The sequence below is a fragment of the Lissotriton helveticus genome, chromosome 3_1 (genome assembly GCF_964261635.1).
Source record: "Lissotriton helveticus chromosome 3_1, aLisHel1.1, whole genome shotgun sequence".
NCBI classification, from domain to species: domain Eukaryota; kingdom Metazoa; phylum Chordata; class Amphibia; order Caudata; family Salamandridae; genus Lissotriton; species Lissotriton helveticus.
Window position 1 is genome coordinate 1418461203 of NC_136061.1, and position 72089 is coordinate 1418533291.

The window sequence follows — 72089 nt, forward strand, 5'->3', positions numbered from 1 at the left end:
TTACCATCTATACCGACCATAAAAATCTGGAGTTCTTCCGGTCTGCCCATGCGTTAACACCTCGCCAAATGCGGTTGGTTTTATTTTTCAACGAGTATGACTTCATCATAACATATCGACCCGCTGCACAGCAGAAGAAGTCCAATGCCCTTTCTCGAATACATGTTGTCGTTGGGGATGAGGGACAGCTAAAGGAGGATAGACCTATGATCAGTAGTGAGAAGATCATAGGGAGTATGTGTACTGATGACTTTCCTAAATCAGTAAAGGATCAGTTGAGTCATATGGATTTGGCTCCTTGGTTAGCATTGCCCCAGGTTGTGGCTCATGAGGGTTTATTGTACCATGAGGATTGTTTGTTTGTTCCCCCTGTTTTGAGAGAGATGGTATTGCAATGGTGTCACTCCTCTGCTTTGGTAGCACATCCAGGGATGCGAAAGACAAAGGAGATGTGCTTGCGATGGTTTTGGTGGGACACATTGGCTAAGGACATTCAGAGTTATGTGGCAGCTTGCCCTGTTTGTGCTACTAGTAAGCCCTCACATTGTAAGCCGGCTGGCCTGTTGCAGCCCTTAGAGGTTCCTCCTGCTCCTTGGCATACTGTTAGCATGGATTTTGTGACTGACCTACCCTCTTGTTCAGGTTATACTGCCATCCTGGTGGTTGTGGACCTTTTTACTAAAATGGCGCATTTCATCCCGCTGTTTAAGATCCCTACCGCTAGAGAAATGGCTTTGGTGTTTATGTCCTCAGTAGTCAGGATCCATGGGTTGCCTTCTGCGATTATATCTGACAGGGGGGCGCAGTTTGTGTCCCATTTTTGGACTGAGCTCTGCTCTGTGCTTAAGATGGAAATACGATTAACATCGGCGTATCATCCACAGTCCGATGGTCAGACCGAGCGGACCAATCAAACCATGGAGCAGTATTTGAGGTGTCTGGTGTCATCCTTGTCTTGTGATTGGGTGGCTGCTCTTCCCATAGCGGAGTTTGCCTATAACAACAGTACACATTCCGCTTTGGGTATGACTCCCTTTTACTGCTCAATGGGGTACCATCCTAGGGCGTTAGCCATCCAGCCCACTGGGCATGTGCCAGCCATAGATGATACATGTAGGAGGTTGAGTGACATATGGGGTGAAGCACGGAAGCATTTGCAGGAGGCAAAGGTTAACATGAAGGCCCAGGCTGATAAACATCGGGTCCCAGCACCACCTTATCAAGTGGGAGATCAGGTGTGGTTGGCCTCACGCAATCTCAGGCTGCAGGGTTCGCGTAAGTTACAACCCCGGTATGTGGGCCCGTTTTCTATAGTACAGGTCATCAATCCTGTGGCTATGAAGCTTGGGCTACCTGATGATTATAAGGTCCACCCGGTGTTTCATACGTCTCTGTTGAAACCATATGTTCATTCTGCTCAGGTATTGCCACCACCTCCTCCTGTGTTGGTTGATGGGGAGGCAGAGTTCGAAGTTCAGGCCATTTTGGACTCCAGACGTAGGCAGGGTCGCCTTTTCCATCTAGTTGACTGGAAGGGTTATGCCCCTGAGGATCGAACTTGGGAGCCGGCTGGAGGGGTACATGCTCCTCGGTTGGTCCGTATGTTCCATAGACAGCATCCCTCTAAGCCCCGCCCTGTGGGGAGGATTGTAAGAGGGGGGTACTGTTAGGAAATAGGTCTAGTCCGCTTTCTATGGCCATGCTTTGCCATCACATGACCTCCCTGTTGGGCTTTTAAGATTAGCCCTGCCCATGACCTAGTGCTTGGTATCTAGTGGTATAGGGTTCCAGGTTCTGGGCTGGGCTTTTGTATTTGACTCCTGCTTGATAGGGTTCACGGGCTCGTGTTCCCTTGTTGTTCTCTTTCCCCTTTTCCTTTCCTTAGTGTTTCGTTTTTTAAGCCCCTGGTGCCTCTCATTGATCCTGCCTCTCTTCGTTCTGATCGGCATCTCCCTTCCCTGATTCGGACTTTGTCCTTGGAACCCGTATTGTGAACATTCTAGAGGTTCGGCTGGGGCTCCAGTCCCCTCGGATACTTACCGAGGCAAGGAACGTGTTGGCTTTGGACGTCCTAGGAGTCTGTATTCACGGAAGACGCCGCCTGGAGACCGAGCAGCGCGCGGAACTTCCGCGTGTTGACAGCCAGTCCCTGTCGTTGTGTGAGGTTTGGTCGTTTTCGGACGCGCTACAGACGCTGAGGAAACAGACGACACAGACGATCGCCTTTGGAGCAGGAACCGGTGTTTTGGTTCAGTTTACGTTCACTTTGTTCTTGGCCCCTATAATCCGCGAAGTAGAGGCTCTAGGGGTTTTTTATGCCCTTGATAAGGCTTTTTCCCCCTAGTAGTCCGTTTCACGTAATTCCTTGGGTAAGGAGCGTTCCCCCCCCCCCCTGGACTCAGAATACCATCAGCAGACCCTCGATTCTCCCTGCTCCCAGGACCTCCCGAAGCTGATCCTGTATTGTAAACAAGTAAGGAGGTTGTGTTATGTATGGCAGAGTGTGGTCATAGGGGAGGAGGGAGGTTCATAAACAGGTATTGGGGATTGTGAAGTAATTGTGTGCACTATTTTGTAGGTACAGAAGCGTGGAGGTGGTGGCGAGTGTTGGTTTGCAGTCCAGGTCCAGGCTAGGGTGAAGCCTTCTGACGTCTCCTTCCCTTGTTTTGTTTTCCCATCCCCTGTCCTAGGCTCCGGTGTTGTCTCATGGTTATATATTTCATGAGTGCCATTTGAGTCAGGGTAGTGGATTGGGCCATACTACGTTCCTGCAGTGTTTGGGCCAGTGGAATCCAACAGAAATGTGCACACGTGCTTTAGGAGAACAAGCGGAGCACAAGGGTATTTAAACCGTGCCCGCTCACCCTGATATGATTTGCTTTGTTGCTTACTTGGTACTCACCTGTGTCCAGACCTGCTCCGGCATTGCTTCCTCGAACATCCAGTCGTCCTTCCTGCTTCATTGAGAAGAGTTCCGGTCTTTGGTGTTCCCTGTAACTTTTCCTCCAGCACGTCTTCCGGTCCCAGCAAGATAGAAAAGAAGGCTTGAAAACCAGTTGCCTAGCAACGTTCAGAATAGAACGGTAACAAAAATATTTGTTTCTTGAACATTGCGGTAAGACTTAATTACCTTCTGATTTCTTCAAAGACAATTGAAAGGTGCTCAAGGTCAGAAGCTTTTTACGAAAAGCAGGAACTCTGCTAATTGTATTTATTGCAAAGCGATATATAACATTAAGAGAACAATTGTAAACATTGCCCGGAACAGGGGTTTGTGAGCAATCCATTTAACCCATTGTAAACTATGAACATAGTGTAAAGTTTTTAACTCATGGTAATCCTGAAAGATTGTATTTAAAAATAATTCACATTGCATTTTGTGGTCTTGTAAATATGTATATTATGCTTTAATGTTTTTCTCAGAATCAATGTACAACTACTGATGACTTGGCATCATAACTGTTCTTGAAATGCAATTGTAAAGTGCTCTGATGCCCTACTCAGGGTCATGATTGCGCTATATAAAACACCAAATAAATAAATTTCATATTGAGCTCTCTTCCTTGTTTTATTATTTTTTTAGTTTGAGGAACGTTTGGCATCTTTTACAAGACAACAACAGGTATGTTGGGAATTCGTTTGAGACATATTACTAGTGACAAACAAGTGAGAAATATATGTTTGTTCCTAAAATCTTGTGTTTTGTTTTATTTGAAAAAATATAGGAAAAGTTAAGAATTAAGATGATCCATAGAGAAGATAATAAATCAGGAATCCCAATTATTTATAAACAGGTAGGTTTCAAATGAGATGCTATGATGAGAACAGGAGTTATTAGGTAAATGTGCACATCGTATAACTTATGTGGTCTTGTCTTTTAAATAGTTGTTTTCGGAAATGCACAGTCCAAACGTACTTCCAGAGAAAACGTTAACGTTGGTTATCTCTACCTTCCTGAGAGACATTGTCCCGAACTTCAGCAGAGACTAGGACGGAATCCTGTTTCTTGTGTCTGTTGCCTCTCACTCCCATCGCTCTTCCCCCAGGGAGTTATTTGATTGGCAATCATGTTTCTTCCTTGCCATTCTTGTAACTACCGGAGAGATTTGGGAACAGTCGGCATCAAGGTAGGGCAAACCTAGAGTACAGGTGAGTGACTGCATAACAAATTAATGTTCAGTTGAACTTTTTTTAATTCTTACTTTATTTAAAATTGTAGAGGTATATTATTTGTATTTAATTTTGCATTCATGTATATTAATACATATTTACTTAATATATGGTGTGTGTAAGTATAATACATTTGTTGAGTTAAAATATGTTAAAGTTTTTTTTAATGAAAATGTGTTTAGAATTAAATTTATTCATTTAATGAGTTGTGTCCGTTTGTGATATTGTTTATATTTTTTTGTTATATATGATGTTGATATTTTATTTTGGGCGATAGTGTGATCTATATTTTTGTTTTGGATATTTGTGTAATTTCGTATGTTTGTTTATTTATTTTGATGTTAGTTAATAAGATATTTTTGTGATCGATATTAGTTATATCGATGTTAATGACTGTCAATAATTTTGTTTCGATATTTTTGTATTTTTTAAAATAAATATAGAGTATTGATATTTATGTTATTGATATTTGTGTGTCGATAATTTTGTAGATCGATATTTTGAGTGTCGATGTTATGTCAGTGATCCTCTAAAACATCTTCAAGATCCCAAACAAACTTATGGGAACAGGCTGAGACTGGCTAGTGGGAGACTACAAAACCTAATGGGAGGGTTGTAAACCTAGGAACACTGCAATTAATTCACCTCCTTAACACAATACCAACTCCCAATGCAGCTGCAAATCAAAGAGACCCAGAGAGCAAAGTCATAATGTCTGCTACTATGAAATTTGCTTGTCTTTATTCTACGGGACATTCTGGGAAATTAGGAAGTTGATGCCTTCCAGAATAGTTCTTAACCCAAAAAATGTATACCCTGAACTGGTGCTATGGAATAAGGAAGCAGGTGGGCATGGCAGCATGGTGCATAACTTCTAATAACTCGTAATGAATAGCCAATGCCCCCTGATGATCATTAACTTTGCCATGGAGAAGCAGAGACCCTGCTCCTTAAAAGAGGACACTGAGAACAATGGGTTAGATATACAACTGTTTTAAGCAATTGAAAATGAAGAATAGGGCCATTCGTGACTGCTAAAATGTCTTTTAGCATATCCCAACCCTATTTTGTGAGTCAGTAACCTATTACCGACTTGCAAAATAGGGTTTGTGAGTTGGTATTAGGAAGGGCCGTACAAAAGGCGTACCATCCTAATAGCAAGTCACAGGGGCATGTGTGAATGTTTTCCGACCAGAATGAAGTCGCAAAATATTCATAAGTTACTGACTCTGTGATGGAGGTGGTAACCCATTCACAAATGAAGAGGAAGAGGTCCCCAAGGGACCCAATCCCTTTTGTGAATGTGGGTGCCAACCTTTTTGAGAGCAGGCAGTGCTCTCACAGACCACTGCCTACTCTTAAAAAATGAAAGTTAGCTTTTCATTAAAAATTTTTTAATGGATCCCATTTTCCTTTAAGGAGAACGGGCTCTATAAAAAATGCTTTTAAAAAGCAATCACAGACATGGTAGTTTGCTGACCCAGCAGGCTACCATTCCTGTGATTTCAGGCCATTCCCAATGGTCTCAAATTGCGACCTACCTTATAAATATTGATGAGGTAGGTCATTTTCATTTGCAACACCATTGGGAATCGTTAACCGTGTCTGTGACATATTGTACATTGCATTTTGCAAGCTTCTACAAGTTACAAAAAATCTCAATTAGAGTCTCGCAAAATGAAATGGGCGTACATTTGACCCAATATCAGGAATGCTAAGCAAATGCTGAGGCATTGTGGAATGCACTGCAGGAAATTAGTAATGCCATGTGCATCCACTAAGATGCCCCTTCATTTGTGTGGAACCTATGCAGCACCACTCACTGGCCTATAGCCACAGGTGACCTAAATTAGCACCCATAAGAAAGGAGGGGTGTAAGACAGCGTCATGATCATGTCACAAAGTGACCGAACCTATAGCTCACCGCTCCCAGAATGATAACTGATACTCCGATGAACAAAGCAGCCGTGCATGTTGACCCGCTTATGTCCACTGTTGGTACCTAGGAGATCCGAAGGGAGAAGAGCTGGCACTGCCTGCTACACTAAATCTAAATCCGGTACTTGTAAATTGTAAACTACTCACCCCTAAGGGTCTCAAGAAGACACTGGGGGCTGTCGGGGAGATAAAGTGAGCTATTGCCCAAAGTCACATGGTGCTGAGCTGAGCTGCCATGAGTGCCTGGGATCGAACCATGCTCTCTATGCTCCGGGGTCAGCTTCCCTGGCTGCTAGTAATGGGTACCCATGTGGTAGAAACAGTGAAGCTGATATCTCCCCACTTTGTGCAGGAAAATACTGATTTCACTAACATATCAGCAAACAAACTAATAACGGAAACAGGCAGATTCTAGTATGATAGCTACAGGGGAGCAAGCAGTGCCAAGGTTCACTAACATAGCAGCGAACAAACTAATAACGGGCACAGGCATATTCTAGTATGATAGCTACAAGGGAGCAAGCAGCGCCAAGGTTCAATGTCACACAAAGCTACAAAACACCAGAGGATAAGCAGGAATTAAAGAAAGTGATAGGCATACGTGCTGAACATGAAATCACTGTTTCTAACGTTATCATCATCATTAATGATCAATCGAACTCCATTTTTTTTAAACATACTTTTATTGATTTACTGAAAAAGCGTACAAACAGCCTCACGGGCATCATAGCGAAGTAGTTGGAGAGGCAATATACATTACAGTTATAATCATTAGCATTCCTGTGGCCTTCCCAGATGGCTACAAGCAAAAAGTCTTACCCGGGTCCCCCGGGAGCACACTACTGGAGGCCTGCCATCCCCCCTAGTTACCCTAACATAAAGTTCTGTTTATCTCCATGTCTGTAACAGTCCAAATGCAGATTCAATTAACTCCCAATACCCAACCCACCCCTTCTTCCTAAGCACCCCAACAAAGCCACCCACCCCACCCACCCTCCCAAGCATGCCGCTAGCCTCTAAAAGTACCCAGGGAATCTCCCGGCTCTCCTGTACCCCCACCAGAATCCTTGCCTCACCGATCACAATATAAGGCAGACCGGGAACATCGGGGGGAGACCTTTCCAGGCCCTCACCAGCCTCATCATGCCCCTCCTTCATCAAAAGTCAGCCCCTTCAGGTGGCCTGCGCGCCCTCGTCTTATCACAAACCTCTTCTTCATCGTCAGGAGGGTGCTTAGTCAGTTCCACCAGCGCCACCCACGCCCGAGCCATTTCCATTGATTTCTCGCTCCCATTCCGCCTAGCCATGGACAGCCTGTAGTTCCCTTCACTCTCCGCCCACTTCACAAGCTCCCTATGCCAGCGCCCAAGAGCAGGTCCCTGCCTTGCCTTCCAATGGGTAGTAAGCTCTCTTTTTGCCAGGACTAACCCCAGATCAATAAACTTGCTGGAGATTTTAGTTTTAGCAGTGTGGGAAAACCCGTGCAGCAAGCAAACCCTTGGTTTTATGGCTATCTCCCTTTCCGTCACAGTTGCCAAGGTAGTCACCACCCCTTGCCAATAGTCCCTCAGGTGTAGGCAGACCCAGAACATGTGTAAAAACTTTGCCCCCTCCAGATTACAATGGGGACAAGCAGACGATGCCCCAAAATAGTCTTTGATTTTATCAGGTGTTAAGTATGCCCTATGTAAAACATAAAATTAGATTAGTTGAAAGCGCTCATTCTGGGAGCTCTTCCATACCCTCTCAACAAATTACCCACAAGTTTTTTCTTCAATGGGTGCCCCCAAATCTGTCTCCCATTTCAGTTGCAACGCTGTCAAAGGTTGGCACAAGTCCTGAGTAATTCGCCGATTCAGACAGGTTACCACTTTAATAGTCCCCGATGCTAACACTACATATTGACAGGCAAGGAACATGTCCGGTTCCTCCAGTGCCTTCCGCCAGTGCTTTCTGACAGCTGCCGCCAGGGTCACATGAAATAGGAAGTCCTGTCACGGGAGATCATGGCGCTCCCTAAGATAATTGAAAGGGAGGAGGTTACCATCCTCGTAAAGGTCACCTAATGTGAGGACCCCCGCTTCTTCCCAAAACTGCAGCTTGCTCATGGGGCAGCACTTCCCACATCTTCAACGGAATCTCAGGCGTGTACGGGATCCTGATGTGCACCTTCCTAGCCATGCGTGCCTAGCACCGTTGTACCACGTGCAAATCGGGCGGCACTGACTCCCCTCCCAGTGGCACCCGCCACAGGACAAAAGACGCCAACTTGGATTTGTTCCCCCCAGATCTTCTGGATGCCTGATGTGACCCGCTATCCATTTTGTTAACCATTGAAGTTGTGCAGCATTTTAATAAGACTCAAGGTCCGGCAAGGCAAAGCCTCCCTAGGCCCTAGGCCTCTGCATAGTAGTCAGGGCCACCCTCAATCTCCCAGATCCATACAATAATGCTGTAATTAAGGCATTTAGCTGCGCAAAGAACTTACCTGGGATCCAAACTGGGAGTGTCCTGAAGTAATAGAGGAATCATGGTAAGGTGACCATTTTCACTAAAGCAACTCTACAACTAACAGATAGCAGAAAAGTCCCCCAAAAGTCTAAACAAGTTTTGGCGCTGTGCAATGCTCGCCCCACATTGCCCTCCAACAGGTCACCACAGACGTGATAGATCCGGGTGTCTAGGTATGGCAAGGAATGGAGCTCCCTTGACACTTCTCCTGCACTCCGTGGATCCAGCCTGCCCGACCTGGTGGAGAAGAACCATGACTTGGCCCAATTCACACGAAGCCCCGCCATTCTCCCCAAGGTCTCTAACAAGCCCTTCACTCCCCGAATCGCATCCCCGGAATCCGGCAGGAACATGAGCAGATCATCCACATACAATGCTATATGCTGCACCAGCCCCTCCACTAACAGTCCATAATAGAATCTCCCCGTCCTGGCATGAGCAGCCATGGGCTCCACTGCCAGAGCAAATAGCAGAGGGGACAATGGGCACCCCTGCCTTGTCCCCCAAGCGACCTCACAGGCAGCAGAGATTAAAGCCCCAGTCCGAACTCTGAAAGTGGAGGCACTGTACAGCAGTGTTGTCCACCTTATAAACCTCTCTCCCAGGCCACATCCCGCAAAACATTGAAAAGGTAGGGCCACTCCAGGCTATCGAAAGGCCTTTTCTATATTGACCGCAAAAATGCAGGCCTCCTTTTTATCGTTTGTGTCAGACCCCAGGATGCGCATGAGTCGACGAACATTCATAGCGGTATTCCGAGATCTTATGAATCCGGATTGATCCCTGTGAACCAGGGTTGTCATATGGGGCAGCAAACGACTGGCCAATACCCGACTTAAGAACTTATAATCCAGGTTAAGCATCGCGAGGGGTCTGTACAAGGAGCGATCCCAGGCGAGTTTGCTCGCCTTGAGGAGGGGTACTATGATAGCTTTGCACGTAGAGGCAGGGAGGACGCCCTCATGACATGCTCTATTAATCAGTGCCACCAGACAGGGAAGCAGAACATCTGCATAGGCAGCATCATTTTCTACTGGCAACTCATCCGTTCCCAGTGTTTTGTTCCTGGCCATATGCTTTATAGCGATGCGTACTTCAACCGCCTCAATGTCCCTACCAAGGGCTTCAGCTCCTCGGGGTCAATTTTAGGGAGGTCAGCACCCAGTAGAAACCCCTCATCATCAGTGAGTCCAGGGCCCAGCCTGCGCCGATACAGCTCAGTGTAATACTGTAAGAATTGGTCATTAATGCCCCATTGGGTGTAGCACACCTCGTCCCCCTGGTCTTTCAGTTCTAAAATTGCTGTAATAATCAAAACAGCGCAATCTCTCGAGTTGAACCACTAGCTCCTCCCGGGCCGCAAGCAGCTCATCATGCTTGTCTGGCCGTTCCAGTCGCTTCCGCTCCAAAATGCGTAGCTTCTGTTCCGCCTTTAGCACATCCTGGAACAGCACTCTGCGCATTCCCACCACTTCCCCTATACAGCGCCCTCTAATCACTAATTTAAAAGCATCCCACTCAACCAGCAGAGAGGATGATCTGTTGGTATCAAGTCTGAAGTATTCAGCAATGGCTGAGCCTATAACTTCCCGAAACACTGGATCTTCCAATGTATCAGGTCTGAGTCGCCACGTGAGAATGGCGGGCCGATCTCGCAACCAATGCAATATCACTAGCAGTGGGTTATGATCAGATGACGTTCTAGCTAAGTATTCACTGTGCACCATCCCCCATAGACGTCTGGAGAGCAAAGGGCCCAATCCAACCGAACATGCAGATCATGTAGTCATGAGAAGTAAGAGTAATCCCTGTCAGTCGGGTGATGAGCCCTTCCTGTGTCAATCAGTCCCCATTTTTGTTGCCAAGCCCACCTCACCGCAGCCAGTCTGTGTACTGGGGTATCGAAGAGAGGAGGATGGGATCAGTCCAATGAGACGTCAGTGATACAGTTGAAGTCACACCTCAGAGCACAGACCCTGTCAACAGTGGTACTAACCTCCCTGAGAGATGCGCCAAAAATGAGGCTTGATCAGTATTAGGGGCATATATACTCCCTAGAACAATATCTCTTCCATCTAAGCACCCCGTCACTACAACATATCTACCCTCAGGGTCAATCAGCTGCCAGTGCTCTGGAACGGGACTCCGGCTCTGACCCAAATCAATGTACCCACGCAAAAGACGAATATGTTGTGCAGAACACCTGCCCTCGCCACCTGCGCTGCAAGGCTAAGCTCTTTTGCTTACTTAAATGCGTCTCCTGCAGTAGTGCAATCTGCCCCCCTCTCCTTCTAAGATAGGCATGGATCTTGTGATGACGGGTCATGGTATGCATCCCCCTAATATTCCAGAACAAGCACTTAATACCTATGGCAGTTCCCATGGTGCGGTTATATACATTCTGTCCTCCATAACTCCCCTAGCTGCATGCTTGGCCCCCAACCCCCCCCAACATCCCATAACCCCCAACTCCCATTCCCCAGGACAGGTTCCCTGAAACTAGTTCCCATCCAAACTGGTTTAACCATTAACTGTGCACAGAGAGGCAGTGAGATGTGTGCTGACCCTCTGGGACCCGAAGCCCCACGCGGCTCACAGCCGTTCTGTGTCGGTATGAGGGTCCCAATGAGTACTGAGCAAGTGGTACCACCCCTCCCTCTCCCTTGATCGTAGGCCCTGCAGCGTGCAAGCCTGGATACCATTGCATGTCTATCTCACCCGGCCGTTGACTGTCAGTTGAATCCAGCAGGTCCGCTGTTCGTGGAGTAATCACCGGCAGCTCAGAATCAGAATCTCCATTCGTGCAGTGAGGTCTCAGATCCACCCAGCGCTCAGCTAGTGGAAGCAGAATTCAGGCTGACCTCACCCTGATTGATCTCTGCAACCGCCTGCACAGCTCTATCCCGGTCAAGACGGTGGTCCAGCAACAAGAGTACCTTTGGTGGGCTTGTGTGTTCAGGAGATCCTCTCCACATTGCTTGCTGCAGAACTCCGCCTGGACCTCGTCTGACGCATCTCCAGCCACTGCCATGCATCCTGTGGGGTGGTGAAGAAGTGCATGTCGGGGCAGTCCACCACTCGTAAGTGCGCCAGAAAAAGCATTGCGTATGATATACGAAGTTGGCCCAGTTTCCATTTAGGAGCAATGAAGGAGGCCCGCTGCTTCTGAACCTCCCTAGTGTAGTCCAGAAATATCATCACTTTGGAGTTCTCGATTTGTAGTTGCTTTTTCTCCCGGGCCTGCTGCAAGAGGTGGTCTCTAGCCCGATAATGCAATAGCCTCACCACCATCAGCCGCGGAGGTGCGCCCGGCTTGGGAGGTCTAGCCGGGACTCTATGGGCTCTCTCAAGGGCAAAGAACTGAGACAGTCCCTCCGGGGCATACCCCATCTTGAGCCACCCCTCCAAATAACTAATAGCATCGTCCCCTTTCGCTCGTTCCGGAATCCCCGCTATGCGGAGGTTATTCCTTCAAGAGCGACCTTCACTGTCTTCTGCTCTCATTTCCAGGACCCAAACTTTGTCATCCACCTGTTTCAGGGAGTGCTGCAAGGTGGTCACTACATCAGGAACCCCCTCCAGTGTTTTCTCAGTCACTTTCACTCGCTCCATCAATTTCCTGTGGTCATCTTTGAGCAAAGTAAGGTCCATTCCAATGGCGTCAATTTTCGTCTCAAGGGCCTCTCTGGACGATGTGATGGCCTGCATTATGTCGGCTAACATAGGACCTCCCTGGGCATCTGTACTTGGGCGCGCCGTCGCGTCATCTTCAGTCTGTTGCCCCGCTCCTTCCACCTGGAGGGCCGCAAATCCCTTTTTCCTGGATACTCGCCCCATCACAGCAGGCCACTAAAGACTGCATAATATCCCACCAGTAGTGAGTACTCTTGTACACCAGTGCCGTCAACTCGCCGGAGGGGCCTCATTCAGTGAGGGCGTCACTTTAGAATGGGTGTGCCCCAGGCAAGGGTACATACCCAGGACAGTGGTGCCGAGCTGCGATGACAATGAAGCCTGAAAGCGTCAGCACCCTGTCCAGGCTCCGCAACCACTCCAACAACCAAGGAGAGCCGGAGAGCGCACCGCCACACAGTACGTCATTCTTCTTGAGCAGCCCAGCAGTAAGAAATCACCTCAGAGAGCTCTGAACACACTCACTGATGTCCTCCAGAACACCGATGCTAATACACCTCAACCCAAGTGCAGTGATGAACCTTATGGATTTGGTCTCTCTCGTTCAGCATCTGTCCCCGCTGTTAGTCTCTCCCCAATAGCTCATTACAGCAATCAGAAAAACGAGAGGGGCAGCAGAGCTCTTAGCAGTACACCAGTGTCCCAGAGAGCTTTCAGGTGCCACTGGCTTCACTAGCACCATCCCGCATTGGCTCCACTTCCTCGTGACCAGAGCCGCTCATGAGCCGCCGGGCACCCAACAAGGACCGAACCCAAGGCACCTCCTCTGGCGCCTAGCCTGTCTCGCGGTCTGCAGATTCTCCTCAGTCCCAGGAAGCACTCTGTGATCACCAGCTCACCGCTCCAGAGCAACAATCACCAATGTAGCACCATAGCCTTTTACCACCCACACATTTGCCAGGCCTCTCCTCCAGCTCTCAGGGTCGCCATCTTAGGTCCATCTCTCGGTAGTAGGTTTCGGCGCGCTGCTTCATCCGTATGCCGCCACCACGCCTGGGCTGTCACAGACCTCCACTCCGGGGGGTAGATACAGGGCTCCTTGCCGTTACGCAGCGGCAGTTTGCAGGACTCATGGCGCTGTGACTCTTCAAAATCTCCCCGTCAGATCAAGGCCGCCATCTTGGATCGTCACGTCCAAAGCCCAAGCAGAAAAAAATTGCTTCTTGCTCTAAGTTACAGCCTCCTGGGCTGCCGGTGGTTCACCCTCAGTGGCAGCAGGTGTTCCGACATAAAATAGGCGCCCAGGGTCCCCCTCAGCAGATCAGGATTACTTGCAACGTGGGTAGGCCACAGAGGAGCTCCGAGGTCCATTGCTCCCTACATCGGTGTCAAGCCACGCCTCATGATCAATCGGACTCCATGATTTCTAACCCGGTACAGGGTTCTAAATTAATCACAGGTAGGACGCAGTAGGGATAAAATATTGAGTCTCACATGAGTTAGACTCTGAATCACGTTAGAAGAAATCAAAATAGCCATTAAATCACTACTGACTGGAAAAGCAGTTCTCCCTGATGGCATCCCTCTTGATTTTATAAGCAGTTCTTCTCTCTTTTATCAGGGCCACTTTTGACCTTGTTTACAGCAGGTCAAGCCACAAACTCTCCACAATTCTGGACAATTACAAATATAATAGCTGTTCTTTAAAAAAAAATACCAGCATCAAATCCAGGGTCACAGGGGGCAATAGCTCTATGAAATAGTGATGTTAAAATGTATTCCAAGATATTGGCTACATGAATGAGCAGGTAGTCTCTGAACGATAACATGTGTTCCTACTAGGTAGAAGCACAAATGATCGTGCTAACAGGGCTGTAGTTGTGCTTGATCTAGCCACCAGATATAGGTCCCATTGGCAATGATCTTGATCCATGCAGAAAAAGCCTTTGGCAGGGTTGCATTGGATTATATGTCAGAAACAATGCACACATGGGATCTATTCAGACCCTTCGTCAAAACCCTCAAGCAAAACTAAAAATTATAGGGTTAGAATCAGAAAATGTGATATATAAAAAAGGACACGACAGAGATGCCCTTGTTCACTATTGCTTTTCGCAGTATATATAGAACCATTTATTCAGAAATTAATTGAATATAAAAACATTAGGTCAATAGTCCTTAACAGTCATGCAACCAAATCGCTCACATACGTTGATGACATCTCTGTTATGGCTTTGTTACCCGATTTGGCAAAATAGGAAATAGAAGCCGAGGCAGAGATTTTTGGGTGGTTTATGGCTGTTTGTTAAATAGTAGCAAAACATACATATTATCTAACTGTTTTTGCACAATCACTTTAGCTACATATTTAAGGGTAAGTTGGTCATTCGAGGTTGAAGAGACAATACCTTTAAACTATGGCCCCTTAATGGCCAAGAGGGAAAACAAGCTAAATTATTAAGTAAATTGCATCCTACATTCATAGGATGATGTAATGTCACGAAAATGACAATATTGCTTGAATTGTACTGTCGGCAGCTTTGTGTGTGGGTATAGCAGGCTGGAAGGCCCCGAAGGTATCTTAGGTTACCAAATAATAAATATGGTTGGGCATTCCCCTGTTTTAAATACTATTATTATGCTGCAGGATTTATACATATGAGAACCTATATTCAAAACCTAAACTCAAAAATAACTGGTATTAAATCTATCTATGAGCTATTTTTGGAAAACAACACCAATGACTGTTTGTAAGGCAATTGAAATATAGCTATTACAAAAGAGGACGGAATAAGGTTCTGGTATCTGCTGGTAGGCTCTGAGAAAACTAGGTCAGTATGTTGTAAACATCAAACTGTACAATATTTATATAGCCTTATGGAAGTCAAAATTATTCTCTTGAGTTTTAGAGATAATTACTGCAAGACATGGGCAGCTAAGGGTATTCAACGTCTAGGAGATATCTGAAGCAATGAGCCAATATGTCCCTTTGCCTCCTTCCAGAAAAAAGTGCTTTGCCCAAATAAACATTTTTCAAATACCTGAAAATAAAGATAGATAATGAGGAGTTACCCTGGCTTAGATTACAATGCTACATAAAACTAACTTTCAACGCAAATGCAATATTACAAATTTTGATAAGGTTTATATGGATTAGAAAAATTATCACATAACTATTCAAAATCAACACTGGGGTAGAAGATTGAACATAAATACAGGAAAAGGTTAATATTGCAGAATCTACAAGGTGAAGCAGTTTGATGTTACACTCAGATAATCTTGACATTCCAAACTTCAAATGATTTTTAAAATGTACCTTACCCTGGTGAAGCCTTGTAGATTGGGCCACATGGACAACTCTCAATGCCCATGCGGTGGAGAGGCACAGGCCAATATAGTTTACATGTTTGTGTCAGTTATAGCATATCAGGCACTGATTCGAATGCAGATTCCATCAGGTTTGATCGATTTTGTATAGCTGCAGAATGGTTGAGCCCAGAACCTCCCTCTTTTCAAGAGTGGATGAAGCTGTATATATCTTGCCACCATACCAGAGCTTTAAATGGGCCGGTACTGTCCTGTATGGAGTATCGGCACTTTTTTTATTTTGAGAGGGAGAGTACCGGCACTTCTTATGGGAAATGCAATACTTTTAATTGGAGAGTACCAGCACTTCGCAGAAACAAGCAGGTACTCTGGTACAGCGTACCTGCACTTCTATTTTTCCATTTCAAGCACTGCACCATACTAAACTGGCCCTTTATCAGGCAAAGAAAAGATGCTGCTTAAAATAGCTGCAATTGGAAACCTATCTTAATGAGAGTGTACTATTATCGGAGATAAGAAGGATGACAGGGAAAATGAATTACACAGGAGTGTACTACCGTGTTTTTTTTCTGTTACTTTATGAAACAACTGTTCATGAAGTATATTCAAGCTGAGATGAAAAAAAGAACTACATTATAAATGATGTACTTCTGAAAACTTCTGATTATGAACCAGACATTGTGACTATAAAATATTTGTTCTCAATGACCTCTAAGAAGATTTTCAAAAAAACTTAAAAAAATATTCTGTCAAATGTATTTTTTCTATCTAATAATCCAGCTCAAATTACCCTGTATGCCTTACAGGTTTCGGTGCCAAAGAAAACATGGTGTTGCCTGTGGTTTCACGTATTTTACTTTGATTAATCAACATTCACACGAGAGCCTCTCTGAGCTTCTTTACCAGCATCACTCCTCAGATGCAAGGGAGCAATTTTAACCTATTTGTACCGATTTAGAGGTTAATCTATTGTTCGCCAATTCACTCAAAATCATTGTCTTGATCATTTGCTACTTATTTTTAAAGAAGGAAGCATTTAAGTTCATAGCTATGGCAAAAGTTTGGTGGAGTAAAGACTTACCTACCAATTGACATGGCCCCTTGCACCCTGCTTTTTGACCTTCGCCTTTTGGTGAACTCTACAGCTGCGGTTATGGAGCAGTAAACATGGTGAGAAAGTACACTACTGTTTCACTTGGGTCATTTTCTGTTTTACATCCCAGCTAGCCATGAAAATATTACTGCTCTTACACAAACCACCACGGTTGGACTGGGGCAGAAAATATGAGCATGCACCAAAATGAAAGTGCTCCCCTTCTCCCTTTAGCGAATCAGATGGCTAAACAAGAATTGGCAAAGCAATACGTCTGTAATGTTGTGGAGACAGTGGAACAGTCTCCCTTACTGTTAGGGGTGGTCCTGCTAGACCACCTCCACCCTGCAGGTGTAGCCTAATAAGTCAGCCCAACGTATGCCGGTGCAACGTGTGGCGATCAAATAAATAGCCCAATGCTCTGGGCGTGGCGCAGTTTGGAGCCGGCCCAAGCCAGGATAGTACACTTGCGACGAGGGTGGTTTGGCCGTCCGCTGCCCTGCCTATCACCTCACCCACCAAGCCACGCATCGTCACCCCCGTGACAGCGCTCCTGCCGCGCCTCTCACGCCTTCGGCCCGGCAAGTGCCCCTGCCGCGCGGCCGATGCAGGCTGCATCTCTTCGGGGCGATGACGTCCTGGTGGCCTAACAGTGGCCCAGCCTGTCTTCCGGCCCGGATCCCTGCTGGCAATGCGAGTGTGCATGCGCACGCGGAGAGTCCCCGGATCCCGCCCACGTGTGTCTGAGGCGCTCACCGGCACGCATGTGTGTCTGAAGACTCCAACGCAGACTCCTAGTAAGCTGCGCAAATAGGCCCTACAGCTCCCCGGCCATCCAGTTATTTGCCAATGGACCTGTGCCTCACTCAGAGAGCTTTGCACTCGCTCTCCAATTGTAGCCCTGCTGCTGCCCGCTGCCTCTACCTATGTGGCCTAGCGCCCCGTGGGGCCTCTGCTGACCTGCACTTGTCCCCCAGGCTACCTGCCAGCACCGCCTATGCCCTACCCTCAGAGCTATAGGCTGGCCCACCTGCCTGGCACGCACTGCCTTCTCGCTCCACAGCCTGGGCCTAGCTGCCTGGCCTCCGCCGCCCGGGCTGGCTCAGCCCAAGGAAAACCATGCAGTGCGTGTGGAAAGCTATACTTTTTTTTCCAAGGTCTGCCGCTCAAAGCCACAACAGCAACCGCAAGGTCCACCTCGCCACGTGCTTACACTGGAGCCTCTCCCAGATGACTCATCAAGCGGCGACATGGATGAAGACGAGGCCGCAACTGTGCATGTGGTACACATGCTACACGTCCTCTCAGCCTCCCCGCAGGCAGCGCCCATGTGCACTGTCCAAGTGTAAGACCTCCCTGTAGCAGCGCTCATCGACACAGGTGCAACCATCAGCCTCATAGCTGCAAGTGTCTACCGGCTCCTGCCCAGCCTGCCAGCCCTTCGCAACACCAACGTCCAATTATATGCTTTCGGCACCCGCACCCCGCTCAGGATATGCTTCGTCTTCCAAGCTGACCTCTCCCATGACCAAATTCACTAACGGTCCAAAGAATACGTCTCACAAGAAGGGTCTGTATTCTTACTCAGTTGTCATACCGCACAGGACCTTCGTCTTATCCATTTTGCCTTCACCGTGCTGTCCCACGACCTGGAACGCCTGCTGATCGAGTTCACACCTCTCTTCGAGGGGACTGGCTGTCTCAACGGCCTGGCAATCCAACTGCACATAGAAAAGTCTGTGTTTCCAATAGCTCTTAGACACTGGAGGATTGTCTTCCACCTCTGCCCGAAGGTCGAGGCCGAACTCCGCCTCTTGGAAGCAGCTGGAATCATCAAGAGGGTGCGCGGCCCCACCCCATGGGTGTCCCCCATCCTGGTTGTGAAGAAGCCGAAACAGCCTGACACAGTCTGCATCTGTGTGGACATGAGGATCCTGAACTGCGGCATTAAACGAGAGTGCCACCTGACTCCCACTGTAGACGACATCATTGGAGAACTTGCAGGATTCAAGTGGTTCTCAAAAATGGACCTCCACTCCAGATACCACCAGATCCTTCTGAACCTGGATTCCCGTCCGATAACGACTTTCTCAACCCATGCTGCTCTCTGGTGCTACACTCGCCTCAACTTTGGAATCTCAAGTGCTGCGAAAGTATTCCAGAACGTCATCAAGACCCTCCTTCAAGGACTGGAGGGAGTGCTCAAAGTGAGAGACAATATCCTAGTCCTCGCTCCTTCTCTGGAAGAATACCTCCTACGCCTTAATGCAGTATTCACTCGCCTTCGAGACTGTGGGTTGACCCTGCACAGGGAGAAATGCGCATTTCTGCGGCGAGACATCAGTTTCTTCGGATATCGGTTTTCGGACAAAGGCGTTGGGCCAGACCCAGACAAAGTGAAGGATGTCCAGGAGGCACCTGCCCCACATCAGTGTCTGGAGTCCGCAGCTTCTTGGGCATGGTCACATACTGTGGACGCTTCATCAGGAACCTCTCGGACCTAACTGGCCCCCTGCGAGACCTCACCAAAACCACCAGCCACTGGACGTGGGGTCCAGAACAAGAAAAGGTGTTCCAGCAAACAAAAGCTGCCTTATCTGCTGATACCACCCTAGTCTATTTTGATCCACGACATGACTCCCAGCTTATGGTCGATGCCAGCCCCACGGGCCTAGGTGCCGTCCTAGCACAACAACAAGACTGTGGCGAGTGGGCCCCTGTCGCCTATGGAAGCTGGACCCCTACACCTACTGAACAAGGGTATTCTCAGATTGAGAAAGAAGCCATCGCGATCCTGTGGGGATGCCGTCACTTTCACACATACTTGTACGGTCACCTGACACTGTCATCCGAGATCATAAACCATTGATCTCGCTGTTACAAGGTTCCTCATCTCGTCCTGCCCCGTGAATTGAGAAGTGGACCCTGCAGCTACAAGTATTCCAGTCACAGTGGAATCCAGATCTGGCACCCGGAATCCGGCTGACTTTTTGTCGTGACACGCCTGGCCTGCCACCCCTCTGGAAGCTGCCGAAGAAGCAGCCACAGAAGACTACGTGCGGCTAGTGGTAGAAAGGTCACGGCCTCTCCCTATATCCCTGCAAGAAGTCATAACAGGCACGCAAGATGAAGACTGCCTCCATATTGCTATCCAAGCAGTCAACTCCGGCGACTGGAGGGTCCTACAGAGTCCTTCACCACGGCAGACCACGTCGGCCCAAGCGGCACTGAAGTCCCTACACCAAGTTTGTCCCAAACTATCTGTATCCGCCACTGGCTGCCTGCTGAGAGGCCTGTGCCTTGTCCTGCCGCAGAGCCTAACTAGTCAAGCAGCCCTTCTTGCACATGGCGCTCACAAAGGGATTGTTAAATCAAAGATCAGACTCCGTAGCAAAGTCTGGTTCCTGGGCCTAGACTAGCAAATAGAATCAGTGGTGCAGCACTGCCCTGCATGACTAGTGACGAGCCTACTGAGCAAACCAGCGCCCGTCTTCACTGAAGAAGCTCCGAGCACCCCGTGCCAGAGAGTGAGTGCAGATTTTGGAAGACTGCCGGGAGGAAAGTACATGTTTGTTGTGGTGGATGACTTCGCACGCTATCCCGAGGTCGAATTTGTTACGTCAACATTCGCGGCGGAAGTGATCCCTAAACTTGAAAAGCTGATGGCAGCCCATGGGCTCTTTGGTGAAATCCGCACGGACAATGGACCACCGTTTACCAGTGTGGAAGTAGCTGAGTACCTAACCTCCCACAAAGTGAAGCACCGCAAAATCACACCAAGATGGCCCCAGGCCAATGGGGAGCTATAACGACTGATGCTGACCTTGAACAAATCGCCCTAGCTGATGGGCTCAATCTCGAACAAGCGGTGTACCAGTTCCTCCGTGAGTACAGGCTCACGCCCCACTGTACCACTGGCATCTCCACAAGTCACCTGTGCTTTGGCCGGGCTGTAACAGATTCCATACCACATCACCCGGCATAGGCGGAAGCACCAAACTGCCCGAACCAGTTAGACTACCGACAAGAAAAGAGCAACAAACCAACATCCCTGAAAAGACACGCCAAGGAATGCCCGATCGCTGTTGGTGACCATGTGCTGGTGCAAGATTGCCACCCCGGTGGAAAGTTCTGTTCGCCTTTCGAGCTTCACCCATGGACTGTCACAGCGGTAAAGGGCACTATGGTGACTGCCCAAAGAGGGCACATGAAAGTAACACACGTGTACTTCTTCAAGAGAGTCCCATTTGATGACGAGGGCGACTTCCCAGTGCCTGATAGACCCAACAAGACCCTCTCCAGTGGGGTCCACAAGCTCTGACAGCGGACGGCCCGAACCCGACTCACCAGTCACCGTGGATCCAACCCCCAGTCCAGTGTGTAGGAGAGTAGGATCTGCTTACTATGGTTACTCCCACTTTTTTCTGTGTTTCACTGATTTATCGACTTTAGTCTGGCTGGAGCCCTGCTATCAGCACCCCAGTCTAGCTGCTTCCTCTCTAAACTGATTGCATGAACATTAGGTACACTCCGGATTGGTTACTGGGTTACCCTTGTGAGTCCCTAGTATATGGTACCTTAGGTCCCAAGGGCATAGGTACCCCAGAGGCCTACCAGGGACTGAAGCATGTATTATGCCACCCCTGGCAAGTCTTCCAAAATGGCAACACAGGTCTGCAACTGCAGTCTGGGTAAGGTGGTGTAAACACCCCTTACCTAGATATAGTATACCTATATCTACCAACATATACAGACACATATAAACCTATAATTCACTCCTATGGCAGGCCTTGATAACCCTGGAGGCAGAGTGCTTGGTTTTGTGTGAGAGGGTGCCCTGGCATGAGCTGAGCCCCTCTGCAGCTTTCGGAATCTCTTCCTTATAGCTGTTCTGTGATACAGCCATACCAAATACTGTTAAGTGCATTATAACCTCGCAGTAAATGCTAACTTTGGAATGGCTGCATCAAAACATGTTGTGTTTGGTGTCGAACGCTTTGGAATCCTACCCCCCTGCCAATTCTGGTGGCGGGGGTAGAATTCCACCCTTCTAGAGGGAGAAGACATGTACACCTTTACTTTACCGGTAATAGTTTTAAAGAGCCCCAGCATCACAAAATGGATGCTGCTGCCACAGACACAAGTCTGACCTCCTGCTGCTGGACTAAACTCCAGCAGGGGAGGCCTGGACAATAGGTTTCCTGTCCAGGGAGGTATAACCACCTCCCCAGACAGGCTTTAGTGTATTGGGGCAGGGTGGGTGCATTCAGTGAATGCTTTTCAGACAGTGCCTGGAGCACACAAGGTGTCCCTGTGCATTTCCCAGTTCAAACCAGTTGCAGGGGCACTCAGCCCCAGCTCTGGCGCAAAACTGGACAAAGGGGAAGGAGTGTAACCACCCCCTCCCCAGGTCATCCCATAGGTGGGACCTTAGAGTTAGTCCATTCTCTAAACTCAGTATAAGTAGAGGAACCCAGTCCCTAGGACTTTAGATTACCCTGGACGAAACTCTGCAACATATATCCTGGAACTTCGACATTCTTTTTCGACTAGAAGACGGAAGGATCTCCATTGGGGTCAGGGAGTGACCCCCCTGTTCAAACAGGCACCAAAGAAGCATCTTGCCAGCCTGCATTTTCTAGGCTCCCTCCGGATCCCGAAGAACCTGTGACACAGAACATGGACTTCCAGACATCTGTGAGGCCGACATGAGATCACAGCAAAGCTGAGACACGCAGCCATCACGAGAGACGTGAGACCGCAACTCCTGGACACTGTGTATATTTGCAAGTGCACCTACTTCCCGAGCTTTCCCGAAGTTGTGCATTGGGCTACTTGTAGTCCAAGCCCTGAGCACCATCTGCACCGAAGATTGTGGCCCTACACTCCACGAGTGTTCCGTGGACCCACTTGAGGCTCCTTTGCGATCCCCGGTCCAAAAACTGGTGGGTCCCCACAAAGGCACCTCTTTTGTTTCTTGAGTTTTTCTGGTTGCTCCAGACATGCCCTGACTCCCCTCCAAAGGGTGAGTCCCTCAGACCTTATTGGTCTGCACGAAAGCCAATCTTTGCATTCTGTGTGGGTTGCTGTTGCCAAGGCTTGTTGGGTCCAATCCGGATACCGACACTGCAGCACTCGACATCCGACGTGGTACAGCTTGAATCGAGCTTCTGGTTGTCGTTGACGCCTCCTGGTCCTCGTGGCTGAAGAGTCAAGCTTCACCTCCTTCTCCTGAAATCCCCCAACATCAGCTGGCATCTTCTTGTTGCCTCCCTGGTCACTGGCAAGTGACCCAGACTCTGTCCCCTATGCTTTCAGGTTCTTCAGATCTTCAATCCACCCTTGGATCCATCTGGACACTCTTCATCGGGTCGCCTGCAGCACTTCTTTGCAGCTCTCCATAGGAAACGACGACGAAACCCGACACGAAAAGACACCTATGCACCCGGCTTCCCTGGGTGAGGTAACATGAGTAATTTGGTGCTCCCATGGGTCTTGGGTCTTGACTCTCGAACTGTCCAGTACTGAAGGGGTTTGTTCCTAGTCCACTCCTAAGTGTCCTTATTCTTTAAAAATCTACTCGCAACTTTCTCCATTGAAGTCAATGGTGAGTCGCGGCTGTGTTTAGACACTGCATGCGTCCCCTGTGGATCTCCTGCGTCCCTACCTTGGGTGGTTCCTGGTTGCCCCAGCAGTTCTACAAGCCCTAGGCCTTGTCTCTATGTTCACAGTGGTACTTATACCACTTTCTTAGGATATGGTTTGTGAGGCCCCTAGGGCAAAACATACACTGTGCTAATTTACTGTGTGCTAATTAGGTTTAACTTGTGTACTTTTACCTCTAGCCTCATAAAGAGACTAGAGGGGTGTGTTTAGAATAAATACATATATATTTTATATATACCTGGTGTGGTTCTCCTTTCATTTGATCATTCATGAGATTATAGACTGGTAAAAAGAGCTGCTTTACATTCCTTCAAGACTTAGCCTGAAGGCTGCTCTCCACAGCTACCACTAGGATAGCTTTCTATAAAGGTTGTCTTTAAACCTACCATCAATAAGGGTTGTTCGGACTGCTGCAAGGTGCCCACTAGAATAGTGGGCAGCATATGCCAGGCCAACTTCTCACATTGGTGTGCAGCGTGTTGGATTCCAGCTTGCATTGTTATTACAGATAATCGTAAGTATTGATCATTTGAAAAGCCACTAAAGGTACCTGAGGTACATATAATACAAGCTTAAAATACAGTAAGTTCTACTGAACTTAGAGTTGTGTGTCAAGGGCTTAGTACACCCTTTCTACAACTCAAGAGAGGTTTAGTAGGTAAACAAATAGTGTAGGTAGTGCATACACCACATCCCACTAAGTCATGTCTTTAAGTGCAGGACCTAGTGGGTCTCTGCCAGATGTCAGTCAAGTATAGACATCTAATTAGACACATTCCCTTTCCAAGAGTTAAGGTTTCTGTGTGCCATGAGAAAATTAAAGACAGGACTGAACTCCAATACCTAACGCCTCATAGAGGCATTACTGCTTGATGACTTTTAGCAGGCTACTGAGACTGTAAGGTAGGCAGTGGGGTGGGTACAGCAGAGGAGAATCCAAGTGGGGAACCCCACCAGGAATTAGACTCTGATGCTGACCAGGCAGGTGACAATGACCTAGACCTGGTGAACCCAGCTCCTGCTGGAGAAGAGGAAGGCCAAAGTTTCCCTCTCTTTGTCTCCCCAGGAAGATTTGCTGGTGTGCCTAAAAGACCAAGATCACCTTCAGTGGAATCTAATCATTCTGGCAAATCTATAAGGTCCTCTGTCTCTGCTCATAGGAGGGGTACCTCCCAGGAGCAGAGAGAGCACCAGGTAAGAATGGAAGAAGTTCAGCAGAGGATAAGGAGACAAAAGATAGCCTTAGAAAAGGAGACCCTAGAGCTTGAAAGAGCAAGAAAGAAGATGGGGCTAGAGCCCCATGGTGGCAGCAACTTCCATTGTGGTAGGGAAAGTCTTATGACCATAGAAACCTTAACAAAATTGTCCCTCCCTATCAGAATGGGGATGACATCCACAAATGGATACCTGCACTGGAGAGGGCCTGAAAAGTACAGAAGGTACCCCAGAAGCAGTGGGCAGCAATCTTGTGGCTTTCCTTTGCAGACAAAGGAAGAAACAAGCTCCTCACTGTCAGAGAAGAGGATGCTGATGATTACAAGGTCCTGAAGAGTGCTCTAATAGATGAGTTTGGCTTAACCACTGAGCAGTATAGAATACAGTTCAGAGACACCCAGAAGACACAAACTCAGGACTGGGTTGACTTTGTAGATTGTGTTACTAAGGCTCTGGAGGGTTGGTTGTTGGGTAGTAAAGTGTGTGACTGTACATGATTGTATAATCTGATCACGAGGGAGCAGATCCTTAATAACTGTCAAAATCAGCTGTTGCATCAGCACCTGGTAGACTCTGATCTGACGCCTCCCCAAGAATTGGGAAAGAAGGCAGACAAATGGGTAAAGACCAGAAGTCTTCACAAGGTCCCCAAAATGTTTCTAATGGTGGGAATCCCCAATCATCCAAAAAGAAAGAAGGCCCAAGAAAACCATGATGTAAAGTCTGTAAACAGAATAGCCATTGGACCAGTGACTGCACCAAGAAAGATGCAGCACCAGCCACCATTGCCCCTAAGGCAACTGTTCCCCCTAGTTCAGCCACAAATGGTGGTCCTCAGCAGAAGGGTGTAGTAGGGTTGACCCTGGGATCTGAGATGGGCTCTGGCCTAGTCAGGGTTCCAACTCAGGCTGTGTTAGTCTGTGATGGAGGCATGGATATGACCACCGCTGTGAGTCCCAGTAACCTGGGCAAGTACAGACAACGGTCTTTGATAAATGAAAAAGAGGCTTTGGTCTACAGGGACATAGGGGCAAGTGTCACAATGGTGACACCAGACTTTGTGGACCCTGGACAAGTCATACTTGGTGAGACTTACCAAGTAAGCAATGCTAGCAATGTCAGGACAACCCATGCCCTGGCAGTTGTTAATTTCTCCTGGGGAGGGGTTTCTGGCCTTAAGAAGGTTGTGATATGTGAAGACCTCCCTGTAGAATGCTTGCTTGGAAATGACTTAGAGACTTCAGCCTGGTCTGACGTGGAGTTGAGGACCCATGCAGAAATGTTGGGGATCTATGCACATGTGTTTGCTGTGACTAGTTCACAGGTCAGAAAGTCTAACACTGAACAGGCCCTGGATTCTGGAATAATGGACCATGTGCCTTCCAAGAAAAGGAGCAGTAGGGTTAAGGCAGTGCCTTCCCTCCTGAATCAGAGTGATTATCAGTCTCTTGAGGGAGATTATTGTGAGCCGGAAGAATCAACTGTCCCAGAGAAGCTTGAGCCTGATCAGTTTGAGTTCTTGGGGACAGGGGGCCCTCCCAGGGCATATCTGAGTCAGGAGCAGCTGAGCTGCCCTTCTCTTGAACCCCTCAGACAGCAAGCTGCTGCTGAGGCTGCTGGGAATGCTAGTGTTACCCATAAGATTTATTGGGATGATTGACTCCTGTACTCAGAGAGTAGAACTAGAGACCCCAAGCCTGGTACAGCCAGGAGGTTGGTTATACCTCCACATTTCAGGGGTTTCCTATTGACACTAGCCCATGACATTCCTTTAGCAGGACACCTGGGCCAGAACAAGACTTGGGGCAGAATTGTCCCTCACTATCACTGGCCCCACATGCCTGAAGACACGAAAGAGTTTTGTCGCTCCTGTGTAACCTGTCAAGCCAGTGGTAAGGCAGGTGGCACTACAAAGGCCCCCCTGATACAACTACCTGTGGTGGTTATTATGTATATATATATATATATATATATATATATATATATATATATATATATATATATGGGGATCACTCACTCAACATTTGAGTTGTAGGTCAGTAATATCTTAAAGGGCTTTATTATAAAATGTAAAAAATGAATAAATAAGCAATGCAGGGTAAATGTCATTGATGCTCTGTAAGCGTGGGAGGGGTACTAGGAGCAGTTTCCGGTATCGGAACAGGGGTTATAGCAGTAAGAGGCTGACCAGTGTACTTCTTTAAACTGGGTTTTATTTTTATGGTACGACGTGTTCTATACGTAAGTCTCTCCCTCGCAAACACTGAGTTATCCGTGTTGTTGGTCTTCTTGGTCTTTCTAGTGTCCCGGGTTACTGGTCTCCCTCCTGGATCGTCTCTCACCGCCGTGAGGCCTCAGGACTCCGGTCATGGAAAGAGAAGAAGGAGAGAGGGACGCCGTTAGCTACTACTGTCCTTATCGCGTTTGCCCAAAAGGAACCCGGTGTTTGTGCAGGGACACCCGTACTAACTAACGTGCTCTGAGGAGGGAGGATACGTGTGAGGTACAGGGGTACGGGAAACAGGGTAGCAGGTACGGGTAGCGGAAAGAGGGGGGGGAAAAGTTGTGGTCAGACGCGCACAGACTTAAGAATCTTTTACGCTAGCAACAGGGGGACCCTTCCCCAACCAGCCCGCCAAACGCCGGCGTACCTGGCTAAGCCATACTCCTCCCTCGGGAGTATGGCACGGCGGAGCGTGAAAACGTTGGCCTCCTGGCTTTCCTCCACAGTCGGTCCCTTCGGTTTCTCTGTCCTCAGCTCGCGTCTCCGTTCTCCTCGCCTCGCCTGCGCCGGTCCTTCCTGTCCCGGTGTCGTCACACGCCGTGTAGAGGACTTCCCCCGTATTCATCCATCCGGGAGAGGAGACGTCATCAGGAGGCGGGGATTCCTCTTCGTTGCAATACGCCCACTTAAAGGAGCCCGAGGACGCTTCTTCGCTCTCCTCCTCCTGAAGCTCCCATGCATCCCTCGTTCTTCCAGTCTGTAGAGTAGAAGGGGAAATACCATCAGGTGTCCACCAGTCCTCCCGGCCACCCTTCCCGACCTTGTTACACTCCTCCCCCCCTGGATTCTCCCGATCGGGGAGAATGGGTGTCCTTGACAAATAGTCAGCGTTTCCATTGTCAACTCCTTTTCTGTGCACAATCCTGAATGAAAAGGGTTGGAGGAACAAAAACCATCTTAACACCCTGGAATTCTGAGTCATGTTTCTCTGCATCCACTGCAAGGGCGCGTGATCTGAGAATAGAGTGAATGGTCTACCCTCCAAGTAATATCTCAACTTGTCCACCGCCCAGCGGATAGCCAGACACTCTTTCTCGACTGTTGGGTACTTGTATTCCCTGGGATGGAGTTTCCGGCTTATGAAGAGGATGGGATGTTCCAATCCATCCTCGCCCTTCTGAGATAGAACTGCCCCTATGCCTACATCGGAGGCGTCTGTAGATAGGGAGAAAGTGTTCTCAAAGTTTGGTGGAATCAGCACAGGGCTTGAGGTAATAGCCTTCTTTAACACTTCAAAGGCTGCTTTGGCTTCCTGGGATGGACACTTCCCTATGCTGTTCTTGGCGTTGTTTTTTAGGAGATCGGTCAAGGGGGCAGCGATCACAGCAAAATTCATGATGAACCGCCGGTAGTATCCGATCAGCCCAAGAAAAGCCCGAAGTTCCTTCTTCGAGGATGGGAAAGGTGTACTTGTGATAGCTCTTATCTTTTCCTCCTGAGGTGCGATGACCCCTTCTCCCAACATAAACCCCAGGTATTTGACCTTGGGGAAAGCCGCCCTAGATTTCTTTGAGTTAACATGTAACCCGGCTGTTTGTAAGTCCAGTAGTATGCGTTCTAAGTGTTCTAGGTGATCCTCCCAGGTCTTGCTGAAGATGACAATATCATCTAGATACACCGAACTGTACTCAGTGTGTGGAGCCAACACCTTGTTCATTAGTCTCTGAAAAGTTGCTGGGGCTCCATGGAGTCCAAAGGGTAGTACTGTGAACTCGAATAACCCATCGTCGGTGGCAAAGGCAGTTTTGTGTCTATCCTTTTCTCTTAGTGGAACCTGCCAATAACCCTTGGTTAAATCTAGCGTAGTGATGTACTTTGCTTCTCCTATCCTCTCTATCAACTCATCCACCCTGGGAATAGGAAACGCATCAAAAGAGGATATAGCGTTTAGCGCGCGGAAGTCCATACAAAACCGGGTGGACCCATCCGGTTTTGGTACCATCACTATGGGGGAGCTCCAGTGACTTCTTGAAGGTCTAATGACTCCTAGTTGAAGCATATCCCTGACTTCTTTTTTCACATCAATTCTACGTGCCGCCGGTATACGGTAGGCCCTCTGTTTCACTATCTTGCCTGGTTCAGTGTCTATGCAGTGTTCTGCGAGATGTGTTCGGCCTGGTACATCCGAAAACATGGGGGAGAACTTTTGTAGTTTAAGTAATAGCTCTTTTTTTTCACCAGATGATAATTCGGGATTAATGGGGAGCATCTCCAGAGTACTGCTTTTATCTGCTATTGGCAACGTTAGGTTTGCTGATTTGGGGGGAGACCCTATCCATTTCTTCAGGATATTGATATGAAAAGTTTGTTGTCTTCCTGGTGAAACCTGTAGGCGGTATGTTGTTTTTCCTATAGTCTCCACCACTTCATATGGCCCTTTCCACTCACTCCTGAATTTTTGAGTGGACGATGGAAGAAGTACCAATGCCCAATCACCCTTGTTCAGGACTCTCCATTTCTTGCCTTTGTCATATTGGTACCTCTGGCTCTCTTGGGATTTCTCCAGGTTTGAGTAAGCTAGGTCCCTAAGCTTTCCTAGTCTGGATTTCAACTGGCTCGTGTACTCCAGTAGAGATCTTTGTTCTGCCATCTCCTCCTTCTCCCAGGCTTCCTTTGTTATTTCCAGGAGGGATCTTGGCTGACGCCCGTATAACAACTCAAATGGGGAATACCCTAGACTGCTCTGTACTTGAGCTCTTAGGACATAGAGAGCCAGAGGCAATAACTTGTCCCAATCCCTATTCTCTGCTGTTAACATTTTTTTGAGGGTTGTCTTAAGTGTACGATTGTACCTTTCAACTAACCCATCTGTCTGGGGATGGTAAGCTGAAGTACGTATATGTCTGAGCTCTAGGGTCTTGCATACCTCAGCCATCATTTTAGAAACGAAGGGGGTACCTTGATCTGTAAGGATTTCCCTGGGGAATCCTACTCTTGAAAACAGTTCGATTAATCTATCTGCCACATTTCTGGTTGTAGGAGCACTGAGGGCAAAAGCTTCAGGGAACCTGGTATTGTAGTCCACAACAACCAAAGCATAGGTATGTCCCCTAGTTGTACGAGGGAGGGGGCCTATGAGATCCATCCCTACCCTCTCAAAAGGGTGACCAATGATGGGAAGGGGTTGAAGGGGGACTGCTGGTGGTCGGTACATATTTTTCTTTTGGCATACTTCGCATTGTCGGCAATATACCTCTGCTGCTTTGTAAATACCGGGCCAAAAGAAAAGTCTGGTGATATTCTGAAGGGTTTTCTCAGCTCCACTATGTCCTGCAGTTAAATGCGTGTGTGCATAGAACAGTATCTGTTCTCTAAAGTCTTTTGGAACAACCAGTTGAGGTGGTTCGTCTGCTTTTCCTTCTCTGTATAACAGATCGTTAATTATTCTGAACCTGGGGTATCCTTGTCTCTGGGTAGTCTCCCCTATGTGTGCTGCCTCCCATGCATTCAGAAGGGTGGGGTCATTGCTTTGAGCAAATTTGAAACCCCGATCTAATTCCCAAGGCTCTGTAGTTAGGTATATCCCTCTGGTCTGTTCTATCTTCTTTTTGAAGAGACTCAAAAAATCCGGATTATCTACCCCTAAGATGAGGTCTTCAGGTAACGTATCCACTACTCCCACCTTTACAGTACAGGTGTTCCCTCCCAGGGGTTTTATGGACAGTTGTGCTACAGGGTAGGGCTTCACGTCGCCGTGTACACATCTAATGTGTACTACCATGTTGGGACCTATCTGGGAAGGTCGCACTAACTGCTTCTTGACAACTGATTGTTTACAGCCAGAATCTAAAAGGGCTTTACACATTTGCTGTTCAGCTGTACCCTTACATAAAACGACGGTCCCATCTCCGCAGTGTACATCACGGCCTTCGGGATGTACCCGACCTCCATCGGTTCTTCTGTTGACCTTTTCCGTGGACACATTCTGGCTATATGCCCCCATTCCCCACACTCAAAACACTGAGGTCCTCTTGTGGGTGGGGTCTCGAATCTCATAGGGCGGACCTTCAATGTCTCTGATCCGGGTTTCGTTTTTTTTTCTTGTTTTGCTGTTCCTGGGACACCTTTGAGACCTTTATCCGTTTCCCATGGAAAAGTACGGGGCATAGCTCTGTTATAGTTTGAAGCCATCTCAATGGCTTGTTCAGCAGTTAGGCCTGAATGTTGTCTGAGCCAACGCTGTGTACCATAAGGCAGCGCCTCCATGAATTGTTCCAGATATATGCTGGACATCACTTCCTCCTTACTCCTAGTCTCGGGCTTTAGCCACTTATCGGCGGCCATCTGTAGCCGCAGATATAAAGTCTTAGGGTGTTCGCCAGCGATCCCTTTCTCTTTTCTGAACCTCAGTCTGTAGGCTTCGGCATCAAGTCCTAAATGGTCTAAGATCACCGCCTTAATTGTCACATATGGTGTTACCCCCGCATGGTTGGCCACTTGGTAGGCTGCTTGCGCCTCACCAGACAACAAGGGTGCTAGAAAGAAAGGCCACTTCTCCTCAGGCCACCCACAGGCTCTGGCTGCCCGCTCAAAATTGAGAAGAAAGGCGTCAGGGTCTTCTCCTGGCACGTATTTTTGTAGCTGCATTCCTGATGGATGTGGACCGAAACTCCGTCTTTCCAGTGGAATAGGCACTCCGGGGTTCTGTACCGCTTTCTGGAGCCCCTCAATTTGGGCTGCTATGGTGTTTTTAAACATGTCTCGGTCAGCATCGGCTGCCGACATCTGTTGACCGATGGCCCATTCTAATTTCTGTTGTCCTTCTATAAGCTGCTGCACCACCTGTTCCATGGCCGCCTCTGTGACTGAGGGGCAAGATCCCACTTCTGACACCACTGTAAGCGTGGGAGGGGTACTAGGAGCAGTTTCCGGTATCGGAACAGGGGTTATAGCAGTAAGAGGCTGACCAGTGTACTTCTTTAAACTGGGTTTTATTTTTATGGTACGACGTGTTCTATACGTAAGTCTCTCCCTCGCAAACACTGAGTTATCCGTGTTGTTGGTCTTCTTGGTCTTTCTAGTGTCCCGGGTTACTGGTCTCCCTCCTGGATCGTCTCTCACCGCCGTGAGGCCTCAGGACTCCGGTCATGGAAAGAGAAGAAGGAGAGAGGGACGCCGTTAGCTACTACTGTCCTTATCGCGTTTGCCCAAAAGGAACCCGGTGTTTGTGCAGGGACACCCGTACTAACTAACGTGCTCTGAGGAGGGAGGATACGTGTGAGGTACAGGGGTACGGGAAACAGGGTAGCAGGTACGGGTAGCGGAAAGAGGGGGGGAAAAGTTGTGGTCAGACGCGCACAGACTTAAGAATCTTTTACGCTAGCAACAGGGGGACCCTTCCCCAACCAGCCCGCCAAACGCCGGCGTACCTGGCTAAGCCATACTCCTCCCTCGGGAGTATGGCACGGCGGAGCGTGAAAACGTTGGCCTCCTGGCTTTCCTCCACAGTCGGTCCCTTCGGTTTCTCTGTCCTCAGCTCGCGTCTCCGTTCTCCTCGCCTCGCCTGCGCCGGTCCTTCCTGTCCCGGTGTCGTCACACGCCGTGTAGAGGACTTCCCCCGTATTCATCCATCCGGGAGAGGAGACGTCATCAGGAGGCGGGGATTCCTCTTCGTTGCAATACGCCCACTTAAAGGAGCCCGAGGACGCTTCTTCGCTCTCCTCCTCCTGAAGCTCCCATGCATCCCTCGTTCTTCCAGTCTGTAGAGTAGAAGGGGAAATACCATCAGGTGTCCACCAGTCCTCCCGGCCACCCTTCCCGACCTTGTTACATGCTCCTAAATGCAAGGTTATACAGAATATGCAAAATCAAAATTATTCTAAGTCCCAAATGAGCAGCAGAATCAAAAATGTATCAGAAAGGACCCCTAGTAAAACATGAAGGTCTTCTGGTGCACTCCTAAAATTCAGTGGTTCTTATACACACTTCTTGCACAACAAATCAGGCAAACTGTATAATAATTATCATGGTGTGAGCATAAGTATAATTTCTTTAGCAAATCAGAACACAAGAATAATTAGACATCAGCACCTTAACAAATAAGCACTATCCCATGTCAAAAAATGTATTCAACATCCTCTATGCTAATACTATCTGGAGATGTTCTTATATGAAGCATTTAAACAATGTAACTTTCAGCAAATTAATGGCCTAGTAGGTACAACAGAAGGCAGCAGAAGGGAAAATGATGATGGTTCAAATCATAGGAAAATGAGAAGGTTCAGCAAAAGCAATGTAATCATAACAGTGGAAATACACCATTATAGAGTCTCTTGACTGTGCTCTGCAGAGCCTGTGGGGAGAAGATACATACAGGGAGGTAAGCAGGAGTGAAAGACATCTTGTCTGAGATGAAGTCTAACAGGAAAATATGGCGTAACTAAAACACAATTATAAACACACTTCTATATATTAATTTCAACTGTCATCATGTTAATTCAGCCTAAATATGCAAAAACATCAAATGTAAAAAGTCATATTAATCACCATAATTTATGCACAGAATATAATCCCCGAAAAGGTATCGAACTACAGTCGGAAAGAAAGAAAAATGAGAATGCAAATAAACTTCTTGTCTGTCTAGGTATGCATAGCATGCTAAGTAATCAACTAAAGAATTTTATAAATTTGAAGTGGGATAGTCTCAATGCATTAGACAATAAACAAGGGAGCAGCTCCCGAAAATGCAAGCACATCAGAAACGCATCAGAAATACAATGTATGTGGCATAAGTGAATTAATGATTGATAGGAATTCATTTGAACATGGTGGTAGAGTTTAAAGTAACAAGAGACACTAAAGTAGCTCCACTAGGAAGGTTGTATGTTTTATTGGATGCCTACGCAATTTGATTCACATAGGAAAGACTAAACAATAAACATGATAAAGGAGGTGAATTAGCATAGAACATATATACAAAAAGGCTTGACACCTCTTTTGTACACCACTTTATTGCCCAAATAATCTTTATTGGTGTGTGAATAAAAAGACAATTCTGAATCCTAGAGGAGGTGACATAGAGAGAAAAAGAGTCTCATGAGCAGTGCTGGATTTTTACTCTTAGTAAAAAAATTTAAATAAATAAACATCATAAATATGCCAAAAGATAAACTGTAGTACATGATGGGGCGTGGCCAAGATAGCAGCCACATTGGATGCTCATTGAAGCGCTCCGTATTGGGCCCGACATCTAAGATGCGGCATCTGCGGAGAAGTCTCTCCTTTACCCCCTTTGTATCGTCTCCTTCACCCCTCCAACTACTTGCAACTTGCTGGATGCACAGTTCTGATGCTGCGGTGGGTCCTGGTCTTGATTGGAGCCTTGTGGTGTAGGGCATAGGAGGTGCCTCAGGTGGTCGGCCTGTGCTCACGAGTGTTCCGGAGCTGTAGCGTGGCGCTGGTGATTGCATCAGAACCGGTGAACTCTCTCCCCAAAGACAAAAGAATCAGTATATACCTATTACAAGACATATATGCAGATTTTTAGGAAGCAGGGTGGAGTCAAAGATCCCAATAAGATGGTTCTAGTTATTATGTTTCTGCTTTTGTTATGGGTTTTTCGTCATGAGAAGGTGTGATGTGCTGGCAGATAAAGGGGGATATGTATAAGTGTAGTGGCGGAGTGAGGCTGCACAATATTTACAAGGATATGGTGCAGCCTTGCTTTTCCCGTTGCGCTCGGGCTACACTTAGCAGTGTATTGCCAACGCAGGTACCCTTGCATCATAGTGCAAGGGTGTCTGCATGCAGGAGAGGATTGTTTATATGTAGAAAGGTGTCCCTTCCAGTACGTTAACGAACCCAAAATGCCATTTGCGTGCTTCTTAATGCAGCACACATGGAGTCACAAAAGGGTATTTTTTTTAAAGATTGTTATGTACATGAAGAGGGACTTTCCTGTACATAAACAATCCAAGGCATTCTGCTTTATCCATGTGTGCTGCACAAGGCAGCACACATGGAAAAAGTAAAATTGAGGAGAAATAATTTCTCCTCGTTTTGCCAACTTAAGACCAGGTTTTCCTTGGTCTTAATTTTGGCACTCCCTCCTACTCACGTTGCCCTTGTAAATAGGGGGCAGCGTCAAAATCAATGGGTGTTGCGATGGAACGCCCACTGCAATACCTGCTGCCCACCCCTATCATGCTAATCAAGCATGAAAGGGAGCCTTATTTACAAGGCAGTGTTAAGCCATGTTAAGTGCCTTAACGCTGCCTTGTAAATAAGGCAATGTCCCTATCGCCACCACAGCGTCGTAAAAAGTAACATTGTCGTGGCGATATGGGCTTGTACAAATGCCCCAAAGAGTCTTAATGAAATCTTCATATTTTCTGAATACACTAGTGTATTACACTAGTTAAATGTGAAGCAGAAAAGAATCAAAGGAAACCTGATGGTTACCCAAGCATTTTGGATATATGCCATTTGAAAATGCTGGAATTAATGTGATGTCCTCAATACCAGGTGTAAAAAAGAGAAATTGAATGATACAAATAAAGGTTCATGGACGTGGAATTAGAAACAATTCTAGAATAAATACAAGTGATTACTTGCTGAAAAAGAGCACTGCTTGTCATGTCTGTGCTAAAATCGGGGACTAGAAACAGGAATGTTGAACAAATCCAATCAAATCCAGAATTAATTTGTTCCTCATATGCAAGGAAATGTGAATCAGATAAAGATACAGTCATTATCTCCATCCCAATCTGCTCCTATACAAAACATGCATGTTCAGAGATGGTGTTGTATGAATATCCCATGTATCCCATGTATTGCAGCAAAATATGAAGAACAAAATGCCATATAATCCAGGTTATCAACAGAATCCATTGCCCTGAGTAATGATTTTCCTCAGTTTTCCGCAGAGAGTAATTCCCAATGACGGGAGGAGGAAGAATGGTTACTTGGATTAGTCCTGAAGGAAGACCAGGTTGGCCCATATGTTGATGGTAAAGTCAATGGCCAGCCCATTTTATCCTTAATAGATTTGAGAGTTACTCACTCAACAATTCGTTCTGTTCAGTTTCCAAACCCACCGCTCCTGGGAATCAAAATCCTAGTTGTAGGAATCAGAAAAAAACGAATTGTTTGTGAGGTCAAAAGAGATGTCCCCGTTAGAATAGGGTCAATGTAGAACAATCATCAGTTAATTCTGTGTTATTCAAGTCCTGGCAGAGACTTGCTTTGCAGAATAAACTGTGTGATTTATTGCACATTCCATGGTGGCAGAATTGAAACCCCAAATGAAGATTCTGTATTTAAAAAATAAATCACAGGATTCAAGAGTTGAACTGTTCCCAGTTTTGACCATAAATGATTTACCTTTGGATTTCAAACGTGTAGTCAAAGAAGAGGCATGGGGTTTCTTGGGTAAAGAGATAGGATTAACCAAAAAGTGCAAATCCTGTTAAAAAATAGTACAACTCAATGCTGTTTTCCTCAGTACTCAACAATGCAAACTTTCAAGGGGAGCAGAAGAAGGAAAGAAGCCTGCCATTGACAAAATAATTGAACAGGGAATCTTTCTGGAAGTTCTTAGTAGCCCTTATAACTCTCCTGTGATGGTAATTAAGAAAATGAAGGGTAATGGGCAATTTTGCAGGATTTGAAAAATATATATTTCAAATAATGATCCCAAGTTGTCCAATCCTACCAAACTCAGTGGTAATCCTATTCCAGACACATTAGATACAGAAATTTATAAAGTCCTTAACTTATGTCAATTGTTTTCCTCTATACCACTTCGAGAAGACTGTCAAAACTTATTTGCATTTCAATTTTAAAATAAAGTTCTCATTTGATGTTGAATCGCACATGGGTGTAATAAAGTTCAACAACTGTTATTCAAGTTCAAGTTCATAAGCTTTTATTCGATTTGCACATACAAATCATACAAGCATAATAAAATACATAGTTTTATAATATTAATACACAATATTCACACGAATAATACAAAAAAGGAGAGGGAGAGTAGGAAACATATGAAAATGCTAGTGGGCAACAGTTAAAAAAGGTTTTTTTTTTTTTTTTTTTAAACAACTGATTAGTACGACAATATAAAACGTTCATATATGTACAGACAGGAAATCAAGAGATTTGTCATAACGAGTAAAGTTTCCTGGCAGCTGTACTTTCCGACATAACAAATCCGGGCCGCTTGGACTGACATAAAAGGGTAAATTTTGGAATAAAAAAGGGACCATACAATACATACTGTAGGCATCAACATATAAAAAATTAATCCTTATTTACAAAACTGTTATAAAACTTTTATGTACAGACAGGAATGTATAAGGTAATAGCAGCACTATACAATTCCTGGCAGCTGTACATCACAGGTACAGACAGGTAAGTATAAGAAAATTTACAGTACTATACTTTTCCTGGCAGCTGTACATTTCAAAATATAGGTGGCCAAAAAGAAACAAATATCCACGTACTCCAATGAGAATAGTAATGTCAGTGCAGTCTTTGTGGAACGAGTATTGTACTTTATAAAAATGGGCTTGAGGTATTTTACCCTAAGAAAATGAAAAAATCTGCAAAAAAGTAAAAAATGGCAACAACTCTGACGTGAAGTATTGTCACACGGGCAGGGTGTCTCAGATCTAACTTTCTGGTTTGGGAACGCGACAAGATGGTGTACGATACCCAGTCTGACACGAGTTAATACAAATTGATGCGAGGGACGGGTCACGTTCACAAGGTAAGGTTGAAGCCCCGGAGTTAGTTTCAGGTCCTTATAGAACTTTACGGTGGCTAGCTTACCATATACTTTATCTCGCTCTGCCTTTTTAAAGTTTAAGAACGTTGACTTGATTTCTTTCTTAGGGATAGAAACTGCCTGCTCAGGATCAAGTAACACATCGATGTTAAATAAAAAGTGATACCAGAAGTGAATGTATCTCAACCACTGTATACGTGATGAATGGTCCAAACCTATACAATCAAGAATAATATCTTGAGTGAATCGAATCTCTGGCTTAGCCCAAATAGAACGCCACAATAAAAGTGGCCGAACGGCTGCTAAGTCAGATATAAACTCGATCCCAACCTCATCATGGATCAATTGAACGGAGGCGGAAGGAGGGACACATAACAATCTCTTTAAAAACTTATTTTCATCCATTTGGAGTGATGGGCCTTCATTGTGGCCCCATACACCAGCCCCATATAGTGCAGAAGAGACACAACAAACATTGTATATGTTAATCATGTCTGGAATGCTTCTCGATCCAAGTTTAGTGGCAAATCGAAATATGCTGCTGGTGGTCCGCAGCATTTTCAATCTGATGGTATCAAATTCAGAAATCCAAGTCCGACTGCTGTTATATGTAATTCCCAAATAGCAAAAAGTTTTAACATGTGTCATTTTATCTTTATCCAGGAAGAAAGTATACTTCATCTTTTTTGCTGCCTGGCCGCATGACATAACATACGTCTTGGATTTATTCACACAGAGCCTCCTGTTTTGAATAAACAACATAAAGCTGTCAATTAGACGCTGGAGGCCAATCGGTGTGCGAGATAAAAGAACAACTGTTATTCAAATCTTAGAGAAAGATATAGAAAATGTAAGGCTGTCTTGTACCTGAGTCTTGGTGAAATATATTGGTGAGCTACTGGTCAAATCTAAGACACAAAAAGACTGTAAACATGATCCAATTGACCTACTGAAGTTATTTAGCTGACTTCAGTAGGTCAAGTTCAGCTGATACACGCATTGAGGAAAGATAGCGGCTGACTGACTGCCGGGAGAGAGCTGCTTCTGTGCCCTGCTCCTTACCCCGTTGAAATGATCGATAATGATAATGATGCATAAAAAAGCAATGGGGCAGAACTACAATGCTAGATCATAAAGGTGAATCCGCTTACCTGGTGAGCCGCAGCGTTTCAACGTGGTGGAAAGGGCTGTGGTGGCTGGAGCATCAGAATATGTCCTTCCTCAGAGACACCGCAGCATTAGTGGTTGCTGCACGAAGGAGATTGTTGAGAGGCATAAATATGGCTCCTGAACAAAACAGTGTGCAAAAGGACATGGCGAAAGACATGGCGAAAGACCCTGGGCCGAGGTGTGGCTGGTCCCAGATGCAGAGGCATAACTGGAAGAGCTGAAGAAGCCGAACTGGAGCCCACTAAGGAACGCGGGAAGCAACAACTCATCTTGGAGATTTTCTCACAGTAGCGACATTGGATGCGGTCGAAGAACCTCTGCCTCTGCGCGATGAGCCCGGTATGGAGAACACCGGGACCGACTCTGCTGTCTCAGCCTCAGCTGTGCAGGATCAGCTGAGGAGCACAGGTGTGGCTTAGATTCTTGCCACGCCCGATCGCACACAGTATGGTGAACAGGCAGGGCAGCAGTTCAGCTTGCAGGCACAGAGCAAACAGACCTGGAAGCTGCTGGGAGACAGACCACCTAACCAGCCAGGTAACAATAAATCTTCCACTACCATTGCACCAGTAAGTTTGCCTATAGTGACAGATACTGAGTTAATCTTAGAAACTCTGGCGGTGAACAACAATGACAGGCAATATAATCCCATAATTACCTCTTCCAAAGGGGCAACAGCGATTCAGGGGCAGCAGGGTGAATAATGGCTAAAAAATACAATGGGCTCACCAGATTCTGGCGGGGAGGAATTTTTTCTCCCTCACGGACAACTCGGAGCTTTCAACCTCTACCCCTGGGCTTACGGAGGAAGACTCTGGAACTGGGGGCTCATCTACTAATAAAAGCTATGACAAGGCAGCCACCCAAAAGTGCAGAATAAGGTAAAAAGGGAAATGTCATAGAGTTGACAGCAGTGGTGAAACTAAACGCAGATTAAAATAGGATTACTCAGCCACAAGCCAGGTGTACAATGAAGGAGGGACAGATCAAGCCAAAATAAGCTCAGTGCCACAGCCAGCACTAACAACTCCCCCTCTATGGATTTAATCTATGCCACTCTCAAGCAAATGCAGGGGGAAGCTCGCCAGGAAAATTGCAGGACAAATCAGACCATGAAGAAATTACAGGGATCTATCCGGAAGGTGAGCAAATTGTGCTCAGAGATGAAAGAAAGGGTGATGCACATCGAGGAAAGAACCATGACCCATGAGTGCGAATTGGGAAAAATGCAGGAATATTAGGAACTACAGGAAAAGCAGACAGCTGATATGATGTGGAAACTTGAAGATTTCGAGAATCTGCAGTGCCAAAATAACCTTTGAGTTCTTGGAATAGAGCAAAATAGCGAAGGCAGTGATGGAAGAACTTTTATGGTTGATCTATTGAAGGGGGCCTTCCCCGAACCTTCAAACTGGAACTGGGGTGCCGAGATCCAACAGGCACACCGCTTCCCACTGAATATGAAGAAGAACACCACATCATGGCAACCGGATCGACCAAGGGCGATCCTAGTTTTCTTCTTGACCTTCCTCCTCCGGCAGTCTATCTCAGATAGGGCAAGACCGGATGCCAACGGGACTTTCAACGGTCATACATTTTTTGGGATGGCCGGCTTTTAGCCAGTGGAGAGGCTTTGGAGGCTGCAACAACTGATCTCGCCATTACAGGCACTGTGTGTCGATGTCAGGATCGTAGCGGCGCCTACCTGACAATTAGGTGATCGGACACTTCCTGGTTCTGGTAGAACGGGTGTGAAAGGAACTACAAATCCCATGATCCTCTATTGTCCTGAAGGTATTTGACGTCATCACGCGCAGGAGCCAGCGCACGTTATTCTGACTGAGTTCCGGGTTCGTTGCTGCCGGTCGCTGGTGAAGATCCTCCGACTTTGCAGAGAATGAATACATTTGCGGCAGGTAAGACCGCTTATCTCAGTGCCATTCAGGTATGCGCCAGGAGCTGAACACGGAGGTTACCGCCTCGTGTTGCAGTGTCCATCAGGGATTACATTTCGGATTTTCAAAGAGGTGAATTCAACCTCGTGTTGTTTTGTTGGTGTTTTTGTGCCACACTTAGACTGCCATTTGATAGCGGAATACGAACGTATTTCCTGCCTCGTGTTACCGTTTATGACACATCACTGGAGCTTCGTGTGATGTCTACTACGTTAGTAGGGTGTGGTCAGATCTAATTGACCGGAGCGTTGGGTGGTGGTCGCAACCACACGCTACCGGTTGTTTCCAGAGATAAAGATAATGTTCATCTAATTTGCTGTTGTTTTGAAACCCTTGTGTGCTGGAGTACTGGGGTGGCCGCAACTCTGTACCCGCAGACAAAGACAACGCTAAGTGAGTCATAGAGCGGAGCACGGAGGTGGACGCAACCTCGTGTTGCCATGTCCTTATTTCTTGTACATTTACAGTGTGGATAAAGTATCTTGGGGCTTGCCTCTTTACTTACAGACGCTGCTTATTTCTTATTCTTCCATGACTTTGGGAAGACCTGTACCTTTTGTTCATACAGCTGGGAATAGCGTAATTCAACATGTTCTCTTTGTGTATTATCCTTTGTGTTATTTGGTAGGTACATATGAGGGCCATCATATAGACCTGTACCGTGTTCATTCTGACTAGGTATTCCTGATATGTTTTTTTTTTCTTACAGGGAAAGGGAAACTTTATCCCTAGCTTGTTTTTGTATTGAAGGCAAAGGATTTCATCTTTGTTGAATTCAGGTATGCATGCCTAGCGAGAATTCATAAGTGTAGTTGTGGTGAAGAACAGTGTTACATTTATTGCTGTTTCTTTATGTCATTTCAGATCCCTATTCCCTGCTGTCCCTTTCCCTTCCTTTATCCCTCGCCTGATCGCCCGAAAACCCTGTACATATTATGTTCAGTGTGTTGGTGACGTCAGGAGGTGGAACCTTATATGCAACAAGCGGATCCTGCGGAGTGAGTTCTGACAGAATAACGCGCCCACGGATTGCGCTCCTCCCGGTCCATTTGTTCTAGGTATGGCCTCCATGGAGGATGTCCTCCAAGCCCTTGTTTTGGTGCAACAGGAGTTAGCGGCTTCTAGAACAGAAACCGCTGCCCTTAGGGATAGGGTGGACAAGTTGGCCAGGAATCCGTTCGATGCCTCGCCTGCTAGTCCACAGATACAGGTTACAGTTCCTCCACCCATCCCATTGGCAAGCCCTGAAAGGTACTCAGGGGACCCTGCTAAAACACAGGTTTTCTTGATGCAGGTTCTACTGCATTTCTCGTGCAAACCTGCCTCTTTCCCAATAATCATTCTCGTGTGGCGTTTGCCATATCATATCTGGTGGGTGACGCTGCTAATTGGGCTGTTCCCTTGGTTAGGAATGATGATGCTGTGTTGTCCGATTGGTCATCCTTTCGGTTAGTGTTTGAACAAGTCTTTGATAGGAGAACAACAACTTTTAGCGTTGACAGGGAACTGTTGGAGTTGAGGCAGGGAAGAAACGATCTTGTTACGTACTTAACAACCTTTAACGGATTGATAGCTGAGATGTCCTGGCCGGAGGAAAAGAGGATATCGATATATTTTCAGGGTTAGAGAGAAGGGTTGAAAGATATAATAGCGCAGATTGACCCTCAACCAGTTACATGTGCTGATATGATCAATCTTACTCTACGATTAGATGGCAGGATGGCAGAGTGTGGTGGGGAACGAAAGCGTTGGGACAAAGGCTATGTCCGGACTGAGAATAATCCCCGGAAGATGTGGTCTCCTCCAGTGGAGAGCAGTGAACCTATGGAAGTAGGGGCGGTGCGGGCTCCTTTGTCCAAGGAAGAGAGAGATAGTCGCAGAGCACAGGGTCTGTGCATATATTGCGGGAAAAAAAGGCACTATGTCAGAAATTGTATGTCTAAACCCAAGTCTAGTGGTGGGTGGACAAAGAAGAGATTGGCTGTATCTTCAACAGATAGGGGTAGTGGTTCCATTCCCGACAAGAAGTCAGACCCTGAGGAGGTTAAGCAGTGGCAGATTCCCTCGTTATCTAGTGAGAAGTTACAAGACACTGTGTCTCACATCATCCTCCCCATGGCGTTAGAAAGTGATCACAAAATACATCAAGTCCTAGCGATGATTGATTCAGGGGCCACGGGTAACTTCATAGACAGAGGTTTGGTTACCCACCTATCATTAAAAAGAGTCAAGAGGGACACCCCAGAAGAGGTGTGGGCGGTAGATGACAAGCCTTTGAAGTCAGAGTTGATCACTGAGCAGACTGAGCAATTGGACCTCACGGTATCTGTTTCTGGAGGGGAACATAGAGACTCTTTATCCCTTAATATCATTGAAGCACCTCAGAATGAGGTTATTTTGAGGATGCCATGGTTAAGCTTTCACAACCCCACCATAGACTGGAAAACTAAGACAGTTGAGTTTCTTTCTCCTGTTTGTCAGGAACATTTAGTGTTCCATCAATCCTCTCAGGCATTGGTTTTGTCAACCCCATTTTTGGTAGCAACTGCAGCAGAGAAAGACATTGTTTTACCCAATGAGTATCAGTCATATAGTAATGTGTTCTGTGAAAAATTGGCAGAGAAACTGCCTCCACATAGAGCATACAACTGCTGCATAGACTTGGTGGACGGGGCTCCTATACCCTCATGTAGGGTATATGCCTTGTCGGTCCCTGAAACCCAACAATTAAAGGAATATCTGGATCATTACCATAGGTTAGGATTCATCAGGCCCTCAAAATACCCTGCGGCGTCCCCTCTGTTTTTCATTGCAAAAGGAAATGGGGATTTGCGAGCCTGTGTAGACTATAGACAGTTGAATAAATACACAGTACGGAACAGGTATCCTTTGCCTTTGATTACGGTTCTATTGGACCAGATAAAGAATGCCAAGATCTACACCATGTTGGATCTCAGGGGCGCGTACCATTTGGTGCGCATCCGAGAAGGGGACGAGTGGAAAACCACCTTCAAAACACGCTATGGACTGTATGAATACACTGTAATGCCGTTCGGGTTGTGTAACGCCCCGGAGGCATTCCAGTTTTTTCTGAACGATGTGTTGAAGGATTACGTGGACATTAGCGTTGTGGTCTATATAGATGACATCCTCATCTACTCAGAAGACGCTAACATGCACATTACCCATGTCCTGCAAGTATTGCAGCGACTAAGAGACTATTGCCTGTTTTGCAAGTTGAGTAAATGTGAGTTTGGAGTGGAGAAGGTGGAGTCCCTAGGAGTTATGCTTTGCTCTGATGGACTGCAAATGGCAGAAAGAAAAGTACTGGCGGTACAAAACTGGCCAACCCCAAAGACCGTGAGGGAAGTGCAATGTTTTTTAGGATTTGCCAATCATTACTGACGGTTCATCCTCCATTTTTCCCAGGTAGCTGTACCTCTGTCTCATCTGCTTAGAAAGGGAGTTCCTTTTCAGTGGTCTACAGAAGCGGAACAGGCCTTTGACTTCCTAAAGCAGGCTTTTACGTCAGCACCTGTTTTGGCTCATCCGAAACCTGATCTTCTGTTCATAGTGGAAGCCTATGCCTCGGATGAGGCTATCAGGGCCATTTTGTCCCAAAGAAATCAGCATACGGGACAAATACATCCTGTGGCGAACATGTCTAAAACTTTGAGTTCTGCTGAAAAGAACTACACTATAGCAGAGAAAGAACTGCTAGCCATAAAAAAGTGCGTTTCAGGAGTGGAGACAACACCTGTGGGGTGCGCTGTTTCCTGTGGCAGTATATTCAGATCACCGTAACCTCCAATACATGAGAACAGCTAGGCACTTGACACAGAGGCAGATGAGGTGGATGCTGTTTTTTGCACGATATGACTTTGTCATTACTTTCCGTCCAGGGAGGGATAATCTGAAAGCTGATACCCTGTCCAGATTAGGAAACGGAGAGAATGAGGACAGTACCTTGGCTTTGGAGTCGATAGTGGAACCCTCCAAAGTAATTTGCATGCTAAGAGCAGAGAACTTTTTGACCAGCCTCAGGAAACTTAAGTCTCCTCTAGCGTGGGTGACTTGGTGTAGCAAGGCGAATGATCGCACACTGAAACAAGGGTTGCCTTTTGTGAACAACAGACTGTTTTTACCATCAAAAGAGATGAGAAGAACGGCTTTTGAATGGTGTCACCAGACACCGGTATCAGGTCATCAGGGAGTGAAGAAAACCTTACAACTCATGCTGAGACATTTCTGGTGGGAGGCTATGGCAGGAGAAATAAAGGCCTGGGTGGCAGAATGCGAGGTCTGTGCTCGGGCGAATGGAGTGAATAGCAAAATCAAAGGCAAACTCATGGCCATGCCTACTCCTCTGAGACCTTGGAAAAGTATCAGTTTGGATTTCATAACTGGATTGCCCCCTGATCAAGGGAAAACCGCTGTGTTGGTAGTGGTGTACAGCTTGACCAAGATGGGGCATTTCATCCCTTGCAGGAATCTCCCAACGGCAGGTCAAACGGCCCAGTTGTTGTTAACTGAAGTCATTCGCCTTCACGGAATCCCTGAAATCATCGTCTCTGATAGGGGCCTCCAATTCATAGCCAGCTTCTGGAAATCATGGTGTAAAGCTTTGCATATCGTCTCCTCCCTCTCCACCAGTTTTCACCCGCAGACAGATGGTCAGACGGAGAGGCTGAATCAGACTTTGAAAAAATACTTGCGTTGCTATGCTACAGAAGCTCAGGATTCTTGGGTTTTGTTGTTGCGGATGGCTGAACTCGCCTATAACAATGCCTGGTATAGTTCCGTGGGGGTGTCTCCTTTCTGTGCTAATCATGGTTTTGATGCACGGATTCTGCCCATTACCATTCCGGATGAGGTGGCGAACCAACCATCTGTTCTAGGGGTGGTGAGGAGGTTACATGCGGTGCACAGGCTGGTAAGAAGACAGTTGTTGAAGGCAAAAAGAGAGTAGAAGCGATGGGCTGATACTCACCGTGCTGAGGGACCAGTGTTTCAAGTGGGTGACAGGGTTTGGTTATCTACTCGGAACATACTGTTTAAACTGCGGAATGTGTTTCATCCCCGCTTCATTGGTCCGTACACTGTCTTGAAGCATGTGAACCCTGTGGCTTACAAGTTGAAGCTCCCGATGTCGCTCAGGATACACCCTGTGTTCCACTGCAGTCCGTTGAAACCTGCCCTGGCTGCTCGGAGTCGTGCACCCCCTCCCATTGCCCGTGATGGTGGTTTGGAATATGTGGTCAAGTGCATTAAGGACTCAAAATGGAGAAGGGGTGTTTTGTGGTATCTGGTGCCCTGGAAAGGGTAAGCGGCCGAGGATGATTCTTGGGAGCCTAGTTCTAATGTGCACGCACCTGTGTTGGTGCGTTCTTACCACCAACGGTTTCCCGCTAAGCCTGGCCCTAGGAGGCGCTAGGGAGGTGGGCATGATGTCAGGATCGTAGCGGCGCCTACCTGACAATTAGGTGATCGGACACTTCCTGGTTCCGGTAGAACGGGTACGAAAGGAACTACAAATCCCATGATCCTCTATTGCCCGGAAGGTATTTGACATCATCACGCGCAGGAGCCAGCGCGCGTTATTCTGATTGAGTTCCGGGTTTGTTGCTGCCGGTCGCTGGTGAAGATCCTCCGACTTTGCAGAGAATGAATACATTTGCGGCAGGTAAGACCACTTATCTCAGTGCCATTCGGGTATGCGCCAGGAGCTGAACACGGAGGTTACCGCCTCGTGTTGCAGTGTCCATCAGGGATTAAATTTCGGATTTTCAAAGAGGTGAATTCAACCTCGTGTTGTTTTGTTGGTGTTTTTGTGCCACACTTAGACTGCCATTTGATAGCAGAACACAGAGGTATTTCCTGCCTCGTGTTACCGTTTATGACACATCACTGAAGCTTCGTGTGATGTCTACTACGTTAGTAGGGTGTGGTCAGATCTAATTGACCGGAGCGTTGGGTGGTGGTCACAACCATACGCTACCGGTTGTTTCCAGAGATAAAGATATTGTTCATCTAATTTGCTGTTGTTTTGAAACCCTTGTGTGCTGGAGTACTGGGGTGGCCGCAACTCTGTACCCCCAGACAAAGACAACGCTAAGTGGGTCATAGAGCGAAGCACGGAGGTGGACGCAACCTCGTGTTGCCGTGTCCTTATTTCTTGTACATTTACAGCGTGGATAAAGTATCTTGGGGCTTGCCTCTTTACTTACAGATGCTGCTTATTTCTTATTCTTCCATGACTTTGGGAAGACCTGTACCTTTTGTTCATACAGCTGGGAATAGCGTAATTCAACATGTTATCTTTGTGCATTATCCTTTGTGTTATTTGGTAGGTACATATGAGGGCCATCATATAGACCTGTACTAATTCATTCTGACTAGGTATTCCTGATATGTTGTTTTTTTCTTACAGGGAAAGGGAAACTTTATCCCTAGCTTGTTTTTGTATTGAAGGCAAAGGATTTCATCTTTGTTGAATTCAGGTATGCATGCCTAGCGAGAATACATGAGTGTTTTTGTGGTGAAGAACAGTGTTACATTTATTGCTGTTTCTTTATGTCATTTAAGATCCCTATTCCCTGCTGTCCCTTTCCCTTCCTTTATCCCTCGCCTGATCGCCCGAACACCCTGTATATTTTATGTTCAGTGTGTTGGTGATGTCAGGAGGTGGAACCTTATATGCATTAAGCGGATCCTGCGGAGCGAGTTCTGACAGAATAACGCGCCCACGGATTGCGCTCTGCCCGGTCCATTTGTTCTAGGTATGGCCTCCATGGAGGATGACCTCCAAGCCCTTGTTTTGGTGCAACAGGAGTTAGCGGCTTCTAGAACAGAAACCGCTGCCCTTAGGGATAGGGTGGACAAGTTGGCCAGGAATCCGTTCAATGCCTCGCCTACTAGTCCACAGATACAGGTTACAGTTCCTCCACCCATCCCATTGGCAAGCCCTGAAAGGTACTCAGGGGACCCTGCTAAAACACAGGTTTTCTTGACGCAGGTTCTACTGCATTTCTCGTGCAAACCCGCCTCTTTCCCCAATAATCATTCTCGTGTGGCGTTTGCCATATCATATTTGGTGGGTGACGCTGCTAATTGGGCTGTTCCCTTGGTTAGGAACGATGATGCCGTGTTGTCCGATTGGTCGGCTTTCGGTTAGTGTTTGAACAAGTCTTTGATAGGAGAACGACCACTTTTAGCGCCAACAGGGAACTGTTGGAGTTGAGGCAGGGAAGAAACAATCTTGTTACGTACTTAACAACCTTTAACCGCTTGATAGCTGAGACGTCCTGGCCGGAGGAAAAGAGGATGTCGATATATTATCATGGTTAGAGAGAAGGGTTGAAAGATATAATAGTGCAGATTGACCCTCAACCAGTTACATGTGCTGATATGATCAATCTTACTCTACGATTAGATGGCAGGATGGCAGAGCGTGGTGGGGAACGAAAGCGTTGGAACAAAGGCTATGTCCGGACTGAGAATAATCCCCGGAAGATGTGGTCTCCTCCAGTGGAGAGTAGTGAACCTATAGAAGTAGGGGCGGTGCTGGCTCCTTTGTCGAAGGAAGAGAGAGATAGTCGCAGAGCACAGGGTCTGTGCATGTATTGCGGGAAAAAAAGGCACTATGTCAGGGATTGTATGTCTAAACCCAAGTCTAGTGGTGGGTGGACAAAGAAGAGATTGGCTGTATCTTCAACAGGTAGGGGTAGTGGTTCCATTCCTGACAAGAAGTCAGACCCTGAGGAGGTTAAGCAGTGGTAGATTCCCTCGTTATCTAGTGAGAAGTTACAAGACACTGTGTCTCACATCATCCTCCCCATGGCGTTAGAAAGTGATCACAAAATACATCAAGTCCTAGCGATGATTGATTCAGGGGCCACGGGTAACTTCATAGACAGAGGTTTGGTTACCCACTTATCATTAAAAAGAGTCAAGAGGGACACCCCAGAAGAGGTGTGGGCGGTAGATGACAAGCCTTTGAAGTCAGAGTTGATCACTGAGCAGACTGAGCAATTGGACCTCACGGTATCTGTTTCTGGAGGGGAACATAGAGACTCTTTATCCCTTAATATCATTGAAGCACCTCAAAATGAGGTTATTTTGGGGATGCCATGGTTAAGCTTTTACAACCCCACCATAGACTGGAAAACTAAGACAGTTGAGTTTCTTTCTCCTGTTTGTCAGGAACATTTAGTGTTCCATCAATCCTCTCAGGCATTGGTTTTGTCAACCCCATTTTTGGTGGCAACTGCAGCAGAGAAAGACATGGTTTTACCCAATGAGTATCAGTCATATAGTGATGTGTTGCCGTTCTGGTTAAGCACCGATCACAAATCATTGGAAGCACGAGTGAGAGGACGCGTTGGCAGGCACGAGCTTTACCCTTCTTTACCCTTCTCGGCCCCTCCGCCTCTCCTAGCTGAACATCTGCCTGCTGTACCCTGCTGTACCCTGCCCCCCCCATGCAGTGAAGTGCGGAGCACGAGGGGTGCGAGCGCAGGAGGCCGCCTGACCTCACAGTTTATTTGGCAGCTGCGCCGGGCAAAAAAAACGGGAGCGGCCCGGTAGCGGCGGGAGCCGCTGTGAGGTGCGAGCGAGACTCTTTCAGACGGCTGGAGGCAGGCGGCTGGGGCAGCGGAAACTCTTGGGAAAACTTTGAGACAGCCTGGAAGGCAGTGAGGGGCTGCAGCCACGGTTTGTTTGGGGCACGGTGTGTTTGGGGCGGAGCTACAACGGAGCTACAACGGGAGACAGCAAAAAGCCAGCGCCAGAGGAGCAGGAACATCTGGGGGTGCCTGTATTGTGCGTGAGCCCCGCTCACATTTACCTTCTCCTCCTCCCGCCCCAGTCTGAGGGAGCCAGAGAGCTGCAGATCGCCAGTCGCCAGAAACTCCGTAACGCCATTCCAAGCGTGCTGCTGAAGAGACTTGAAATCAATTTGCCAAATCCGTGCCCGCCGAATCTGCCGAATCTGTGCTGCCCTGAGGTGACCCCTTGAAGCCTACGGAAGTCCACGGAAGCCCACGGAACCCCCCGCGAGCTGACGGATTGCTGACGGATAGCTGATAGCTGATGAACATCTAGCCCATCTAGCCCACAAACGCAGCAGCAGTGTGCAAATTTCCCCCGACTGCCACGCTACGCCAAACAGGTGTGTGCTGTGCTGTGTTGGGGGTGGCTACGGAGTCCCGGGGAGGCAGTGGCATCAGGGGGTATCAGGAGGTGTGCCTCTGGTTTGGATCTGCCACCCCACCCACATCACTGGCAGTGCAGTAGGGGGGAGGAGGCTGGAGGCGGCTGGAGGTAGGCATAGTGCATAGTACATACGGACTGAGAATCGGAAGTGAACTCCGCCATCCCCCCGCAACACTGACATCTCACCAGTGCAGAGCATTGCAGTAAGTGGCACCCGGAGTAAGAATCAATTGAATCAGGAACAACAACCCGCACCACGGATGCCTTGGTTATCCTTAGCAGCAGCAGCAAGTCAGTAGCCGACAGCAGCTGAGCCAATTGACACTAGTCATCAATTGCCTGATATACAAGCCAAGAATCTGTCAGCAGTGTGGTAACAAGCTCACACCATTGGGATAGAACTCTACTAAACCTCCATTAAATCCATTAAATCCCTAGCAAAATTAAGAGAAAAAAAAGCACTTTTCAACTTTTTAACTTTTCAACGCCAGAGTGAGTAGTCGCCACTCCACGCCATATACGCAATAACTACGCTGTTTCTCCCTGACGGCAGCTGCTCCAACCTAGAGGGGCAGACAGGCTTGGGAGGAGGAGTGGAAAATAGAGCGGAGATGGTGAGGTTTTGCGCTTACAGAGACTAGGAAGCACCAGGTTGTTAAAGAGAGCTGCAAAACCGAACTCAAGCTCACAAACTCAAAAGATCTCAAAAGAGAAGAGGAGTTGCTGAGCGGAGTGGTCCTTGTGTGATCTTGTGCGTTTCATGATGAGGTCTGTTCTCCAGCGTGGAGCCCCTCAAAACTCTAAGCGAATCAAGTCGACTGAGGTGAAATCAGAAGTGATGGTAGGGATTGGAGAAGACCCAGCCGGACTTAGCTGGGATAAGGGAAATGGAGAACAGGAGGGAGATGTGTTAATCAACGGAAGAAGTGCCTGTTCAGAGGAAAATCTGTTTATCCCAGCTGACGAAAGGGCTTTATCCGCTTCTCTAAGTAAAGACTATGTTCACATGAAGTCTATAAAGAACTACTTCTTTAAGTACCATCCAATACAGTCAGATAAAGATATTCACAAAGAAAACCATAAAAGAAAGTTCTCTGAGAGGGTCGAAACTAGCGGGGGGTTTAGTGAGTGCACATTATCCTCTCCCCTGTCCTCCCCATTGTGTAAAAAAGAAAAAGAAAGTTGCCCTGTTAATGATCTGACCAAAACTAAGCTGCCCGTAAAATTGGATGTTGTATTGGTTAAGCAGGACAGGAAGATTCCAGTCGAAGAGGTTGTGACAGAAAAAGCGCTGACACCCGCACTTGCACCCTCACCCTCACCCCATCCCTTAATTGTAGCAGGGCGATTACAAGCTCAGGCGCAAATTCATGTCTGTGACTCTACAGCGCAGGTGGAGCCTCGGCCGCCTAATGATTCTCAAATGGCCAGTCGAGAGTTGAGTTTTGAGGGGGTGAATGTAGGGTATCATTTGTCTCCGCTGAAGGCACTGATTGAAAATAAATATGAAAGTATGCTCGATAATACGTATGTACAAGGAGCTGAAGCTGGAGATGGAGTTGATGTTGGAATTCCTGCTCTTAAAGATGGATCCAGCGAATCCATTCTAGTTACAGAGGTCTTACAGCCTGTCCCAAATAGTTGTTTAATTAAAGATGGTAATGTCAGCTTGATTAATCTGGACCAATCAAGTATAGAAATGGAGAATAGCTTTAATAGCCTCACTATTAATAAATCATTGTTCGATCAAGATGTTGGTAGCTCTGAGAAGAATATTCGTACAATCGATCAATGTAGCTCAGACCTTAAAGAGAATATGCCGTCACCATCTAAAGTTGAGGCCAATAAAAAAAAGAGTGAGGTTAGCACACAGCAGGGTTTATGGGACTGTTTAATACATACCATGGGCTCAATTACTAGTGCGCTAAATTTCCACTCAGACAAATTGGATGTTCAGGTGGATATATTAAACACTCTAGCAAACCACGTGGCGGGTATTGACACAAAACTCTTGCATTTAACCAATCTCATTATGAAAGTTCAAGCAGATAAGGATACTTCATATATAACCTGCACATGCGCACAGTTGATTGATAAGATCTCAGATCTGCCTTCAGTAGTTAGTTCCATGGTGCAAGAAGTAAAATCGTTGTCGGGTAGAAATGGGCAAGGTAGGGATGAAATGACTGCACCTTCTAATATTCTGGGCAAACTGAGTGATGATGTTACACCTCAATCTGTAAAAGATGTTAACAATACACAAGCTCACACTGAAGTCCATCATTTAGTTTCTTTAGAAGACAGCTTGGCAGTAGAAGGGGGGAGTTGTGATGTCTCTGGTGGAATCAATGACTCAAGTAATCTGGAAAAAGCATGTTCGAAACAAAGCAAAGAAACAAGGGTTCCACCAAAACCGACAAATCTGTCAAAAAGGGCTAGGAAAAGGCTAAGGAAAACTCACAATAAAAAAGCATATTAACTACAAACGCTTAGTAAAAAAGTGAGTGTAGATCCTAACTCATTGAAAGTAAAGGGATCTGAAATAAATTCATACTTTCCGATCTTTGGCCCCAATAAAAAATCAGGACTAATTGTAAATGTAAACCAATTATTGGAGTGTTGTACAAAAAAACCAGGGGAGGTAGAGGGCACATCCGGTTCAGTCCCCATAGGGGATGCACCAATATTAATAAAGGAAAAAGTATCCGATAAAATGATAAGTGTAAGGGCAGAAGTCCATAATTTGCAATCTGGGCAAATTAAGAATCCAGCTAAGTCTAACACTCATTTAACAAGCCTGAGTAATGATCTAGGGATTGAATTAAGTCATAAATCAAGTAATAAACTAGTGGTCGACCAGGGAGCTCAAAACAACATTGTTAATCAGATACTAGCAAAACACACTGTCCAGCAAGGTGATAATAGAACTATTCAAGGGGCCCATTTAGGAACAGAAGAGCGATTAATCAAGGAAGTCGAAGAAGGTAATTTGCCGACGGAAAGAGATGGGTCGCCAGTTATGGAAAATATATGCCCCCCTGTTATTATGGAGAAAGAGAATACCGAGTATTTAAACCTGTCACCCGAAACAAGGAAAGTAGCCTTCAGCCCCCAATATATATCTAGAGGCCCGCACGATATTTTAAACCGTGGTAATATTTTGAAATTACTACGTGTTATTACAGATCTTAAAGATGTGGTAACTACGGATCTGGATTCAGTGGAATTTAAGGAAGAAGATGCACACTCCGATAAGGAGATAACAATTACAACTTGGCTAAACAGGGACATTGCAGACAAAATAATGGCGAATGTTAGTGTATTTGAGAATTGGGGTATTAAAGTTTGGAGACCACAATAATCTTGTTATCCAATGGTGTTGATTCCAAAAGAGCCCCTTGATATAATGCAGAAAAAAAGTGATGAGAATAAAATATGTATGGCTAGTCAAAAACGTGATGATAAAAAAACTGCCAGAATAGAACAGGTTAGATTTTTAAAAAATGCATCAGGCGCATCTAAGGAATTAAACATAGCATACGGCATTAAGATAAGGAGTAGCCAATCCGGTTTGCAAACCGGTGAAGCATTGAAGAATGTCCCAGAGTTACAAGACGATTGGAGTTGGCTCCCAGGAATATTAATTAAGCAAAATCTTGAAAAGAAGGATTGATGTAGTTCAAATCCTCTGACTCTTTGTTCCTGGAACACCAATGGCTTAAAATCGTTAATTGAAGACCAAGGGGTAATGGATTTCCTGAAAGCTTCCAGTATAATAATGTTGCAGGAAACCTGGTCGACATCTAATGAACCCCTTATCGGCTATATTGAATACTGTAATAATGCAACACATGAAGCCAACTCAGGTCGCCCACGTGGTGGTCTTTCTGTATATATTTCTGCAAATCTTAAAGAATCTCACTTTGAAATTGACCTTCATGTAAAATGGCTCCAGTGTGTTAAACTAATAGCCAGTCACTCAATTATCTTATTAAATGTGTATTTAAGTTGTAAAAAGAAAGTTAGATCTTCTCAAATAATCCAGCTTTGGGGAATGGTAAAAACTTTATTTTATGAGCATTTGGATTCAGTATTTATTATTTCAGGTGATTTTAATATGCACTTTGATCCTTTTAATGGGCAGACTCTTGACTTAAAACGGTTAGCTCAATGGACAGAATATGAGTTCAAAAAATACAACCTAAAGATTTTGCATGATTCTGATAATATTCCTACATTTAACAAAGCTGAATGTTCCTCTGTAATAGACTATACTATACTGTCTGAGAAATTATATAATTTAGTAAAAAATTACGAGATTGTCCCAAGGATCGAAAGCAATCACAATCCACAAGTCATTCTCCTTGACATTGATCCGGAGTATTTGCCAGAAACTAGGACTATGATAAAAGTTCCAACAGCCTTTAATCTTAAAAGGTTAATTTGGAATGGAAAAACTGAGGATAAAATCTTGGGCATTCTTGGCTGTTTTATTCAGGATACGCACTCTGCTTATGCTGAAGGGCAGTCTATGGTTGAGCTTTGGTCCCATTTGTGTGATAAATTAGTAGCTAAATTTGCTAGAGATGAGTCCTGTAAGGGTATAACACTAAATCCCAGGAGACCAGGATGGTATTCTTTCCACTTAGTTTATCAAAAAAGAAAACTTAATAAAGAAATAAGATTACTTCACAGGAATAATAACAGGCTACCGCGTCTCAATATATCATGTAAAATTAGAGAGTTAAAACAGAGATACAAGAAGGAAATATGGATAGCAAAACAAGCCTATTATGAATCAACTTGGGCAAAAGTCCATCATGCATGTAAATCCAAAGACCTTCGGTTATTCTGGAGCATCATTAACGATATTGAGAATGGTAATAATAGAGGTAGCAGTGCTAATGTTGATGAAGTGAGTTGGGTGAGTTTTTTTAATGAAAAAATTGATACAGAATATTTAGAAAATGATCAATATAGTAATAATAGATTAGTTGACATGCTTAAAGTAAAAGATTGGGGTAGTGGGGGCGGCATCTCTCCTCCTCATTGTAAAGTGGATATGGAACCCTGGTCGCTCAGCAAAGTAAAAAAGGCGATAAAAAGGATCAAATCCAACGGAGCACCGGGTCCAAACGGTATCCCGAATGCAATATCTAAGGCTGAAGTGAGTAATTGGCCGGAGTTATTAATGCTTTTATTTAATGAAATTCTTAAATCAGGTCTTCTTCCGTTATCCTGGCACGGGAGTATTATACAGCCGATTTACAAATGTGGCCCGCAGGATAATCCGGCTAATTACCGTTTAATTACACTCACTGACGTAGAGGCAAAAATATTTGCTAGTTGCTTGCTGAATGAGTTAGAGACTTGGGCCTCACAGGAGGAGCTGATTCCTAAATTTCAAACTGGGTTTAGAAGGGGCGAATCAACCCATACGAATTTGATTTTATTAACGTTATTAGGTGAGAGAGCCAAAAGTAGGAAGCAAAGATTGTTTTATTGATTTAAAAAAGCTGCTTTCGATTCTGTACCACAAAATAGTCTTTGGAGGAAGCTACAGAATTGGGGTATACCAGAGTCTCTATTAAAAATGATTATACTGTTATACTCCAACACCTGGGTGCAAATCAAAATAGGCGATGGTAAACGCATGACCCAACGTTTAGCTACAAATGTGGGACTAAAACAGGGGTGGGTTTTGGCTCTTTGCCTTTTTAATCTTTTCATGGCTGATTTACCAGCCCATTTTAAAAATATAAATTCGCATTCGCCGTTTATTTATGGTCAGGAAATTAAATATATGCAATATGCAGATGACACGATTTTAATGAGCCAAACAGAAATAGGATTAAAAAGGTTAATTAACTCTTTTAATGGTTATGTTATACAAAACGGCCTGACAATTAATATAAAAAAGACAAAGATAATGACTATGGGAAAAGGGAAGCCTAGGATTAAAGAGTGGAATATTAACGGTATGGTAATTGAAAATGTGAAATTATACAAATACCTTGGAATCACGTTTGACGATGGTTTGATTTTTAGACAGCATTTTAACAATCTTGAAGCCAGGGGTTGCTCACTTGCATTTGCTTTTAGAAAATTAAGAGACAAACTATTATGCCCCAATTACGACTATCTGATAAAGGTGATGCGAGCAAAATTAATGCCATCTTTGGAATATTGCTCATTCATCTTTAGGTGATTCAGAAAAGGGGGTGGTGATGAACAGAGTGCCTGAATTAAGCAGACCACTCTTACCCAGTCCAAAGATCAGGGCTTGATCCATCACCGTTTTTTAGCTCACTGCACCATCCCAGCTCAGAACTTGGCTATATGTAAATTAGTCTGTTCCTGTCCCAGTGCATGATGGGAACAGGGCAAACCAAACTACCAAGCCAATTCTTGTACTGGGAAGGAAACAAGCTTCCGGGGACCGGTTTCTGCCATTTCAGGCGTCGTCGGCCCGGCTTGCTTGAATCCTGATGGTGCAATGAGCAAGGGACTCACATCTGAGTATACCCTTCCACGCTTATGGTGGACAAAATGATTCAGAAAAGGGGGTGGTGGTGATGAACAGAGTGCCTGAATTAAGCAGACCACTCTTACCAAGTCCAAAGATCAGGGCTTGATCCATCACCGTTTTTAGCTCACTGCACCATCCCAGCTCAGAACTTGGCTATATGCAAATTAGTCTGTTCCTGTCCCAGTGCATGATGGGAACAGGGCAAACCAAACTACCAAGCCAATTCTTGTACTGGGAAGGAAACAAGCTTCCGGGGACCGGTTTCTGCCATTTCAGGCGTCGTCGGCCCGGCTTGCTTGAATCCTGATGGTGCAATGAGCCCTGATCTGTTGACTGGGTAGGAGTGTTCTGATTAACTCAGATACTCTGTCCATCACCACCCCCTTTTTGTAATTATTTTGGCCACCATGAGTGTGGAAGGGTATGCTCAGGCATGAGTCCCTTGCTCATTGCACCATCAGGATTCAAGCAAGCCAGGCCGAAGACGGCTGTAATGCCAGAAACCGGTCCCGGAAGCTTGTTTCCTTTCCAGTGAAGAATTGGCTTGGTAGTTTGGTCTGCCCTGTTCCCATGATCCACTGGGCCAGGGACAGACTAATTTGCATATAGCCAGGTTCTGAACTGGGATGGTGCAGTGAGCTAAAAAACGGTGATGGATCAGGCCCTGATCTGTTGATTGGGTAGGAGTGTTCTGATTAACTCAGATACTCTGTCCATCACCACCCCCTTTTTGTAATTATTTTGGCCACCATGAGTGTGGAAGGGTATGCTCAGACATGAGTCCCTTGCTCATTGCACCATCAGGATTCAAGCAAGCCGGGCCGAAGACGGCTGTAATGCCAGAAACCGGTCCCCGGAAGCTTGTTTCCTTTCCAGTGAAGAATTGGCTTGGTAGTTTGGTCTGCCCTGTTCCCATGATGCACTGGGCCAGGGACAGACTAATTTGCATATAGCCAGGTTCTGAACTGGGATGGTGCAGTGAGCTAAAAAACGGTGATGGATCAGGCCCTGATCTGTTGACTGGGTAGGAGTGTTCTGATTAACTCAGATACTCTGTCCATCACCACCCCCTTTTTGTAATTATTTTGGCCACCATGAGTATGGAAGGGTATGCTCAGACATGAGTTCCTTGCTCATTGCACCATCAGGATTCAAGCAAGCCGGGCCGAAGACGGCTGTAATGCCAGAAACCGGTCCCCGGAAGCTTGTTTCCTTTCCAGTGAAGAATTGGCTTGGTAGTTTGGTCTGCCCTGTTCCCATGATGCACTGGGCCAGGGACAGACTAATTTGCATATAGCCAGGTTCTGAACTGGGATGGTGCAGTGAGCTAAAAAACGGTGATGGATCAGGCCCTGATCTGTTGACTGGGTAGGAGTGTTCTGATTAACTCAGATACTCTGTCCATCACCACCCCCTTTTTGTAATTATTTTGGCCACCATGAGTGTGGAAGGGTATGCTCAGACATGAGTCCCTTGCTCATTGCACCATCAGGATTCAAGCAAGCCGGGCCGAAGACGGCTGTAATGCCAGAAACCGGTCCCCGGAAGCTTGTTTCCTTTCCAGTGAAGAATTGGCTTGGTAGTTTGGTCTGCCCTGTTCCCATGATGCACTGGGCCAGGGACAGACTAATTTGCATATAGCCAGGTTCTGAACTGGGATGGTGCAGTGAGCTAAAACACGGTGATGGATCAGGCCCTGATCTGTTGACTGGGTAGGAGTGTTCTGATTAACTCAGATACTCTGTCCATCACCACCCCCTTTTTGTAATTATTTTGGCCACCATGAGTGTGGAAGGGTATGCTCAGACATGAGTCCCTTGCTCATTGCACCATCAGGATTCAAGCAAGCCGGGCCGAAGACGGCTGTAATGCCAGAAACCGGTCCCCGGAAGCTTGTTTCCTTTCCAGTGAAGAATTGGCTTGGTAGTTTGGTCTGCCCTGTTCCCATGATGCACTGGGCCAGGGACAGACTAATTTGCATATAGCCAGGTTCTGAACTGGGATGGTGCAGTGAGCTAAAAAACGGTGATGGATCAGGCCTTGATCTGTTGACTGGGTAGGAGTGTTCTGATTAACTCAGATACTCTGTCCATCACCACCCCCTTTTTGTAATTATTTTGGCCACCATGAGTGTGGAAGGGTATGCTCAGACATGAGTCCCTTGCTCATTGCACCATCAGGATTCAAGCAAGCCGGGCCGAAGACGGCTGTAATGCCAGAAACCGGTCCCCGGAAGCTTGTTTCCTTTCCAGTGAAGAATTGGCTTGGTAGTTTGGTCTGCCCTGTTCCCATGATGCACTGGGCCAGGGACAGACTAATTTGCATATAGCCAGGTTCTGAACTGGGATGGTGCAGTGAGCTAAAAAACGGTGATGGATCAGGCCCTGATCTGTTGACTGGGTAGGAGTGTTCTGATTAACTCAGATACTCTGTCCATCACCACCCCCTTTTTGTAATTATTTTGGCCACCATGAGTGTGGAAGGGTATGCTCAGACATGAGTCCCTTGCTCATTGCACCATCAGGATTCAAGCAAGCCGGGCCGAAGACGGCTGTAATGCCAGAAACCGGTCCCCGGAAGCTTGTTTCCTTTCCAGTGAAGAATTGGCTTGGTAGTTTGGTCTGCCCTGTTCCCATGATGCACTGGGCCAGGGACAGACTAATTTGCATATAGCCAGGTTCTGAACTGGGATGGTGCAGTGAGCTAAAAAACGGTGATGGATCAGGCCTTGATCTGTTGACTGGGTAGGAGTGTTCTGATTAACTCAGATACTCTGTCCATCACCACCCCCTTTTTGTAATTATTTTGGCCACCATGAGTGTGGAAGGGTATGCTCAGACATGAGTCCCTTGCTCATTGCACCATCAGGATTCAAGCAAGCCGGGCCGAAGACGGCTGTAATGCCAGAAACCGGTCCCCGGAAGCTTGTTTCTTTTCCAGTGAAGAATTGGCTTGGTAGTTTGGTCTGCCCTGTTCCCATGATGCACTGGGCCAGGGACAGACTAATTTGCATATAGCCAGGTTCTGAACTGGGATGGTGCAGTGAGCTAAAAAACGGTGATGGATCAGGCCCTGATCTGTTGACTGGGTAGGAGTGTTCTGATTAACTCAGATACTCTGTCCATCACCACCCCCTTTTTGTAATCATTCATCTTTAGGGGCAAACACGCGAAAGTGCTCGACGATATAGAGATTAGAATATTTAAAACTGTTTTTAAAATCCCCAAATATATTAGTCGAGCAAACATAAGACTGGAATTTGGTTTGAAAAACCAATCTCTGGCGCGTCAATCTACATTCTTGAAGTCTCTTTTAACATTAGTCCGTTCAGAGGAAGGTTCAGTGGCAAAGTTATGCTGGCTTGAAATCTCAGAAGGGGAATATTCAAAAAATTGGCAGCTGTATTTTAATCAATGCATAAGTAATTTTGACTGCTCTAATTTGGCTGATGAATTGAGGAGCATGATAGTTTTAAAAAAAGAAATTAATCAAATGGTCGCTTTATTAACGACTATAGCGGACAAGGAGGAAATAAGGAAAAGAAGTAATTTCTGGACAGTTGCTAACTCTTTCGGTAGGCTGTCACCTCAATCCTACTTGTCGTATCATTTAAAACCTAGGCTTAAGAATACATTTATGTATTTAAGGCTGGGAAGATATCCGACAAAGGATGGTATACCAAAATGGGAAAATCACTGGGCATCGAGCACTTGCAGGCTTTGTAGTCAAAGAAGGAAACACTAACACACATCGTAACCTTATGTCCAGCTTTGGCAGAGGCTCGGAAGTTGATCCTAAAACCAATTTTTAATGAACTAGGAATTAGAACATGCAGGCAAGCAATTATTACCTGTTTGAGTGGGGCCAATATAAAACTTACTTACCACTTTGTTAAGTTCATTATTATTGCTGAGAAGAAACTCAAAGACGAAGAACAAGTAAATAACTGTTTATCGTGACCAAAGTAAAAAAAGAAACTTATTTTAGGAATTGTTTAACTCAAAATGTATGCCAGTTGAAGGGTCTATTAGATTAATATACTATAGTTATGCACATTGCACTTTACTATAGCTAGTAAATGGAAAACAGCAAAAAATGTATTATACTAGTATTTCCTACTGCTAACACAGTCACTTTAAGTTAAATGCTGCTATAACAGTGATTGCTGCTAATATATTGTACTCTAGTTAATACCTGTATTTTAAACAGTGTGTAAACGTTTAAACATTATTATGGAATTGACTGTATTAATGCAATTTTAGATGATCATTTTAATATGATTATAACTTTGTGCATAGTATATGTTTGTTTATGTAGGTTGCTTTTATCTATTCTTGTTTGTAATGATTTTAATTAATCAACAAATAAATACTTACCCCTCCCACTGTGTAACGCCCCGGCGGCATTCCAGTTTTTTGTGAACGATGTGTTGAAGGATTACGTGGACATTAGCGTTGTGGTCTATATAGAGGGCATCCTCATCTACTCAGAAGACGCTAACATGCACATTACCCATGTCCTGCAAGTATTGCAGCGACTAAGAGACTATTGCCTGTTTTGCAATTTGAGTAAATGTGAGTTTGGAGTGGAGAAGGTGGAGCTCCTAGGAGTTATGCTTTGCTCTGATGGACTGCAGATGGCAGAAAGGAAAGTACTGGCGGTACAAAACTGGCCAACCCCAAAGACCGTGAGGGAAGTGCAATGTTTTTTAGGATTTGCCAATCATTACAGACGGTTCATCCTCCATTTTTCCCAGGTACCTGTACCTCTGCCTCGTCTGCTTAGAAAGGGAGTTCCTTTTCGGTGGTCTACAGAAGCGGAACAGGCCTTTGACTTCCTAAAGCAGGCTTTTACGTCAGCACCTGTTTTGGCTCATCCAAAACCTGATCTTCTGTTCATAGTGGAAGCCGATGCCTCGGATGAGGCTATCGGGGCCATTTTGTCCCAAAGAAATCAGCATACGGGACAAATGCATCCTGTGGCGTACATGTCTAAATCTTTGAGTTCTGCTGAAAAGAGCTATACTATAGCAGAGAAAGAACTGCTAGCCATAAAAAGTGCATTTCAGTAGTGGAGACAACACCTGTGGGGTGCGGGGTTTCCTGTGACAGTATATTCGGATCACCGTAACCTCCAATACATGAGAACGGCTAGGCACTTGACACAGAGGCAGATGAGGTGGATGCTGTTTTTTGCAGGATATGACTTTGTCATTACTTTCCGTCCAGGGAGGGATAATCTGAAAGCTGATACCCTGTCCAGATTAGGAAATGGAGAGAATGAGGACAGTACCTTGGCTTTGGAGTCGATAGTGGAACCCTCCAAAGTAATTTGCATGCTAAGAGCAGAGAACTTTTTGACCAGCCTCAGGAAACTTAAGTCTCCTCTAGCGTGGGTGACTTGGTGTAGCACGGCGAATGATCGCACACTGAAACAAGGGTTGCCTTTTGTAAACAACAAACTGTTTTTACCATCAAAAGAGATGAGAAGAACGGCTTTTGAATGGTGTCACCAGACACCGGTATCAGGTCATCAGGGAGTGAAGAAAACCTTACAACTCATGCTGAGACATTTCTGGTGGGAGGCTATGGCAGGAGAAATAAAGGCCTGGGTGGCAGAATGCAAGGTCTGTGCTCGGGGGAAAGGAGTGAATAGCAAAAGCAAAGGCAAACTCATGGCCATGCCTACTCCTCTGAGACCTTGGCAAAGTATCAGTTTGGATTTCATAACTGGATTGCCCCCTGATCAAGGGAAAACCGCTGTGTTGGTAGAGGTGGACAGCCTGACCAAGATGGGGCATTTCATCCCTTGCAGGAATCTCCCAACGGCAGGTCAAACGGCCCAGTTGTTGTTAACTGAAGTAATTCGCCTTCACGGAATACCTGAAATCATCATCTCTGATAGGGGCCCCCAATTCATAGCCAGCTTCTGGAAATCATGGTGTAAAGCTTTGCATATCGTCTCCTCCCTCTCCACCAGTTTTCACCCGCAGACAGATGGTCAGACGGAGAGGCTGAATCAGACTTTGAAAAAATATTTGCGTTGCTATGCTACAGAAGCTCAGGATTCTTGGGTTTTGTTGTTGTGGATGGCTGAACTCGCCTATACCAATGCCTGGCATAGTTCCGTGGGGGTGTCTCCTTTCTGTGCTAATTATGGTTTTGATGCACGGATTCTGCCCATTACCATTCCGGATGAGGTGGCGAACCAACCATCTGTTCTAGGGGTGGTGAGGAGGTTACATGCGGTGCACAGGCTGGTAAGAAGACAGTTGTTAAAGGCAAAAAGAGAGTAGAAGCGATGGGCTGATACTCACCGTGCTGAGGGACCAGTGTTTCAAGTGGGTGACAGGGTTTGGTTATCTACTCGGAACATACTGTTTAAACTGCGGAATGTGTTTCATCCCCGCTTCATTGGTCCGTACACTGTCTTGAAGCGTGTCAATCCTGTGGCTTACAAGTTGAAGCTCCCGATGTCGCTCAGGATACACCCTGTGTACCACTGCAGTCTGTTGAAACCTGCCCTGGCTGCTCGGAGTCGTGCACCCCCTCCCATTGCCCGTGATGGTGGTTTGGAATATGTGGTCAAGTGCATTAAGGACTCAAAATGGAGAAGGGGTGTTTGTGGTATCTGGTGCCCTGGAAAGGGTAAGCGGCCGAGGATGATTCTTGGGAGCCTAGTTCTAATGTGCACGCACCTGTGTTGGTGCGTTCTTACCACCAACGGTTTCCCGCTAAGCCTGGCCCTAGGAGGCGCTAGGGAGGTGGGCATGATGTCAGGATCGTAGCGGCGCCTACCTGACAATTAGGTGATCGGACACTTCCTGGTTCCGGTAGAACGGGTACGAAAGGAACTACAAATCCCATGATCCTCTCTTGCCCGGAAGGTATTTGACGTCATCACGCGCAGGAGCCAGCGCGTGTTATTCTGATTGAGTTCCGGGTTCGTTGCTGCCGGTCGCTGGTGAAGATCCTCCGACTTTGCAGAGAATGAATACATTTGCGGCAGGTAAGACCGCTTATCTCAGTGCCATTCGGGTATGCGCCAGGAGCTGAACACGGAGGTTACCGCCTCGTGTTGCAGTGTCCATCAGGGATTAAATTTCGGATTTTTAAAGAGGTGAATTCAACCTCGTGTTGTTTTGTTGGTGTTTTTGTGCCACACTTAGACTGCCATTTGATAGCAGAACACAGAGGTATTTCCTGCCTCGTGTTACCGTTTATGACACATCACTGGAGCTTCGTGTGATGTCTACTACGTTAATAGGGTGTGGTCAGATCTAATTGACCGGAGCGTTGGGTGGTGGTCACAACCATACGCTACCGGTTGTTTCCAGAGATAAAGATATTGTTCATCTAATTTGCTGTTGTTTTGAAACCCTTGTGTGCTGGAGTACTGGGGTGGCTGCAACTCTGTACCCCCAGACAAAGACAACGCTAAGTGGGTCATAGAGCGAAGCACGGAGGTGGACGCAACCTCGTGTTGCCGTGTCCTTATTTCTTGTACATTTACAGTGTGGATAAAGTATCTTGGGGCTTGCCTCTTTACTTACAGATGCTGCTTATTTCTTATTCTTCCATGACTTTGGGAAGACCTGTAACTTTTGTTCATACAGCTGGGAATAGCGTAATTCAACATGTTATCTTTGTGCATTATCGTTTGTGTTATTTGGTAGGTACATATGAGGGCCATCATGTAGACCTGTACCGTGTTCATTTTGACTAGGTATTCCTGATATGGTTTTTTTCTTACAGGGAAATGGAAACTTTATCCCTAGCTTGTTTTTGTATTGAAGGCAAAGGATTTCATCTTTGTTGAATTCAGGTATGCATGCCTAGCGAGAATTCATGAGTGTAGTTGTGGTGAAGAACAGTGTTACATTTATTGCTGTTTCTTTATGTCATTTCAGATCCCTATTCCCTGCTGTCCCTTTCCCTTCCTTTATCCCTCGCCTGTTCGCCTGAACACCCTGTATATTTTATGTTCAGTGTGTTGCTGACGTCAGGAGGTGGAAACTTATATGAAACAAGCGGATCCTGCGGAGCGAGTTCTGACAGCCGAAGCCTATCTCCTGAGTCCTGCACGCCTCAAAGTTGTACACAGAGGGAAGGTCAGGGTGTTGGCGACAGATATAAGTTATATTACACAAAAATCTTGATGCCTAGAAATTAATAGCCATCAATCTGTTTTAAAGGAAAGAGAGAAATTAAATAATCCCTTCCTACGTGAGTTATATCACATCTGAAATGAATCTATGTACTTTTATAATCATTCGAATCCAAACTAAATGACACAGAAAAACTTTCTGAGTAACTCTTTTATATATACTTATTATTCATTTTTTGGTTACTGTTCTATTTTCTCATAGAAAGGAAAAAAAGGTTTTGTTTACAGAAAAACACGTATATGTACAAAAAAACACATATATGTACAACACATTTATAATCATACACAAAACTATTCACAATATATACATTGACACACTGACATGGATATTTGAATCTTTTTTGTATATGTTATAGCCCAACATTTTAACAAAAAGGATGCTTATTTAGAGTAAGAGCAAGCATTCCTATCGAACAAGATCTACCAAAGAAAAGAAAAGGAGCTTTAATGGTCTATATTATTTAAACCTATCTAATTTGGATACTCCTTGTCAATTTATTTTTACAATATAAACATTTTGGATGTTGTCTTCTTAGAAATGTCGACGGGTTTCAGCCCAATGAATACAGGCCTCATCAGGACTGGGGCTATTAGTGATCCGTCTATGAAATCAAAATAAACAAATGAAACAATCCTATGTACATATATTCAGCAATTCAGGAACAAGGGGCCTGATCTATATATAAATGTTTAAAATAATGCAATTATTTACACAATTTCCTCGGAGCGGTGTACCACCAACCTATGAAAGAAATCATAACCAAAACACCCAAGTGTAGTGTAAAACGCACTCAGAAAAAAACGTGTATTTGTGTATTAATAGCCACACCAAACATGTATTAAACAGGCCAAAGGAGATGCTAAAAGATGATAAAAAATAGACCTATACCAACATGTTGAATTCTAAATAGCAAGGGAGGTCATTTTACAGAGGTCTATATCCTTTTAAGACTGGGGATGAAGCGGTTCAGAAGGCGTCTTCGGTTCTAAACGTATATATATAGAGAGAGAGGCGGCCACTAGAATGGAGAAAATAGCCATGAAGGCATCTGATGCTGAAAGCAATAACACAAATAGAGGTACATGCAGAGTAGGGCTTACCAAGAACTTTATATGGCTCTAGATGTATGCATGTTTATCTCCACACTTCCAGTTATTTCGAAGCAAAAAGGAATTAGTACCGAACCTGCGGTCTCTACAAAAAATATATACACAAAAAAAACACACTACATTTGTAACCTGTTTGCCATAATTATATAGTAACACAGGAACACTATCTCCCCAAAAGAAAGAAGGTCTTACCCTGTATTAGAAAATCTCTGTATGCCGCGTGATTGTCACAAATCAATCGTCTTCCACTGTCATTTCTACAAAACAACAGTGGTGTTAATAGACCAAAGGCCCATACTTAAAACACGTCCTTTTAATTTATTAAACAAAGGGCCAAGAATCCACTTACCAGGAAAAAGCCACTCTACAAGCGCTGCACGCCATTCTGATTCTCCAGTGTTCAACCCGATCACATGATACGGAAGTTAAAGCAGTGAACCGGGGAACACAAACAAAGGACTAAGTGGCTGCAGTGGACATGTAACCAAAAGAAAGAGAGGACTACATGCCTCTAGCTATGTAGGAAACAACTAGACCGTCTTGATGTAAAAGACGTCTAAATACAACACCCCATCTCGTAAGAAAAAATGAATCTAGATTAAAGAGGAAATGAAAGAGATTACTATTCCTCATGAATATGGATAATCAATAAAATAAAAATAAAAGTAAAGGAATAAAAATAAAATAAAAAATAGTAATAGATACCACCGCTCCTCACAGTCTAAAGGATTCCATAAAATTCAATACACATTGTTATACCGTACTTAATTTATCAATTGTAGAAGACTTATATCAGTCCCCATATTTCATCTCTATCGCTGAGGCCTGTAACCGCAGTGCGTTATTTTTCTATTAACCTCGCTTCCAGCCTGTTTAGTTTGGTTTTGACTTCTTCCTGGTTTATCTTGCCTAAGGTGCACAAAACTGTCCATGAAATATCATTTTCAGTATGGTTACTGGTTTCGAAATGATGTACAAGCGGTGCTCCCTGAACCTTGCATTTTACCCTTGATTTATGTTGCAAAATACGCTACTTCACGATTAGGGTAGTTTGTCCTATGTAGCACATATTGCAAGGACACTTAATGCAGTAAACTGTATTTTTTTAGTTACAATTAGAGAAACTTTTTTGTTGATATACCTGACCATTTATATCTATCTCTTTTGAATCCCTCGTAAGACTGCATGCAGCGCAATTCTGACATCTATAATGTCCAACTATTGGGGGCAGTTTTAATAGCCCTCTAAGATCTTTGGATGCAGAATCTTCCTTACTCATTGCTCTTACTAGAAATTGTCTTAAATTTTTGCCTTTTTTAAAAGCAAAAAGGGATTTTGGAATACCTAGATGTTCAATAAGTTTCCAATGTTTTTGGATCAGTTTCTTTACTCTGTTGGCTTTTGGATCATATGTAAGAACACGTGTTAATGGTGTTTCTTTTTCTTTGGTTTTTGGCACCAATAGGACTTCTCTCGGTGTAAACCATGCTCATTTAAGGGCGATTTAGACTAATCTTTTAGGATAGCCCCGGGCCACCAGTCTATCTTTCAATATCTCTGCACTTTTGAAGTACTCCTCTTTTTTACTACAATTTCTCCTCACACGGAGAAATTGCCCATATGGCAAATTCTCCTTCAATGTGTGGGGATGGCAACTCAAGAAATGTAACAACGAGTTGCGGTCTGTTGGTTTAGTGTACAGACTCACTTGTAGGTGACCATTTTCTGGTTGGATATATACATCTAAAAAATTAAGTTTCTCTCGGTCGCTGGACATAGTAAAGTTGAATTCTTATTAAGCCAATTATGAAATTCTTGTAACAACAGATCATTTGATGGAAGACATTTTATGGTTGATCTATTGAAGGGGGCCTTCCCCGAACCTTCAAACTGGAACTGGGGTGCCAAGATCCAACAGGCACACCGCTTCCCACTGAATATGAAGAAGAACACCACATCAGGGCAACGGGATCGACCAAGGGCGATCCTAGTTTTCTTCTGGAACTTCCTCCTCCTGCAGTCTATCTCAGATAGGGCAAGACCGGATGCCAAAGGGACTTTCAATGGTCATACATTTTTTGCATGGCCGGATTTTAGCCATACCACAGTGGGGAGGCGTTGGAGGCTGCAACAACTGATCTCGCCATTACAGGCACTTGGTGCCAAAGCCCATCTCCTGAGTCCTGCATGCCTCAAAGTTGTACACAGAGGAAAGGTCAGGGTGTTGGCGACAGATATAAAGGCCCAAGACTACCTGAACGAATTACAAGAGTCAAGGGAACCAGTGGCAACAGGAAGATAAAGTGTGGCAACATGCTTGATTACATTTAGAGACTGGAAGATAGGGGTGGGTGCGAAATCAACAAACTAACAATAAAATGAGGAAGGGGTGAAAGAACAGATGTTGAAATGACAGAAAATGTCCAAAGTCTTTCACTTATTCTCTATCTTCTATTCCCTTTGGTTTTTTTTCTCTTTTCTTCACCGGGGGCAAGGAGGTAATGTTGCTTAGCTTTCACAAACTCAGGGGTTGGGGGATAGGGCACGGGGACACCTTGGGCAGCTGACACAGGCGACATCGCATGGGTCCTGTTACGACCTATTTGCCCATTTTGTGGGGGGGTGGGGTGGGGGCAGTGGGGGTATGGAAAAGGATGGGGGTGGGCTGGGGGTGGAATGTGGAAGGGGTCAAACGGGTGAAAAAATGGTTTATGAGGTGCATGTAGGATCTTGGGGAAACAAGATAAATGTAAATAGTACACATGTGAAACAGGAGGAGACTAGGACATCACTGGCTAATGCGAATTCAGGAATTTCTTTTCTAGATATCCAATGCTGAGCATCCGAATTGCACCAATGAATGTGTGTGACGTGAATGACCCAAATAAAAGGCTAAAAATGATGATAGAATTGAAAAGGCTGAGGGCAGATATTTTGTGTTTACAAAAGATACACATCGAGGGCTCAAGAGGTAAATAAATGGAGCAGCTTGGAAATACTCTGATGGCCAACACGACACAGGGTGCTAGGACTAGAGGTGCTGATATTTTATCCTGTAGTAGTGACATAAGGTGGAAGAACTGTCAGGCAAATAAATTTGGAAGGTGGGTGTTGGTCGACTGTTGCTGTTACAGATATAGCTTTACCCTCTGTTCCGTGTATACAGGTGATGATCCAGAGGTCTTGGAGGAGGTGAATTCAGAGTTAGCCTCATGGCAAGCCCCAGTTGTATTATGTGGCGATTTAAACATCAATGGCCTGGGCATTAGGTGGGTGGGGGAGCACTGGCAAATATATATGTTGTAAGAACAAGGTGTGCAGGGCTTTGCTCTCGCTGATCCAAGATAACGGATTAGTAGATATTTGGACCAGACCAAAGCGTCTGGTCCCAGGAGCACATATTATTCTGCACCGCATAAAATGGTAGCAAGATTAGATTCTTTATTTACTTCATGTTATTTAGCCTCAGACAGTGTCATGTAAAAGCACCCCTGTGTGATATCACATCACAATCCATTAGTATTAACGGTTAATTTCAGGGGGTTGAAAGAAAAGAGTCAGTCTGGACATTTGAGAGAGGTTTGTTGAAAGACCCAGACTACACTGCTCACATGAATTCCTGGATTGATGTTTTTTATAGGCTGCATTTTGTTATATATATTGGACTGTCATAATCCATTGGAAATAAATGTATCATGAAGATCTTTGAGTAGGATATTTGTTGCATGAAAGAAGTGGATGGGCTATACCGTGGATTGGAATTATAATTGACATACGAATCACAGGATCTGACCGTTGGGACTTACGGAGAGAAAGAATTGTAACTTATTTGCTGTATCTATTTTTCTGAAAATGTGCATACTTTGGAAACTCATGTTTATTGGACATTTATCTTTTGCTCAGGGAGGATCGTATTTATATTGATGTTTTTTGGGAAATTAATAGGGACAGTGCTAGTAGTGGAATGGTCTGTGATGCATTTAAAGCCGAGGTCAGGGGGGAGACACTCAGCTACAGTGGCAAGAAATGAATTAGAACGAGCAGATATCTTATATAATGCACTGGCAGATTTGGAAGAGGAGCTGACCAGGGCAATAGCGCAAGGGGCGTCCCTAGAGAGCTGGATACATAAAATAGCGGTAACCAAAGCAAAAATCGAGGAATCTCAACGACCAAGGCGGCCGAGAAATATCTGTCATGGAGCCAGGGGTGCTATGAACTTAGCGAGACAGTGGGACATATGTTGGCAGTGCCGGTGAGGTAGAGAAGGGTGATGTGGGAGATAGCCGAGATTCAGGATAAAGGTGGGAATCTGTTCAAAGAACCTCTGGGTATACGGGAGGAATGTTATAGTGAACTTTATCAGTAGGAACTCGACCCGCTATGAAACTCGGTCAGGGAGTATTTGAATGATATCCAAATAGATCAATTCACTGCTAATGATACAGACAGCCGCGGTCGGTAGGGGAGTACCTGCTGGGGCGGTGACGTGGGGAGGGGGAGGGGCAGGGTGGGGGTTAGTAATGTATGGATAATGGAGGTTTGCAGGTAAGTAAACATTTAAATAAATGAAATGAATTTCCCAAATGCAATGCAGTGCGCGCAACGAAATTCATTTGATTTATTTAAATGTTTAGTTACCGGCAAACCTCCATTATCCATACATTACTAACCCCCAACCTTCCCCTCCTCCTCCCCACATCACCGCCCCGGCAGGAACTCCTCTACCGACCGCAGTTGGATACAGAAGCCTTGGAGGTGAGTTTGTCAGAAGAGGAAATATATACTGCCCTGAAGAATCTTTCATTGGGTAAGGCTGTGGGGCCAGATCAGATCTCCCTGAAATTATTTAAAACATTTTACCATTTATTAAAACAGGACATGATAAAAAAAGTTCAGGCAGGCGCAAGGGTGGTGCTCTATATCCATGTCCTGAGCCCAGGCAGCAATAGTCATTTTTTAAAGAGAGGCAAACCTCTCCAGGAACCAGGCTCATACAGACCTATCACTCTTAAGAACAGTGACTCCAAGATATTCTCGAAATATTTGCTACACAACTAAGCTTCATCATTAGGAAAGTTATTAATCCCAGACAGCACGGGTTTATACCCGGCAGAGGAACTACTGAGAATGTGTGCAGGGTAATAACATTATTTGACGCCACAGCTGTCTCAGGAGACCCTATGGCACTGATATTTCTCCAAGCTGAGAAAGGTTATCTGTGGGGCACCCTCGAACGGTATGAGTTGGAAAAGGGTTCATCAAAGCAACATGGGTTTATATAAGAATCCAATGGCTTGTGTCAGAGTAAACGGAACCAATACAGATCATAAGGGGAACCAGGAAGGGGTGCCCCTATTCTCCGTTACTCTTTGCTATATATACTGACCCACTGATATGAAAATTAGAAAGGAATGAAACAATCAAACCGATGAGATTTCGGGAGTTGGAAACTAAAATACTTGCATATGCGGACGACCTGGCGGTTGTTACACCTGATCCCCAGACTGTAGTTACTGCAATAGGTAAAGAAGCTGCAGCATTTGGGTTAATTTCACGGTATAAGCTTAACCAGCAGAAAACTCAAATAGTTGCTAACAGCTTGGTTGTCTTGGAGGATACAACTGTCACAAAAATGGCTACATATTTAGGGATAAATATTACATCTGACCTTGAGCAAATAGTGGAGGTAAATATCGCCCCAGTAATAAGGAAAGAGAAAATTGACTTTGACAGGTGGCACAATCTTCATCTCTCGATTGTAGGTAGATGTAACTTGACTAGGATGTTATTTCATCCCAGGGTATTATATCTTTATAGGGCCATCCCCCTCGAGTTTTAGAAGTGCTGGTTCAAAGGGATGGAAAACGTACTCAACAGGTTTATCTGGTCACATGGTAAGACTAGATGGGCACTAACATTTTTGACATTAGCAAGGGAGAAAGAAGGATGGGGGTTCCTGATCTAAGATTGTATTATTGGGCCACCGCTTTACAATACGTGCGGGTGCTACTGGGTTTGAAAAGGGAAGAGCAGAGAAACCTGTATGGGACAGAAGACGTATAGGAGCTACTGATAGGTGACACATCTCATAGCTGGTTTTTGAATCACAGTGAGCTAAGTTACTACAAAAAGGTTAGATTTAGAACTTTGTATGCTGCTTTTAAGATCTGGGTTGCCGTTAAAAGAAAAATTGGGTTCGGTAGGCTGAATTATTATATACTACTTTTTAAAAATCCAACAATGCCAGAGATTTTTAGGGATAATATTATGTCAAGATGGGAGAATGCATGTATTTGTTTGATAGGAGACTTGATAGACACATCAGGGATGCTATTGTTTAGTAATATTCAAAGCAGATGTGGGATACACAATAGTGATTTTCT